Source organism: Diabrotica virgifera, chromosome 9 (assembly GCF_917563875.1).
Source record: "Diabrotica virgifera virgifera chromosome 9, PGI_DIABVI_V3a".
In the NCBI taxonomy this organism is placed as follows: Eukaryota; Metazoa; Arthropoda; class Insecta; order Coleoptera; family Chrysomelidae; genus Diabrotica; species Diabrotica virgifera.
This window is the reverse complement of record NC_065451.1, coordinates 44,326,880-44,398,968: the sequence shown is the minus strand read 5'-3', so window position 1 is coordinate 44,398,968 and position 72,089 is coordinate 44,326,880. Positions and strand designations below refer to the sequence as shown.

The window sequence follows — 72,089 nt, the reverse complement described above, 5'->3', positions numbered from 1 at the left end:
TATTTTCAATACGGAACATGCCGCTACTTCATAGTACTTGGTTGTCATTTTAAATGTCGTTTTCAATGACAGTGTCACTTCATCGACTTGACCCCCTACTCCCTGACATACACTGGAAGGGAAAAATTAATCCTTAAAAAGGCATGTAATTCGAAAAATAAATCATTTCTATTTCATCAAATCATCTTCCTCTTGGGGTAAGAATAATATATTGTAATTATATTTCTCCGTCTAACAGTTTTTCTAATGTTTTTTTTTATCTAACCTAACTTCCAATGTCAGACCATGTGTTCTGATATTTTAGTTTCAAATATAATTATCTTTTAATTTACATGTATGCACGTTTAGTAATCAGAATTTTAACTATTCTAATCTAAATTTCATTTGATTTATTCTTGTCATCTGCTACTCTTTCTGACGATTAGAACGGCAGATGGCACACGTTGGTTTTTCTTCTTGATGATTGATATGTGTCTCTGTTTTATAGTTTTTTGGAAAGAAACCACTTTTCTCCCTCCGGGAGTTTCAACAACCCTCAAATCGCCGGCGATACAACAACGAGGACCATGTCATCAGGGCTGCAACCACATAACCAAGACTGCAACGGCCAACATCCGTAGGCCTGGTGGAATACAACACCTACAACCCCAGAGCCCTTTGCAGAACCAGCAGCGGTACCATACGACATCAAGAAGATACCATCAGCTACCAAAAGCCATAAGTATAATCCAGAATTGTTAGTTTTTGGCAAGAATTTGAATACATTTGTTAATGCAATTTACAAGTCATTTTATTTATTATATCTTTATGAACAATAAACTTAGTTAAAAATCGAAAACTTGAATATTTTGGCCATGTTATGCGACACCCAGAGAGATATAATATACTCCATTTAATAATACAAGGCAAGGTAGACGGAAGAAGAGGGCCAGGTCGAAGAAGAACGTCATGGCTTAAAAACCTGAGAGAATGGTATAACAGATCCTCTGCATCCCTTTTCCGAGCTGCCGTTAACAAAATTACTATAGCCAATTTGATAGCCAACGTTCGATAATCGAGCACGGTACATGAAGAAAGAAGAAGAACAATAAACATGATTAGTTAAAAACTATGTTTTGTTTGCTTCCATTCCAATTTTCATAGTTCATATCTGAGGTTAGGACAAGACGAACACACACCTGAGTGACTGAGCTAAGCTAAGGGTGTAACGATGGCTATCTTGGTTAGTTGAGGTAATATTTTCGAATATTGTTTCAATTAGCGGGGTAGTCAATCGCTTACTCGTTACAATATTATAATGAAACAACAAAATAAATAAAAACAATGTCATGCATGTAAAATTAAAGTTTTTGATTAGGTATAGTGTAGAAACATTATCATTTCCACATTTTTTCCGGCCTAAATTTTTTCGACATTGGCTGACGAATGAGGATAATAAATACAAAGCCGGTTAAAAACAAAAGTTGTTAGTTAGTTTTGAACATTTGTATCCCATCTCCTAATTTTTAATTTTAAATGTCTATTAAAAACGGTACAGATTGATTCATCTGAAAAATATTTAATTTCTTCTGTGCTCTTTAACCAAATTTTAAAATAAAATGCGTTATTTCGGATATTGAAGCAATTAATTTTATTAACGAGAAAATGTTTTAATGTTCTTTAATTATCTCGAAATACTAAGATTTCAGTATAAATAATGGAAGTTAAAAAGAGCAAAATATGTTAAATTCTGCTGTTTAAGATTTTTAAATATGTATACCTAATTTTTTATTTAGGTTGTAAATAGTTCAGGGTAGTTGGGGTACATTAGTCCCAAAATCTTTAAAGTGGTCATCATAAAATTATCTGCTGAACAATTGTGGCAAGGGTGGCATCTGTAATCTGTGCCCTCTGCATACCGATGCAACACTCGTCGTCACTCGTGGAATACCGGCCACGCCCGATTTCAATCGGTTGTAGATATATTCCGGTTGGTGTATGGCGGAATTTAATTAAAACGGCAAAGAAATAATGTGTACAGCGAACGGTAATCTGTTTATTTATTGTGTGTGAACAAGCGGTGTGTTGTTGAGCTATATCGACAATCCAAGGGTGTGTATTGTGCAGACGCTGGTAGTAGACTGACTGGGTCGAACGAAACCCCACTGTTACGTCAACTGATTTGCGGTTTCTTAGATAAACCAGAGAAAGCCATAAATTGAGAAACTTTATGGATTTCAAGAATTTTGACATAACGAAGCTGGGGACATCGTAATCAATTAAGAAGTGTTTCTTTGAAAGAAACATTAACCTTATACAATCTGTTTAACGTTTCGTTTAACATCTGCTCTGTATTTACATGTGAATTTATATGACACATATTAGGTATTTCGTTTTGCGAAAAGTTATTAAAAATAAAAATTAAAATTAGCAGAAAATAGTAATTACAGCGTAATTCTATAGATACAATATAGCTGTGCTGGTACGATTGCTACGAATACGAAGTAGGAAGTAATCAGAGTAATCAAAGTAATCAAAGTAACGATTTGCCTCTTCGTATAGTAATCGTTACTTTCGGTATTCGTAAGTAACGAGTACTTTGTAACGAATAGTTACTTTTTCAACATCGCTAGTTGGTGGGCGTCCTCTGCTCCGTAGTGCCTCTTCTCGTGGCATCCACTCGACAATACGTTTAGTCCATTAGATATCTGACAATCTGGCGAGGCATATCTTCGTTTGGAATTCGGTCTTGCTTTTGTTCTCGCAACCTTGCTTTTGTTCTATGACGCATTTCTTCGTCTGGGATTCGGTCTCTCAGGGAGACACCCAAAATCTGGCGCTCCATAGCTCTCTGAGTTACGCGAATCTTGTTCATTGCCTTTTTTGTGAGTGTTATGAAAATTCAAACACCAAATTCTATATAATTAATTAATTAATTTACTATTTACGAAATCATCATCCCAACACATATTTAAACTTTTTAATTGTTGATGAATTATTTGAACCTCTTAACACACTTTAATAATTTAATTAACTCTACATTAACACCTTTTAAATAATTATCTAATGTTATAAAAAGCTAACAATTGAATTTATATACATGAGATCCTACATGTAAAATTTAAAATAAAAAAATGATGATTTTAGATTTAAAAGTATCTTTAAGCAGTTTGTTTTTTTGCTAGCGTTTCAGATTATAAAATTGTTTTGGGTTAAGTACATTTTGTAGCTCGTAGCCAAGCAGAAAAATTTATAAATTACCTACAATACAAAACACTGTCAGCAGGCTGAATTTTACGTTGTAATTATGGTACGGAAGCTCAAGCGGGTATTTTTGCAGTTACTCGAGCGCATCAGATTATCACATGGGGAGATACTTTGTATCCTGTAAATGTACCTCTACCATATATTGGATCTTAATACAGGGTAGTTCGTTAAGGCAGGTCAGAAAAAAATATATCCTTAGAAATCAAAATCGTCATATTAAGGTGAAACAGTAGCGATCAACAGGTAGCGAAAACGCGTTCCAAGATTGCGGCTGTAATTTTGAATATTTTTTCGAGATATTTGGCACACGTATTCGTAATATAATAAGTAATGGCGGTACAGAGCTTAATTTGAAAAATATATTAATATGTGGAAATTACTCTGTAATTAAATACAATATTAAAAAAACGAGCCTGTACCGCCATTAACAAGAACAATAAAATACACTTTCTTCAAATAAACTTTTTTATCCGATGCCTAGATTTTGTGTCATTTTGGAACTACTAAAATTTTTTATTGCATTAGTAGTTCCAAAATGAAACGAAATCTAGGCATCGGATAAAAAAGTTTATTTGAAGAAAGTGTATTTTTTTGTTCTTGTTAATGGCGGTACAGGCTCGTTTTTTTTTTTTTTTTTTTCCTGGAAGCCGTCTGTTGTGAACCGGTTGTACTGCAGCCACTTGGCTTATTGTACATCTTCCATTGTTTATGAAACCCATTCCAGAATTCTGGAACCCTGTACCAGCTTGTACAGGTCTAGTGGGTGGGTGCCATATAATTTTGGAGTCATTTCGATGTCTCCGAAAAGTGTTTGCCGCCTCCGATCCAATGCCTCACAGTCATGCAAAATATGGTTGACTGTTTCAGGTTCTCTGTTACAGAGTCTGCAGCTCAAGTCTCCATGAAACAGCCCCATTGTATGCAGGTGACCCTTAACTGGCGCATGTCCAGTGAGGAAACCTGTTATGACTCTGAGCTGATTCCTGCTTGTTTTCAGCAGTAACTCAGCTCTACTAGCACATGTCCGTCCGATATACATCTTGCCATGTGTTTGACCGGGTACACTCTCCCAGTGTGAGTTGTGTTGGCTTCGGATCCAGGCTTTTTTTCGTTCGCGGACGGTGCTTTTTGGCACTCCCACGGCCGGCTCTGGACCCAGGTATTTTGTAGCTGATGCTCTCTTGGCAAGTGCATCAGCTCTTTCATTGCCGTATATGCCCCGATGACCTGGAACCCATACCAGTATAACACTGTTATGTTGTGCCAGTCTATCAAGTTCTTGTCGACATTCCCACACCAGCCTAGAGTTCACCTTAGGGCTTATAAGAGCCCCAATGGCTGCTTGGCTATCTGTGCATATGTTAACCCGCTGCAGTTCGAATGCCCTCAGGTTGTTTTCTCTTGCACACTGCAAGATTGCAAAAATCTCTGTCTGAAATACGGAGGTACATTCTCCCAGTGGAATAGAAATGTTGAAATTTCCACCACTATAGAATATTCCTGCGCCCGAACCGTCTGCAGTTTTAGACCCGTCCGTATACCAGGTGCAACCTGTGCAGGTGCAGTCTGGGTCGAGAGTTTCCTCTGTCCCATTCGTCTCGTGGGCAAATGTCCACTTGAAAAGGTACTTCAGGCATATATCTTGATGTCATATGGTCAGAAATCATCATCCATTCGGCATCATTAATTTCATTCGTTATTTTACTATGTCCTGATTTAACTGGTACGTTGCTCAGGTTTTCTCGCAGTCTATAATAGCCCATTCTCGCCTCACCTCTTATTGTTATATGTAAAGGAGGGAGATCCAGTAGTGCCTCCATAGCTGCCGTAGGTGTGCCCCTCATAGCCCCCGTGATCCCGAGACAAGCAAGTCTTTGCACCTTGCTTAATTTGATGATGGCACTTTTTTGCTGCACTTTTGGCCACCATACCACTGATGCATATGTAATTGTGGGTTTTACTACCATGTTATAAGTCCAATATACCATGTCTGGTCTCAAGCCCCACATTTTTCCATGAGTACGTCTGGCTACCATTAACGTAGATACCGCTCTCTTCGTTATTCTTTCTATCTGCTGATTCCAAGTAAGTCTTGAGTCTAATATTATCCCGAGATACTTTACTTCACTCACCAGATTTAAATGTATACCATTTAGACTTAGAGGACCCAATTCCTCTGAATTCCTTCTTTTAGTAAATTTCATGATTTTGGACTTTAGAGGACTGATGTTAAGCCCTACATTTGAAGTCCATTCTGTAACTACTGTCAGAGCGTGTTGCATTCGATCTCTGACTGTACCATTAAATTTTCCGTGGGCTAAGATGACTAGGTCATCCGCATAGCCCAGGACGTGATGCCTATCGTTGTCGAGTCTAGCTATCAGGCCATCCATGACCAGATTCCACAATAGAGGAGATAAGACTCCCCCCTGTGGGCAGCCTCTGGCTACCTGAGCTGACACTGTATCCCCTAGCAACGTAGCATATATCACACGGTTTCTCAGCATGCAGTCTATCCATCTACAGCTTGTTTCGTCTATTCCTTTTAGACGGATCGCCCTTGTGATCGCTTCGTAAGAGGTGTTGTCAAATGCTCCCTCAATATCGAGAAATGCACCCAACATCACCTTTTGGTTTTCTAGAACGTACTCCACTCTCTGTACAAGATGGTGCAGTGCCGTTTCTGTGGAGACTCCCACTCGATATGCATATTGTCCCCGATGTATCGGACTTTCAACCAATACACCATCCCTGATATGCCTATCGAGCAGTTTTTCTAAGGTCTTCAGTACGAATGACATCAGACTTAATGGCCGCAGAGACTTGGCCCTTTCCTGTCCGATTTTGCCAGGTTTGGGTATAAAAGCCACCCTTATCAGCCTCCATGCTTTTGGTATGTACCCCAGCCCTAAACTAGCCTGCAGTATCTTACACAATTTTTTGAAAAGAAGGTCGTTTCCCTTCTGTAGAAGTATTGGATAAATCCCGTCCGGACCCGGTGATTTATATGGCTCGAATGAGTTTATTGCCCATTTGATTTTGTCCTGGTTTATAACTTCTTTTGCCACATGCCAGTTTTCCCTAGAACCATAATTCATGATATCCAGTCCGGTTTGCCATGTGTCTAGTGGTATCAGTTTTGTCTCAGACTCAGGAAAGTGCACCCTGAAAAGCTCTTTCAGGGTGTCTTCACCATTCTGAGTGTATTCACCTGACTCTTTTTGGAGCGAGGGAATACTTATCTGAGGGTCCTTTGAGAGAACTTTATGGAGCCTTGCCATTTCTGAAGTCCCTTCTATCTCTTCACAATGCCTTCTCCACGATTCTCTTTTTGCCCTTCTCAGTTCCTTATTGTAGTCAGTCAGAGCTTTGCGATAATCGCCCCACTCGCCTGACCTTTTGGCGAAATTAAATTTTCGTCTAACCTCTGTCCTTTGATTTGCAAGATTATGATTCCACCAGGGAACTTTCCTGTTGGAATTCCTGACTATCTCCGGACAGTTGTCTTCGAACGCTGACGTGACAATCTCTTGAAATTGTTCGGCAGCCATGTCTAGGTCCAATGTATGCCTTATCTTCCCGTTAATCCTGCCTAAGCTATATTCTATGTCTGCTTGATATGCTTCCCAGTTTGTTTTACGAGGATTACGATAAGTTTCCTTGATAAGCTCATTGCCTGTCATTTCAAAACAAATGTGTCGATGGTCTGAAAAGGACACCTCATCTGACACATGCCAGTTTTTCACAGTTCTAGCCACGTTAGTCGTGGCAACTGTTATATCAATCACCTCCTTCCGTCGTGAAGTCACGAAGGTTGGTTTGTTTCCTACGTTTAATATGTCTAAATTATGTTGCATTATAAACTGTAGTACTGACTCACCTCTTGCATTGGTGTTTGTACTGCCCCAAGTCAGATGGTGCGCATTCGCATCACAGCCAATGATCAATTGCAATCCATTTTTCCTGCAATCTCTCACTAGCTGCTCCAATTCCCTTGATGGTGGTTGTTCGGGATCATCATATGGGAGGTATGCTGATCCGAAAACTATCTGCTTCACCCCTCCTCCATCTATGATCTTCATCTTTACCGTGGTTAAATCCCTGGAACAGTGATTTATCAACGGCAGTGTTTTGATGTTTCGTTTGACTATTATGCAAGTTCTCGGGACATCGGCAGATCGGCTATATATAAGCTCTCCACCAATACCCGATAGACCTCTTATTTTGCCCTTGTAAACCCAGGGTTCTTGTATCAAGGTTACATCAAACCTTCTCATGGCGACAGTAAGTTCTGCCGAAGCTGACTTACTATGCTGGAGATTCGCTTGCAGGATTCTGATTGGAGCCATCAATGCCTCTGATGGTTTTGAAGGATATCTTTTCAAGTCTGTAATACGCCTTGAAATTTGCAGCCTTCAATGTTTTATAGGAGACCTCGTCGATCGTGTATACGAGGATTTGCATGTCCTCTCCGACCTTCCGATTTTTCAACAACCAGTCTTCCGTCTTAAGGTCTTTATTTTGCCTCTCTAAACGGGTTCTGACTGTTGATTCTTCAGCCTCTTTCTCGGGGATGCGGGCGAGGACCATAGGGCGTTTTGGCATGTGGCTGGGATCGACCACATTTAAGTCGACTTCTTCCCACAGGCCCTCCATAGTCCTTACCACCTCAGTGGTCCATTTTTTGGTATGTTCGTTAGCACAGTTTACCCACAGAGTACCTGCGCTAAACGATGTTTTATGGAACTGTAGCAGTTGATTTTGACTTCCAACAGGAGCCTCATCCACTGCTAGCTTTAGTTTGTTGATGATCAGGTCTGCGTGAGCCTGATCTAGTTGAGTATCCGGATGGTGCCTGTGTGCCACCGCTATCCTGAATACTTTTGTGACATTGCTGTATGACCTAGTCTGCTCATAAGAGCTCCTTGGTCTCTTAGCAACCCTTTGTTGCGGGGGGGTAATGGTATTCTCCCGCGGTCTCTTTTTACCCTCGGGTTTTACCAGTACTCCCGTTTTGTTTTTATGGGGATTTGCTGTGGTCCATGTTCCAGCAGCCATTTTTGCCTTTTTCGTCATCTTTCTTTTTTGAGCTCCAGAAAGGCGTTTTTTGCTACTTTGTGCAGAGTCTGTTCCGCTTGGAACAACTTCTGGCTCAGTATTTGGGACAGATACAGAATCAACGACTGAAGTCACCTCTGTGTCCGTTCCCGTTTTTGTGTTTGTTTTTTTCAATCTCGTTCTCCATATTTGTTCCCACGAGTTGGGACGAATTGCTGTCAGGCACGGCAGTGCGCCCTTACTGTGCTAAGGCTATAATCCCCCAGAGTTCGCCATCTCTCTAGGGCATCGCTTTAGATACACTTTACTCCCTGTACCATGCATCCCGTCGGCACGATGGTGTTACACCTTAGGATTGGGAGGATGGATCATTTGGCGTTACCCAGGGTGCACCACGTGGAGGCGATCCATCGCTACACCCCGGCTCGTTTTTTTAATATTGTATTTAATTACAGAGTAATTTCCACATATTAATATATTTTTCCAATTGGGCTTTGTACCGCCATTCTTTATTATTACGAATAAGTGGGCCAAATATCTCGAGAAAATATTCAAAATTACAGCCGCAATCTTGGAACGCGTTTTGACTACCTGTTGATCGCTACTGTTTCCTCTTAGACAAAGACAAAGTAAGCTATGTACAGCTGGTTCCAAAAAAAACTGATACGACTCTTAAAGCGTATTTTGTAGAAAATTGAGCAGTGTACTTTCTTCTTCTTTTTCTTTTTGTTTTGGTCCCGCTGCAAGGCAATTACCAGCACGATTTATAGGCGATCTTGATGTAGTCTGGCTCTAAGCCATATCAAAATCGCTGACTATGTTCTTGTAAAAAGCTTTTGATGAGGTGTGATATAATGAATACGAGTTTAACTATATTTAGTTTATTATATTTTGAAGGATAAATACTTATTATTTACATACTGTCACTGTCACTGCCAAATCTTAAAATTTGTCAGATAACTTCAACCTCAAAAAATGGCTGTTTGATTCTTTATTTTATTATTTGTCTGTCATAATAAATATAATATAATGTCAGACCAATCATACACTGCTCAAAATGATCAAATCTTACTAAGAGTCGTATCAGTTTTTTTAGGAACCAGCTGTACATGCAGAACAGTGTGTATTTGAAAAATCTGACGGTTTGAGCGGGGCGTAAGGAAATGGGGGAGTCACAAAGTTTCACAAGAAACAAGCGAATATTTCGAGAAATAAACGTCAGATCAAAAACTAAAAAAAAAATCTTAATGTTGATCTGAAGCTATTTTCTTGTGGCATTTTTATAATAAATTACTTTTAATGGGAAATACGCCACAATTTTCTTGTGGCATTTTTATAATAAATTACTTTTAATGGGAAATACGGCACAATTTTACCAAAAAAATGATTTTATTAACGTTTCGAAGCCCAAATCGGGTTTCGTTGTCAAAATATAAAATACTACTAAAGTAAACAAAAATGTTGTTGCTAAGTAAAGAAATTCTTCTAATAATTTATTTAATCTGACTCATTTATATTGGCAATTCAGACGTATATGATACATTTTAAAGTAGAAGACTTTAAAATGATGTCGCCAATATTTATGAGTTGCGTTCCTGGGACGACTTTACTAAAAGATAGTTCATTCGATTACATGAAATCAATTCCAACTCAAGAATATCCGTCACAAAAAAATCATAGCATGTGATCTGTCTTCAAAAAGACAACCAAATGTAACGATGAGAGTAAAATTCTCGCGTTAGAGATTCCATAGTAAATCACGAGGGAAAATAAGGAAAAAACCTCGCGATACTATCCCGACTTCGTAAGTAGTTGGTCTTACATTTAATTTACTTTTCATAAAAATAATACAAAATTCTGATTTTAATATTATGTTTAAATTATAAATAATATTAATAATACATATATATATATACAATAAGTAATACTAAAATATAAAATTTGTACTAACTCGATATGTTATTGACTTACAAATCGTGATATTTTCTTTCTATTGACTTCCTCTTTCAGTATGGGTAACCACATCTTACTGCATTCTACCGAGGAATTTGCGACACAATTGGTTTCATTTAGCATAATTAGAGCGGATTCTTTAATTTTCTCTTTTTACTATCTGATCCTTTCAGGACTATACTTGAATCTCTCCACTGAACTCTATGTTCATTATCCCATGCATGTTGACATATTTGAGATCTATCAAATTCTCTATTTTTAATATAAGGCTGATGTTCACTTATTCTAACGTTTAATGGTCTTGATATTTCACCTAAATAAAATTGTTCGCATTCACAAGGTATTTTATAAATACAATTCTTTGTTCTTTATTGTTCACTGTTAAGTTTAGTTTTAGATAGAATAGATCTCAATGTGTTTGTTGTTTTGAATGTTGTTAAAATGTTGGATTTATTTCCTATTGTTTTAAGTTTATCGGATAGTCCTTTTATATATGGTATTGATATTTTCCTCGTATTATTTTTTGTGGATGTTATAGGATCCCGTTCTACGCTGTTCTGTTCTATCCGATCCAGTCTTGAAAATTCCTTATTTATAAACGATAATGGATAATCATTTTTTAATAAAAAATATGTTAACAATTGTTTTTCTTCTAACAATGAATTTTCGTTAGAACAAGTAATTTTGGCTCTATCATATAAGGATTTAATGATTCCCTTCTTGATATTCCTGAGTTGGGATTGATTTGATGTAATCGAATGAACTATCTTTTAGTAAAGTCGTCCCAGGAACGTAACTCATAAATATTGGCGATATAATTTTAAAGTCTTCTACTTTAAAATGTATAATACACTATTGTGTATCATTTTGTCAATCAAAGATAGAATAAAATTTTTATTTTTTTAAATATGAGGGCTGTAAAATCAAAGTCGGCAATCTCCCATTTGCATAATTTTGGGAAACCGCGAAAAACTGTAGAAACTAACAAAATTAACTTAAAGCAATAAAACTGATGAAGAATTATAAAAAAATTTGTTTGTGATCGGATGTCCAGAACGAAGAGCTTAAGAAATTATTTCTTTTCTTTTTTTTTTATATTTTAGTTTGGAGATTGCCGTTTTTGTTTGCAATGTTTGGAGATTGACGGATATGAAAATGATCTATAAGAATATTGCCAGGTTTGAAACTAATAAAATATCAGAGAGCCGGTTACTTAGTCAAGAAAAATATATTTTATATTGAACAATAATATACAAAAGCAATTATTATTGATATGCATATTTACTTAAGCCAAAATATCCGGGATTTCGGATATATATTCATAGGTTTCGTTGTAATAGCACGATATTAAGGCAAATCTAACGATGTGTTGATCACGTGCGGGCGCTAGTTGGTTCTTATTGGCCGCAGCGGAGGTCGCCGTGTTTGGTACGCACTCAGCTATGAATATTGCCGCTTTTGATCCCAATATGAATTTTTCACTGCGATTTTTATACAATTAACACCTCTTTTGGTTCTTATAAATAGTTTTATCTAACAGATAATAAAAAAACACAACAGATGGCGTCCCTAACTCAAAACATGAAAAAATGGAGATTCCCGCCTTTTATTTTACACCCCTCATATAACGCGGGCCCATAAATTTGATATATTGGTATATTATTATATTGGTATGTGGGTATATTGTTTTGTAACTATTTATTAGAAGTTAGCTTTTAAGCAGTGGGTTTATCCTTAATGAATTTTTCCCTGAAGAGTTAAAGACATTAGTAAATAAAGTGATGTGAATAGACAATTTATTCCGGGATTATAATTTTAAAACGGTTGCTTTGTTACGAGCGAGGCCAAAAGCCACAGGTAATTGTTGTATTTAGAGAAGTAATGTAGGGAAAGTTGGAATTTTAAGTCTCTTTGTTTAAGCCCCAAGTAAATTTGTAGAATTCCCAAAAAAGTAACTATCATGAGCAGAAGTATTTGTTTGGAAGGATGCATGGGTTTTTCGAATGAAAAAAGAGAGAAATGTTTCTGATTGGCTTAGCAATTTGGAATGGGGATGAAAGAAGGTAAAATGTTCAGATAGTTTGGAAAAGAAGATTATTATGTGACCGGAATCGGAGAAGAGCAGTCAAAGTTTTCGTGAATAGTTCAGGAGCAAGTACCAGTGGTTGTTAGATAGTGACGAGTGTAGCTGAAAGTGGAACGAGAGACAGATCAAATTGAGAAGAAAAACCTTTTTGATTCTGTAAAGTCCAAGGGAGAGAATATTATTGTGAGAAAGAGAGGAGAGAATTTTGGGTTTTTTTTTTAACGAGTACTGGTCAAAAGAGACCTGGCTCGTGTTTTGGAGAATTAGTGGCTGGTATGCTGTTGGATTGATGCTGAGAACGGAGAGGGCTTTGATGGGTAGCCTAACATAATCAACAAGGAAGAGCTGTTTAGGTCAAGAGGAGACATCATTGTGTGTGAATCTAAAGGTCAGTCAATAACTTATGTGATAGATTTTCTTTATGTTCAGAAGTTAATTTTTTTGAGTAAAAGCATATGAACAAAGATTCCAATATTTCAAAAATTTAATAGGAAGTATAAGTAGTTTTGCGAATATCTAAATTTGTTTGTTTAGTTTGTTTTATCAATGTTATCAAGAACAAACCGATAAATATTTGTTGAATTAAAATTAATTTATGTGGTAAAAGTTTCATTGGGACAGTGATGCCCACAGGATTTAATTGATACATTTTCAGAATATTGCTTTTGATAATAAAAGATATTTGTATGTGCTTATTTATGGTATTTCTATTTATTTCCTTTTACTATTTTATCCCGATAAGGATAAACTAAGAGATACTGAAACCACGAGAAAGGATAAGTATAACCTAAGATAATTTAGTTATTTTTTTGTATGAAAAAAAGGCACTCTGAGATTTTGCTTAATTTTATGTATGATTTGCGACAATTGAATAATTAATTAAATAAATACTAATTAATATAAAAGTAAGAGAATGCAGATCATAATAATACGTCTGAATTGCCAATTTAAATGAGTCAGGTTAAATATATTATTAGAAGAATTTCTTTACTTAGCAACAACATTTTTGTTTATTTTAACTTAAATTTTTTCGATTTTAGGACAAAATCTTCACTACCCCATAGGCACCCAAAACGCTCGAGTACCTGCAAATTTAGCATACTTTCCTCCCCTACTATTATTATAGAATTAGCAGAACTATTATGTAAAATACTGCTAGATTATATTTAATTGCAAATCAATTTCAGTGATTATTTTTATTGGACTAAACTATTTACTATTGACTTTATTGACTAAAAACTATTGTATTTATGAAAAGAAGTGTTCCGGCCAAAAATTAAGCTTTTTTTATTGAAAATTTTGTTTTTTTTATAAGACACGTAGCTTATAAATTAAGCGAGATTATAAGCGTTTAAAATATTGTTTTTAATGCAAAGGGAGCGTCTTTTTAGCCCTTTAACATTAAAATTCTCTGAACAAAAGGGTCTAGAAAGATTGCAACTCTCATGATCTTATTACTTCTGATATTCCCTACAAAATAGTGTGAAAGTGAATGCAAAAAGATTAAAGGGAAGTCGAGTTATTATTAAAAAACCAAATTCATTTTTCTAGAGATAATTTTTGAAAATTACAGAGTGTCTAAATTTTGATGATTTTGGAGTAATATTAATATAAACTAAAAGGGAGGTTCCCTAGGTTGGCTGTATACCATATAGTTAAAAAACTCTAACAAGAAGTAAAACCACTTCTATGTAAATTGGTATATTTATTAAAACTTAAAAATCCCAATGGATTGAATAAAAATGTCCAATTCAGAACGTTTTCAGACCTATCGGTCCATCATCAGTGAATCTACAATAAAATAAGTAATCCCACTATTAGAATTGAAAGATGGTTGAAATTTTTAAAAGCTAAAAATGTGGTTAGATTACTTACGTGCATACTTGCTAAATAGCCCCAGAACCAAACAATGGTTGAATTTAAAATTCAATTTACATTATTTAAAAATAATATTAAACAGGCTAAACGCCGATGTTACAGGATATTGCCTATGGGAACATGGTGAAACCCTACCAAAACCTCAATCAACCATCTTAGGCCAACTTTGACTATAAAGTGACACTAATGTCTAAGGAACTGTTTGAAGTGACATTGACAGTAGAGAAAAAGGTAGTCGATTTTCAATGTTAATTAACCAAAAGGTCATGACCCACAACAAATGATAAAGATTTTAATATCTGAAAATGTCTAACATTTTAAATCTATTGGTTATTGAAAAGAAATTGTGATATACAAAATTAATTTAGAATATAAGATTATTTATATTGACTGTATACCATAACATTAGATTGATCAAATTGATAGAAAGAAAGTAAGCTGCTGTCAATAAAGATAAAAAGATAAAAATAGATGAAGGTGAGAAAAGAGAAAAATCAATATTAGTTGGAAAGTTATTGTACAAAATGAATAAATTGGTAGGCAATTTAATCTAGTCTATATTGTATTGGTGGTTGTATATGTAAAAGGAAAATATTGTTATTTAAAAATGCAAGTTTTTGTAAATAATGGATTTGAGTTAGGATACAGTCAAATAATTAAAAGTGTGTAATATGTGAATGAAAAAGAATTGTAATTATTATGAGATGGTTTATTTTTTAATTTTATTTCAAAAGTTTTGAGAGAATTCTTGTGACAAAGTGTTGGTATGGGAAATTAGAGATAAAGTAATGTATGATTATAGCTGTTAAGTCCAGTTGATACAAAAATGAAATTAAAATGAAAATAATATTGAAAGTGTACTGAATAAAATAAAACCAAAGTAAGAAAAAGAATATAGATATAATTTAATTGTAATGATAATGGATCTGAATGTGAGAACTGAAATCAAGTGAATGGATGTTAGTTGGAGAGGTAAAAGTTTTCTTGGAAAAGGTCAAAGACAAAAAGCAGAGGGCTGTGGTGTAAGGTATAAAGACAAGAATTTTAAGGGAAAGAGAGGGATAAAGAAAAGATGAGGTGTGGAATTAAACTGAACGAAGTAATGAAATGATAATATTAATATCGTATGGCATTTTTGCCGGGGAGATCCTTTCGAATTGTTCCGGCGCCATTTACTTCTAACCCTGTTTCAAGTAACTAGTGTTGATGTACACTAGCCCAGGGGGACCGACGGCTTAACGTGCTCTCCGAGGCACGGTGAAACGGCTCGTATCATTTTTAGAAATGAAAAATTGATTGTCGTTGGCAGGGCTCGAACCAGCGTGCTCTGGCGTATGAGGCCAGTTATCATACCGTTGAGCTACGGCCGTTCACGTTTTTGGAGTATTTATTATTTTATGCATAGAGTGTCTGCTTTGTATTTACATATCGGGCAACAAAATTCTCAATTTGGCTGATTGGGGATGGACAAAAGTGAATTGCAACTTGGTGCCAAACGAAATGACGGATATCGCTGCACCACAAAAACTACTTAAATATGATATTTTGCAATTGCAAAAAGGATGTGACTCAACTTGTGGGTGTCGCAAATTTAAATTATATTGCAATTAATCTTGCGGTTCTTGCTCTGTGATAGCTGCCAAAATTGTCCTCCTGTCCTCCAAAAACAAAAGGAACTTGATGCAGAAGAAATAGACAAATTTGGAAGTTAAAGTTAAATTATTGACATATACCTTAAGAATCATATTAATTTTATACTTAATTTAATGTTGTAAAATAAATATTTTTCATTATAATCAAAATGTGATGTTTAGAAAGTTTAATTTTCCTCAAACGTATATTTTTATCGGTTACAAATTTTATAAATACATATTATATCATTATATTATAAGTAGAGCTCGGGAAATATGCACTTATAAAACACTAAAATATGCATGCAAATATGCACAAAAAACAGTTGAAATATGCACTAAAATAAAATATTATTTTTTTATGTCGAATTAGCCCTTAAAATTTTTCATACTTATTTACTAACACCCTGTATAGGTAAGTGAGGTTCAGTCAACCTATTTTTAACCCCAGAATCTGTGGTATAATTTATGACCAATCTTTTCACACCCTGTATGTTAAAATTATAAATGAGCGTTATTTTATTAGTAAAAACAGTTTTTATAGTATTTTTACTACAAAGCGTTATTACGTAGGTCAAAATTTTTGACGTAAGAGAACTGTCAAAACATTAGAATGTGACTTTTCATTATTGCTATGTTTATTATAAACACGGCAATAATAAAAAGTCACATTCTAATGTTTTGACAGTTCTCTTACGTCAAAAATTTTGACCTACGTAATAACGTTTTTGTAGTAAAAATACTATATCATGCCATTATTGGGTACCATTGGGTAGTTTTGAAAGTGTGCTTTCTGGCATATAATTAAAAGTAACCATGAATACAAACATAATAAAATTTAATTTTATATGATGAATAAAAATTATAATTTTTTTTATTGCATTTTTTGAATCTGTGAAATATTATATTCGTATATAAAAGTGGTAATTACCGCACACTAGTCAGTTCGTGTGTGAGTTTTCAAAAAAACACTCTTAAGCAAATACAGTAAGTAAATGTGTAAAGTTCGTTATAAAGATTTACAAATCCTTTTTTTTGTGTTGGATTTAAAAATTATTTTCACCATCTTTAATTTACCAGAGAAATTTTCAAATTTATCAAAAAACGAGAAATTTAACATTTAAAATTAAAAAATAATTGGCCTATAAGCCAGTCAATGGGAGCAAGAATAGGATATTACCTCCGAATTCTATCCTACTACATGGATTTTAATGAAATTTTGGGCCTAGCCTCTACTTATCTCCTAATTCAAAGTCTACCCTATGTCGATGTGTGCTTTTATCCTGGGGGTGGTTCCCACCCCTTCTCAAAGGTGGAAAAAATTTTTCTATAAATTATCACGGAATTCGCTAAAGAACCTAATTCTAAGCAAAAACTGTTCTATAATTTTTTTTTTTTGAAAACAATACTTTTTGAGTTGTTCGTGGTTGAAAATTGGCCATTTTCATTGAAACATAATACCTTTTCGAACGATTTTTTGTGAATACCTTAAAAATTATGCATCTAATTAAAAAACTATATTCAATATTTTTGGAAGTCATAAAAAAACAAAGAGACACTTGTCCCCATAACTCTTCTAGTTATAACACAAAAAGAGATATGGTAGGTGAAAATAGTTTGTTTTTTGGTACATTCTTAAATTGGTGTAATCAACTTGATATAACAAAGAAACAGTCGCTTTTATGTGTATAATGTTACCAATCCCTTTTTTAGTGATTGAATAGACCTTTAAAATGAGCTATACTAGAGGTCCATTAAATTAAAACTAAGCAAGATATGCTGCAAACAAAATTGATAAGTAATGTGTTTTAAGAAAAAATGAGAAGTAATTTTAACCTTTATCCACCAAAACGTAAATGCATCGTTTTCCTTCTACAATACCTTTTACTCTAGTGTTTTTTCTATGTTCAGAAAGTTAGACCTGTTTAAAGTGAACGAGAAGTGTAATGAAAATGATAAGAGTAATGAAAAATAAAAAGGAGATTTTTATCTGAAAAAACACTACATTTTTGTGTGGTCTTTTTTTCGTATCTCTTTTCATTTATATCAAAATTTTTTCAAAAACCATTCATTTTAAACCAGTCCAACTTTTTGAACATAAAAATAGCACTATAATAAAGAGTATTGTAGAAGGAAATCGATGTAATTAAATCTTGATGGATGAGGGGTTAAATATACTTCTTATTTCTTTTTAAAATACATTAGTCATCAACTTTTTTGCAGAATATCTCGCTTAGTTTGAATGTAATCCACATTTGGTATTACTCATTTTAAAGGTATTTTGAAGCACTATAAAAGTTTAAAGTATCATTATACACCTAAAATCGACCGTTTCTTTGTTATTTCAAGTTGAATACACCGATTTAAGCATGCAGCAAAAAAACTCTTCTTACCTACCATATCCCTCTGTCTATTTTAACTAGAAGATTTATGAAGAAACGGATCTTTTTGTTTTTTTTATAACCTACAGAAACATTTTATATTGTTTTTTTGTTAGATGCATATTTTTTAAAGTATTCACGAAAATCCGTCCGAAAAGATGTCATTTTTCAATGAAAATGGCCAATTTTCAACAACGAATAACTCAAAAAGTATTGAGTTTTCAAAAAATAATTATAGAACAGTTTTTGCTAAAAATTAGATTGTCTAGCCTCTTCCGTGGCTATTTTAACCAAAACATTTTTCACTCCCGAGAAGCGAGGGGAACCACCCCCAAGATAAAAGCACACATCGGCATAGGGTAGATTTTGTTTCATGAGCTATTCCCTACTTACTCTGAAAATATCAAGTAAATCGATATAGTAGGATGGAATTCGGAGCCAAATACCCTCATTGACTGCCCTACTATTAAAATGTTCAAACCTTTTTCGGATTGCTAAAATACCTCATTTATTTTTCAGACTATTCAGAATGGCCACAAAATATATCACCGTACTCTTGGTTTGCATGTATCTTCACACAGGATATTGCTCACTTAGTTTTCAAGTAAGTATCTGTGTTTTATGAAATACCTAAGTGAAATAATAAAATTCATTGCAAATCAATCAACAAAAGAGCCAATATTTTAAACTAAAAAATAACAGACAAAATAGAAATTTACATGTTATAGTGTACATACAAACACAATCCGAAGAGCTAATTAAATTTAAAGAAGTGAATAGTTACATTTATCTGGGGTGACGATAAATAATAAAGTGAAGGAAGATTGTGAAATGTAGAAAAGATTCCCTATATCTAGTTTTTATGCTCGTTTTTGTGCATAGGTATATTATTATTATTATAGAAGTGTAGCCAAATGTCCTGTGCAAAACGTAGGTGATGAATAAGACGTCTGATAATAAACTAGAAAAATGGGAATGGATTTTCGTAGATTATATATGATAAATAGCTAATGGAAGAAAGATGAGGGAGAAGGAAAAAATAAATGACTGTATGAACTGTTTAAAGAATTTCATAATTTTATGATTGTGAGAAGAGAAACAGTACAATCAGACAGATAAGAGATTTTCTATAAATAGTTCAGGAAGTAAGGAAAAAAATATCCTGTTGGTGACAAAAACCCCCTCCAGGCCGAAACCAAATTTCTTGAGTAGTATGGACATCTATATTAATAACCTATATGTTTCCTGCAGCCGATTTTGATGGTATACATAGTTATAAACGAAGATCAAAAAACGGTAAATTTTCGCTTTTTTCGTCTATTACTAAAAAGTTGACTATTTTAAACAAATTTGAGAGCAAGAAACTCATAAATCGTATAAAAATCTTCAATATGGCGTTCGCTGAATATGTCTATCTTTATTGGTTGCTTAGAAAATTGCAAAATAAATCATAAATTTTCAGTTTTTTAAATATTCATAACTGATGTAAAAATTAACTTAGAACCTTCTTATTACACGAAATGCTGAGACTTCTGGTTCTTAAATCATAATCTAAAGTTCTAAGCAATTGGTCAAATAGTTTAAAAGTTATTTAATTTGTTTTTCCCAAATTAATTTTTTTTGCAACACTACAAGTTAGAAATAGATGAAGATACAGTAATACTTTGAATAGTTTATAAAATAAGAAGATTTACACTATTATTTTAATTAAAAAAAATGACAAAAAATAATTCTAAATATTGCAAAATTATTTTGCAAGAACATGTGAACTGAAAAAAGGGGGGATAACTTTGTCCCTAATTGTCCTAGGACAATTGTCTTTCTTTCTACATATGTATAAAAATTCAGTTTGTCTAAATTAAAAAAAAATTTCGATGGGTAACGGTTAAAAAGTTATTCTAATTGTTTATAAATAAGCAAAAAATCGACGTTTTGCAAAATAATTTTACGCTGTTTAAAACTACTTTTTGTCATTTTTTTTTAATGAAGTTAATAGTATAAATATTCATCTTCATAAGCTGTCCGAAGCATTAATGTAACCTCATAATTTTCTGACTTATAGTGTTGCAAAAAGAATTAATTTGGGATAAACAAATTAAATAACTTTTAAACTGTTTGACCAATTGCTTTGAAATTTAAGATATAATTTAAGCACAAGAAGTCTCAGCATTCCGTGTAGTCCAAGGCGCATCTGTTTTGAGATGGACATTGAGAGGTGACTCAATTTTTTTTGCAGAAATTGCTTGAAAATAAATCAGATAATAATATTTGAGTTATCCTCCCTCTTAAAAAGGTCCGGAGCATTGTTTAAATAATCAAAATGTCAAAAATTGAAGGAAAAATTCGATTTTTTTCTTCGTTTTTTGATTGTAATTTTAAAAGTATTCATTTCCGAGAAAAGTTGTACTGACATAAAAGTTGCGTAATTAAATTTTCTACAATATAGAATTGGTTAAAGATTTAAAAAATAGTCACCCTAGTTGCAAAATAGCAATAATTGCGAAAAAACCATACAAAAACAAGTATTCGCATTTTACGTTTTTCAACCATTTATGCTACACTTAGGACCTTCATATTTCACCCAAAAAAACTCTATGATACAATAAAACAACACTGTAAATTTAATTAACATCGGTTAAATAGATTTTGCAAAATAAATTTTGCAATCCAGCTTTCGCAAAAAAAATTCATTTTTTCAAAATGTTGCAGGACTGAAAATAAAGTAGATAGCAAGTTGAAATTTTTTTTGCTTATAGAAGTGTACTGTACCTTTCATATGCAATTTTCAAGATTAAAATCGATTAATTACCACGGCGGCAGAAAATTTTTGAAATAAACAATAATTTTTGGTACTACGCGCAGGACAGCGGTGTTTGATTTACATCAAGTTGATTTCCACCAAAATTTCTTCCAATCTTTATCTAATATATTATTTGCTTACTCTATATTTTGTTGTATTTTAATATTTTAATTCCACAAAAGTCAAACTATTTTTATTATTGTTTGTGAAATATTGTTTAAACAATTGCATATGTTTAAAAATAATAAATTTTTATTATTTAAGTTAAAATATATGAACAAAGAAAGTTTTTGCTAATAAAAGTGTTATTTCAAAGGATAGAGTATGTGTTTTTATTTTACAATAAACAAATTTATATTTATTTATATCGAAATGTAATAAAAATTAAAATGGATCAATCATTATCAAAGGTCATTGGAATGCCCAATCAGAGCAAACTATCCAATGTTTTTTTAAAAAAATTCCTGACGCCGTGGTGTTAATCGATTTTAATTTTGCAAAATTGCAAATGAAAGGTACAGTACATTTCTTCTATACGCAAAAAATTTTCAACTTACTATCTGCTTTATTTTCAGTCCTGTAACATTTTGAAAAAATGAATTTTTTTACGAAAGCTGGATTGCAAAATTTATTTTGCAAAATCTATTAAACCTATCTTAATGAAATTTACAGCACAATTTTACTGTATCATAAAGTTTGTCAGGGTGAAATATGAAGGTCCTAAGTGTAGCATAAATGGTTGAAAAACGTAAAATGCGAATACTTGTTTTTGTATGTTTTTTTCACAATTATTGCTATTTTGCAACAAGGGTGACTATTTTTTAAATTTGTAACCAATTCCGTATTATACGAAATTTAATTACGCAACTTTTATGTCGGTAAAACTTTTCTCGGAAATGAATACTTTTAAAGTTATAATCAAAAAAGCAAGAAAAAAATCGAATTTTTCCTTAATTTTTTGACATTTTGGTTATTTAAACAATGTTCCGGACCTTTTTGAGAGGGAGGATAACTCAAATATAATTATTTGATTTATTTTGAAGCAATTTCTGCAAAAAAAATTGAGTCACCTCTCAACGTCCAAATGTACTAATATTTTTACTGGTGCGCCCTGGTCTAAAGGTTTTAACTTCATTTTTACATAAGTTACGATCATTTATATAATCTCCAAATTTATGACTTATTTTGCAATTTTCTAAGCAACAAATAGGGATAGACATATTCAGCGAACGCCATATTGAAGCTTTTGATATGATTTATGAGTTTCTTATTCTCAAATTTGTTTATGCTTTTTCTTATGAGGATCTTTCAGTGCGTCACAGTTTTTCGATTTCTTTCTAACGCATTAAATTGTATGTGACAGAAAAAAACGCACGTCGGTGATTACATTTCGTCGGTGACATTTATAACATGTATTCAAGTTGTCAATAGATGGCGCCATAATTGAAAATAAAATAATTTGCGAATTATATAATATATCTACGAATATAATCTGAACAATTTATAAGACTATACAAATCAAAGAAAATACCATTTTATAAATGCAATAAACACAATTGATTTGATTTTATGCCAAATTGCAAATAAAATGCGACAACTGTCAGATTTAACTAAAATGTCATGTCACTAAAATGTATATTATCACGGACTTACCTTTTTTTCTATCATTTGTGACACACTGAAAAATGCTCATGAAAAGAAGCATAGAATGCTTCACTTTTTAGTTATAGACTAAAAAAGCGAAAATTTACCGTTTTTAATCTTAATTTGTTTATAACTATATATATAGTCAAAATTGGCTGCAGGAAACGTATAGGTCATAATATGGTGCAAATGAAAGGATTGTAAATGAAAGGATGCACATTCGTTATTAAATCCCGAAACAGGTCGATTTATATTTTTAAATTATGATATTATCGCATACATGGCGTACTAGTGACGTCATCCATCTGGGCGTGACGACGTAATCGATGATTTTTTAAATGAGAATAGGGACCGTGTGCTAGCTCATTTGAAAGGTTTTTCAATTCTCTCTTCAGTCATACATACATTTATATAATAATTTATACAGGGTGTTCAGAAAAATTATTAAATTAAATTATTTGACAAAAAAAGAAAAATATATGTACATTTTAGAGCAGTCACAAATCAGAACAAAATGTTTATCTCACAAATAAACTTTGCTTTTCGCTTAAATTAAATGCTCAAACTTTCAAAGCAATATTTATTTTTGAAATAAACATTTTTTCTCTTTTGGGGTAGCAATAAAATATATTTTGAATTAAATCAATTACATACATTCTTCTTTTTTTATCAAATAATTTAATTAATATTTTTTTTCGGACACCCTGTATAAATAATTATGTAAGTGTTTATATTACTGATTAGAGAATTGAATAACCTTTTAAACGAGCTATCACAACACCCCTGTTCTCATTTAAAAAAAAATCATCGATAACGTCATCACGGTCAGATTGATGACGTCACTGGTATGACATATTATGTCAAAATATCATAATTTAAAAACGAAAATCGACCTGTTTCGGGATTTTTTTGCAAATTCGCTGGTTTACGAAATAACAAATGTATTCGTTTCATTTGCACCATACTACTAGATGTCCATACTACTAAAAAAATGGATTTGGCCTGGAGGGGGATGTGTCACGAGAAAAATCTTATTTCTCTGGACTAAAAGGAAACCTGATTTAAAACGGAAAAAATGAAGGATCAGACGAGACAAATTAAAAACTGAACAAAAATACTACGAAAAAGACACAGTGGATGAAGATATTTTATTATCATTATCATTCTCAGCCTATTTTACCGATTATACCCTATCATCGTTTTTCATAATTTTTGCCCGCGATTGTCTAATAATTCCTTCTCTGTGCTCTGTTCCACCTGCCTATTTCTATATCTAATAGCCCCATCTTAAGTTTGGACGTCATCTTTATCTCTTGATGGATGCCTCTTATATCTCTGTATCTATATTTGAGCCTTAATCTATCCATTTTTGGACATAGGCCTCCTCTTTTCTTTTCCACTGGTTTCTAACCAGCGCTGTGGTCATCCATCTAGATCCGGCATGCTTTTTGAGGTCGTCGCTCCATCTCATCTGAGGCCTTTCTCGACCTCTCTTATGTTCCCATGGTCGCCCGTAGATTATAAGCAAATAATCTACTGGCCTCTTGTATACCATAGTGTAATTCTTCTTTTTCTTCTTTAAGTTCCATCTTTTATCGAAGGTTGGAAACCATCATGTCTATACTCTAAATAGTTCAGTACTATTGCATTCAAACCATTCCCTTAAGTTCTTACGCCAGGATATTTTCCATCTTCCCACATTTCCCTTTTCTCGGATTTTGCCTTACATTTTAATTTACAATAATTAATTTTAGAGCATTTTTGCCCTGTCATCAAATACCCTAAGTACTGTACCCAAGTTTTCGTATTTTAATAGTTAACATTATTTACAGATAAGCAAAGTTGTTGATTATTACGTCTTGGACCTTCACTAGCCAATTTTACATGGGTTATGTTACTGCCAAGTTCATTTTTGGACCAACTAGAAAAAGTGCAAAAAAAGTCAGCTCTAGTTCAGCCTCAACCTTTCCAGTCTATTTCGCTAGTTGTTTCTGTTCACCGTTAGCAGTTGCTAATTTTCTGAACCAATCTTCCTGTTGTCCTCGTCCATACGTCCATCAGTCTTGATCTACCTCTACTACTATTTCCTAGTGATACTGCTGATACGGTTCGTCTTTGGGCTGCAATAGAAACGCATATTCTAGTACGCGTTAGCATGCTAGGTTCTTATCACTTTAAACTAACGATTGTCATAAATATCCTCAACCAAGCGTGTTAAATATGGCTGGCAGTTTACTAAAATAATTATTTAGAACGGATTTATTATTTTTAATAATATTTTAGTTAGGTATCGAAATGTTTGTAAAATTGTTGCCTACAAATCTACCTTTTTTTGGATTAAGGTGGAACGCTCTTAGCAGACTAGGGAAGGTGTCCCTAGTACTGTTGGACTCCACAGGAGAGGAGAACACGCTAGGGCCCACAGATCAGAGTATGGTCCATGCGTCCCGCGTGCCTTCATAACCAGCCGCCTACCAACTAAAACCACCCCCTCTTCTGACCCGGAATATACCTGGACGTGTTCTTTAGAGAACGATGCATGAGGATAAATTGCGCTGCCTAGGATGTAAGTTAGAAAGATGTGTGTCCTATTCATCTGCCTAACAGCGGCAGGAATATGTGGAGGTTCTTTTCGTGAAGTGAAAGTGGGCTAAGCACCTATCGGTAAGCGATAGGGCTTAGGTAGATCAAGGATAAAGATTAGGCCCTTAACTAGGATCGAGAGCTATTATTTTTATTTATATGAGGAGGGTGAGAAATCCACCTTATCCTTTTTGCTTTGAGCGCTCGAGTATCGCCCTTTCTTTAATTATGTTAGTTACGTCAATTATGTATTCGTAGTTGTTTCTATTTTCTAATGAGAGGTTCAATATGTTGTCCGGACCTATATCCCCGAATCGATTTCTGAGCCTGTCCTGCCCGCGAGGGAAGAAGCTGCACCGAAAAACGCAGTGCTCTGCATCCTCTCTCACGTTTCATGTCAGGCACAGGCCACCGTTAGCCTTTCCGATGCGGTGTGTGAACGCTTGGAATGAACCATGTCCTGTTAGAAATTGTGTAAAATAAAAGTTGGTCCCCTTGAACTTGCAAGCGAACCACGACCTCACATTCGGGATTAATCTCTTCGCCCATTGGGCCTTATTGTGTTCCGCCTCTCATTCCGCCTGCCAGTCCTCCGGAAGCCATTCTCTGACGACCGCTCTTGCTTCCGGCAATTGACCGTTCGTTGTTTTGTAGAGGGACGTACGTTCCCTAGCTATCAGGTGGATAGGAGGCCGTGATTGATACCGTCCGGTATACACTGCATACGTTCAGCAGAGGCTTCCTCAGCGCCTTGTTTAGCATATCTTTATAGTTTTGGTACCTTAGAGCCTCAATCCAGACCGAGGCCCCGTAGAGAAGGGTCGACTGTATAATATTGAGGTACAGTCTCCTACATATATCTACCTGGCGTTCTAAAAATATTCTTTCGTAGGATTTGGGTGAACATCTACAAACTGACGGTATCAAATGGGCAGAACGTTGCCATGCCATTACTGGAGTTACCGAAGAAGAAGTCGAAGATGCCATGAAAGGAATATTTCCAGACACCTTTGGGGTAAACAACTTACCCAGTTTGTCGAATTTGTTTTATTTTAAAAATTATTTTATTTTTTCAGCCATATATTACTTGCCTTTGGTTAACTTCAGAAGTAGTAAGTTTGTATACATAATTAGATATAAAGGTATTTTTTATTTATTTAAAAAGTAGTTTAGATTTAGTTCAGAATCTGAACTATATCTGATATACTTGCCTTAACATCGTAGACGCAACATTTCCGGCCTATGTATTTTAAACGCATACATTTTTTTTGAATCCTGAGAAAACTAATAGATAGTTTTGAAAAATTTAAACGCAGAATGAAAGATTACATTATTACCGAGGACAAAAAGTATTCTAGAATAAAAAATTTTTCTTTTAAATGAGATATTTGAAATTAAAAATTATTCTAAATTTTCTCTTCTTTTTCACCCTTGTATCTTATTAAAATAAATATTATAGAAGTTTTCATAGACTTTCGGCCTTCGGTAATAATGAACTATTTCATTCTGCGTTTAAATTTTTCAAAAATATTTATTAGTTTTTAGGATTGGAAAAAACGAATACATTTAAAAAGCATTGGCCGAAATTTTGCGCCTACGCACTTAAATAATTGTTTAATTGTATATGTAATGTATGATCAGATATAAATATTCAACGGCTGATCTACATTGATAAAAAGTAAGAGAATTGATTTAGTTGTGGAAATTTGAAACTAGCACATTCCGAGCTAATAAAACGGTAACGGTAACATAACAGTTCTTATCTGAAGACCCGCTGGGTTATTTTTCCATTTTCATTTCTAAAAAAAATTTAAATAAATTGTATGTAAACTAGCAATACAGTTAGACAGTGGCGTAACAAAATCCATCGGGGCCCCCCCGCAGAATTGGAAATGGGGCCCCTTTAAAAAATTAATAAATGCGACATGTGTAACAAAAACTTATATGTCTTCTAGCCCAGTAAATGAACGTTAATTACGGAGATACCGTGTAATTTTCAATGTCACCACCGAAGTGGTCCAGTCAATATTTTCGAGTTATTTACGACTGAAAATGTTTAACATTGGTAAACAAAAAACCATGTTGTCAGGCGATTTTTCGCAAATAACTCAAAAAGTAAGTACCTATTCGTAAGTAGCAAAAATGTAGCTTATACAAAAATGAAGTCTATCGACCAAGTAAATCCAAATTTGTAGCTCATGAAATATTGTTTTTATTCGTCAAATTCCAAATCGAATATTTCAAAGTGAAATAACCAAATAATGAAGCAATTTACGAGGAAAATTCATTAAAACTTTTTTAAAGTGTTTAAAAAAAGTTTTAGGTATTTTTACTTTTTATAAAAATTTCTATCATCAAAACTTAGCGAGTTACGCTCAAGCCTTTTTTCAGTTAAAGCCTTTTTTGGTAAAAAAATTTGTAAAAATCTCTCCCTATTTAGCACACCAAATGAAACTAATCATTACCGGTTTATAAAATTACTTAACTTTTTTTTATATGACCTGTAGGTAAATTTCACCGGTTCAAAGTGCTTATTTTTGAATGGGTTTTATTTGAAAGGGCTCTAACGAGTCACTAATTACGAGTATATGCAAATTTTGAACAGCCATATTATCTTAATCAATTTTTGTCGTACAGAAAAACAAAATAAATCCAAAATATTTAAAAAACCAAAACCTACATTTCTTTACTCTTTGAGATTTTTCGTATCACTAATACTCAAGGGCGGATCCAAGACCGATTTTCAGGTTGGGGGGGGGGGAGCATGAACTTTTTTTATGATACATGCATACTGATGACAGCATACAGCTGCTGATGACACTACACTTATAGCAGCAAATGAGAGAGAAATGTTTGATCTTCTGCGAAGAGTTGAGTACGAAAGCAATAAAGTTGGTCTGAAAATCAATAAAGCTAAGACAAAAATAATGGTGGTCGACAGATTTGACACTATTCAACTGACTAACATATTACAGGAATAGCAGATAGTAAACACCTTTGTCTATCTCAGGTCTAGTATAACTAACGATGGTAACTGAAGCAGAAGTTCGGAGACGTATTGGTATGGCAAAAAATGCGATGAGTCGCCTAACTAAAGTTTGGAAAGACAGATCTATCTCTCAAAATATCAAGACAAGACTGGTAAATGCCCTTGTATTCTCAATATTTCTATACGGAGCAGAGACTTACACTATTCGCGCATGCGAGCGCCAAAAAATTAATGGCTTTGAGATGTGATGCTGGAGAAGAATGCTGCGCATACCTTGGACAGCTCATAGGACAAACGTTTCAATTCTAAACCAACTCAATATTAAAAAAAGGCTGTCCACAATTTGTCTGCAACGAATTCTGCAATTCTTTGGTCACGTGGTTCGCAGAGGTAACGATAGTTTGGAGAGGTTAATTATTGTTTCTGGAAACGTTCCGGGGAGAAGATCAAGAGGACGATCACCAACTAGATGGTCTGACCAAATAAAGCATTCAGCTGGAAACTCATTCTGCGAAGCTCTTAGAGCAGCTGAAGATAGAGACCAATGGAGAAACATTGTTAGGAATATTGGAAGAAATCACGATCCTCAGTAATGGGGAAACGAGAGGAGAGAGAGAGATGCATAGCTTAGGTTACCTCACACTTTACCTCGTTCAGGTCAACCTTTACTACCGTTCAGCATAAAGCTAAAAACATATTTCTCGTAGAGCTAGATATGTGCTTGAAACTAAAAATATTTGAACTGCAAATACATATTTAAATTTGTATTATTTTAAATTCTCGAGGGGGCTCTCTGGATACGCCCTTACTAATACTTTTAAGTTATTTTGAAAAAAGGTCATTTTTCTAAAATAAAAAAACTTTTTTTACCATAAAACCAATTTTTTTCAAAAATAAACACTTCGAACCGGTCCAACGTAGTGAGAGATTTTCATGTTTTTTTTTTAACAAAAATGGGCCAACTATATTTTGAGCATAACTCGCTTAGGTTTAATGCTAGAAGCTTGATATAAAATGCTATAAAAAATGCTTTCGATAATATTTAATTCGATAAAATCGCCTGAATATTTGGTCTTTTTGGTGAAAAATAAATATTTTCACTCGTAAGTCAATTGAAAAGTATTGACTTAGATAAAAAAGCTCTATAGAACAAAAGTTGCTTACAATCAGTAAATTTATCCATTTACAGACTTATTTTAAACGTATATTTTTCACCTCCGAACTTTTACTCCCCAAGTAAAAGCAATCAACGGCACAACTCCAACTTTGAAGTGGAGGATAAGTAGAATCTAAATCCAAATCACCAAGCAAATACGTCGTGACGGTGAAAATTGCACTCCAAAACCGTCATTTACTGGGCTACTAGTATATTCATGGACTGTTTATGACAACTTACATTTTGCATCTTTATTGGTATAGAATAAAATAGAAAGAAAATTAATAAACGACTACATTATTACATAGTATTATTCTATGAGGTGAACAATTTTCTTCGTGCAGTAAATACATACGATATTGTATCTGTTACAGTTCAAGTTGATTCTCAGTTAGAGTTGACTCCAACTAGTTGGAGTCAACTCCAACTGAAACGAGCAGTAAAAGTTGATTTTAAAAATTTAAATCAACTTTTACTAGTTGGAGTTGACTCTTCCTGGTTCGATTCAGTTGATTATACGAGAATCTCTACGTGCATTTTTGATGAGTGTGCGTTTCTTTGTTTTGACCGTTTCAACTACTTATTAGTATAGTCTGTAACGTCGCCCCCGTTAGGTAAATTATTCTGATTCGATTTTTTGCACAAACTTACTCAAAAAAATACATCCGTATAACAATACTTATAACAAATACACAGAGTGTCACGCGGTACCGCGGTCGAAAAATTGTTTAACCAATTTCAGTAAAGTCAGTCAGTAAAGTGACTCTTTATCGAACGAGTCTGATATTACGAGCAGAGGAACAGACGCGTTCGATAAAGAGTATTGAGGTGGTGCGTACAAAATTGTATCGTTAATCATAAAAAACATTAACACTTACTTACAACTTTGAGGAAATTTTTTTAATTTTAGACGAAATAAAAAATTCGTATGACAGTAATGACAGATGACTTTTGCATGATGGCCGGTTTTGATGGTTAATCGATAGTTATCAATATTGTATACCTACCTAATTACTAAATCTGTAAAGTTTTGATTTATTTTGTATGAATATATTTGCGAAACACTACAGAATTTTACTTTTTGACATAAATTTTATTAATAATAAGATAAATTTTGTACAATATTTTTAATAATTAAAGTAAATAAATTTTAATTTCACTCAAATAAATAATCGATTGCTGCCATTGACCACTTACATTCAATCTCGGTTAATTTGAGTAATTATCGCGGCAGGTAAAGTAACATTCTTCTTTCAATACAACAAAGTGTTACTTTACTGCCGAAAATGAGGGCAAATGAGTACAATAATGAATGATTTTAGTGAAGTTTGGCGATAAACAATGATTTTAAACAAATTCGCAAAAATGTAGTTTTTTCACTTCGTACAAATTTTTTTTAGATCTGTTTTTTTTTCTCTCTAAAATTGACTGTTGTCGAGTTATTAGCGACTTAAAATTTGAAAAACGCCAAAACAACCATTTTCAAGGTTTAATAACTCGGTTAAAGATAATTATTGTGAAAGTCGAGTGAGCGGCCGTGGAGTAAAGGCATAATCGCTGACCTCATACGCCAGTGCACGTGGGTTCGAGCCCTGCTAAAGACAAGTCATTTTCATTTTCAATAATGACACGAGCCGTCTCACCGTGCCTCGAAGAGCACGTTAAGCAGTCGGTCCCCCTGGGCTAGTGTACATCGACACTAGTTACTTGAAACAGGGTTGAAGATGTAATTGGCGCCGGAACTGTCCGAAAGGCAAAAATGTCATACGATATTATATATTATGAAAGTCAGAAACTAAAAAAAAATCAGAGATTAAAGCTACCTCTATAAGATCATGAAGAAATTTTTGTCATTATTTCATTAATAAGATATTATTTTTAATTATCAACAATGAGCGCTAACCGTGTATTGAGGCGGCCGTCAATGCGAGTGCGAGTGAGATTCACCATTGGATGGCTGGAATGGTGCATCTCTTTAGCACTCACTATTGACGGCCGCCTAATACGCACTTAGCGCTCATTGTTAATAATTAAAGATAAAGCTTAGTAATAAAATAGTGACAAAAATTTCTGCTGGATCTTGTAGAATGGGCTATAAACTTTGATTTGGTCACTTTCTGACTTTCATAATAATGGATTTTAACCGAGTTATTAAGCCTTGAAAATGGCTATTTTCGCATTTTTCAAATTTTAAATCGCGTATAACTCGACAACAATCAATTTTAGAGAAAAAAAACAAAATACCTTTTTTTGCTCAGAATAACCCAAATGATCTAAAAAAAAATTTTTCGAAGTGAAAAAATTATTTTTGTGAATTTGTCTAAAAAAATTGTTTAAAAAACAATTTACCGATCAAGGTACTGCGTGGCACCCAGTAGATTTGTTATAAGGACCTCTTTTTGAGTAAGTTTGTGCAAAAAATTCGAATCGGAGTAATTTACCTAACGGGGGCGACGATACAGCCTAGACTAATTTGAACATATTCAATAAAATTTAATTTCTAGAATCGGCTGTTTGTGTGAATCAGAATCAACTTATACTAAATGGCATTGTTAAGAGTATACTTTTCCTAGTTGAAGCCTACTTTTACTAGTAAATGTTGAATATAAATCTTCATTTTATAATTATAATCAACTTTTACTGAAACTAGCCGTTAGAGTCGACTCCAACTAGTTGGAGTCAACTCCAACTGGATAATCAACTTGAACTGTAACATATCTACTTGATGGGCAACTTCATTTTCAATACTGCTTTGCTTAAAAACGTTCCGTATGTATGAGCAAAATAATATAACAATCACACATTTTTACATATATTAGAATATTAGAAGACAAGATGGGTGACAAGTGACAAGTTTCATGCTGCGGGGGCCTCTGTTGCGCCCCTGTAGTTAGAGGCCTTGTCTTTATTCTTAGTTTACCCGAAGTCTCCTGAAAGGGCCATTCTAAAAATTGCCGTTATATAGATTATTGAACGTAATGTTGACAATCATACTATCTAATAAACTTCTTTTGAAATCAGGTAGAAAATAATAGTGTTAAACATGCCTAACACTGTTTCAGATTTGTGTGTCATAAGATTTTCAGTAATATATTTTTAGTTTAGAAATTATTGTATAAATCAAATCCAGTCCTCATTTTTGAGTTTATCTACTCTTGTTCTTCTTCAGTGCCTTATCCGGTTTGGATGGTGGCTTGATCATAATTTTGTTGACCTCTATTCGAAACAGTTCAGTTAGGCCAGGAACCGATGCTTTTCGATCGATTTGCTTGCAAATTTGAGAATAAGTATCAAAAAGATCAAAATCTATATGATTCCGAAAGGCGCTTTTACCATGGGAGTAGTTGCCGCCCCATCTCGGGGGTGGAAATTTTTTATTATATTTTGACCGCAAAAGTTGATTAAAATATTCATTCTAAGCAAAAAATTTTCTATTAATTTTTTTGATAAAATTACTAGTTTTCGATTTATTCGCTATCGAAAGTGTTAGTTTTGTATAGAAAAATCAATGTTTTTCGATATACTCATTTACGATTCACTCAATTTTTGCCGTTGAAATTGTTTTTCAGACCAAGTTCTTGGGAATTAAATAACCTACAATTTTATATAGAAACATTTTTTCGTATCTATGATGCTAATCTTTCTATTCTGAAGAAAATGGCATTTTTTACCAAACTACAGAAATTTGTTATTCGCTTTTAATTCCAGTTTTTTTAAAACTAATCATTCTAAGCCAGTCAAACTTCTAGAATATATTAATAATACATAAGTAAATAAGAAAAAATAAGGCCAATGACTAAAAACACAGCCAACTTACATTATCATGCTTCTAATTGGATTTCTCCTTTTTTTTTTCAAAAAAAAATATATTGTTTTTTTAACCGTAACTTTTTTTAACTTTTTTATATTTAATCACAGAAAGTTTGGTAAAAAATAATTTTGTAGGTTTTTATGAGATCTATAAGTTTATTAATATTAAATCTTTTTATAATCCTCAGTCGCAAAAAGAGGTGACTTTGAAAGGGTTGGTAAAGGTAATTTTTGCATGTTATTACAAGTTTTAGTTGTCAATAGCTCACTCAATTTTTGCTGTAAAATAAATTTTTGCAAACCAGTTTCTTGGGAATTAAATAAGCTACAATTTTACATTTAAACGTTTTTTCGTATCTCTGATGTTAATCTTGCTATTCTGAAGAAAACCATATTTTCCAAACTACATTCGTTATTCGCTTTTAACTCCATTTTCTTAAAAACTAATCATAGCAAGCCAGTCAAACTTATAGAACCTATTAATAATACATAAATAAAAATAAGCAAATAAGGTTAATGACTAATTTTAATTAGGGTGGTCATTAAGGGGTTGTTTGCGATCACTTTTTCGCTGAAAAAAATGGGGACTGACTTTTTTTCATTATGTCACTTAATTTTTGAGCTAGAAACTTTTTTTAATTTATAGAGATAAATATTTTTAATTACTTAAAATTAGTTTGAACAAGCTGTCCTCGAAAAATGCATAGTTTTCCCGTCTTTTGACTTTGAAACTGCAATATTTAGCATTTCACGAAGAAGAGCCAACGTAAAATAAAGTAGAGCTCGATTACTATTGGTCTTAAAGAAAACTTAAAAAAAACCGTCCTGTTTACTTTTTCAAAATGTGAATTTTTGTTAAGTAAAGTTGTTTTGATAAAACGAAAAATTTGGATTAGCAGAAAACTTATTAAAAACATTGATTTTTTTTATATAAACTAACACTTTCGATAGCGAATAAATCGAAAACTATCAATTTTATCAAAAAAAATGTATAGAACGTTTTTTGCTTAGAATTAACGTTTTTACCAACTTTTTTTATTAAAATATAATAAAAAATTTCCACCTCCCGAGATGGGGTGGCAACCACCCCCATGGTAAAAGCGCCTCTCGGTATGATATAGATTTTGATCCTTGGACTATCCACTACTTATTTTCCAATTTTTTAAGCAAATCGATCCATTCTGTAAAAATTACGAGGTTTTGTCCTATTTTAAGCTTCATTACTTGGACTAAGTGGAGATCATTTCAAAGCATTATTGGAGGTTAATTAGCTACGAGATATGACAATGATCCATTATATTTTTCCTAATAACTTACCCTGCATGACAAGATAAAGAATTCACTATTTTTCTTCGTTGTCCATTATGTGGCCGAAGCATAATATGACAATTTGCAAAATGCATGTTTAGGTGGCAAGTCAATCTAGTGAACAATACATACACCTATTATAATTTGTTTTTTAACCAAGAGGAGTGATTCAAATTTACCGCGCCTTAATGCTTGTTTCTAATTGGTCTAACCACAGGAAAGTTTACTCCACTGTTATTAAATTTTGACACTAATGACATTTATGAAATTTTGACACTTACGTAATTTTATAGGTTAATTGAGTATATCGGCGATTTCTAGCATGTTCTGCATTATTCCTTTGATTTTTAGATTATTAGTCTACTTTTATATAAAAACAGTTGTTTTTAGAACTCTCTAGTGATGTGTTAGTATAATATAATATGTATGGATTATCATCGAAAGCTGATATCGATGGCTTTTTGACAAAACATCGTAACCGACAAAACGCAAATTTTACAGGATGCGACTTTTTCTTCTGCCGACTTTTCGGTTAATATAATTAAAATTTGAGACTGTGATAAATTAGTACATAAAAAAATAATAATTAAAGAAAAAAAACTGTAATATAACATTCTTTAATTAAATTATGTAGCATACGATACTTTGTGAGACCTTGTCTGTGTAAATTTTAGTTGAAGCTTGTCGCTTAAGATAAACATCGATAGTTTTAAGGTATCAATTTATAAATGAATATTCATAAATAACGTAAGTATCTTAAGAGGAAAAATATTATTCATGACTCATGACAAAAATCGACAAAGAAAAATAAAATTTAATACATATATTAATATGTGAGACTCTGATCTTCTTCATCAGTTTCTGCCAATGTGTCAGGAATTTCACTTTTGTAACTTAACTCTTCATATTCTTGCACAAACTCCTGTGGTATGACATGTTTCCGACATGGGTTTGTGTGTTTTTTAAAGCTTAAGATGTAATCTTTAAAGTGCACTAAATTACTTTGCGTTAGACATGAAATAAACAACATCTTTTTGAGAAAACTAAGAAAGATAAAACAAATGTAGGTAATATAATAACCGAAAAATATCAGTTAAAAAGATGTTTGTACAAAGTCATCAAAACCTTTTTCTGTACCTACAACTTACCTAAATAATAACAAGCTTAAAAATGTATAAATGTAATTGTTTTTGAGCTCTTACACAGTATGTCTGCATAACTTGGAACCTATTGATTACTTTTTATTATTATCTAACAATAAAACACTGAAAACGTTTGTTTTCTATACTTCCACAAAATTTATTATAACTAAGTGACTACAGCTGTTTCGGCGGAGTGCCTTTCTCAAGTGATATAGTTTACAATGTGTTTGCCTTTTTAAGTCTTCAACTGAAGAGGTTGAGGAGTGGGGAGCTGTTTGTCTCGAGTTGGTCATTTAGAATTATATCTGTATTTTTCAGTTTATTAATTTCCATAGATTCTAAAAAAGATAGCTTAAGGCCTTTATTTTGAATATGTAGAATTTGAAACTCTTCATTGAAAGAATGATTATGATCTAGAAGGTGAAGTGCGTATGTAGAAGTGTCTGTTTTTCTATTGTTGAATGCCCTTTTGTGTTCTGCTATCCGTTTGTCAAAAGTTCTGCCAGTTTGACCGATGTACGTTTTCGGACAGTCACCACAAGTTAGTTTGTACACACCACTCTGTAGTTGCTTTCTCTTTCGGCTTTTATTGTTCTTAATATATTTGCTTAAATTGTTGTTAGTTCTGAAAGCTGGTGTTATTCCTTTCTTTTTTATGTATCTGGCTATCTTTGTTGTTATCTTGCCAGTATATGTGAGAGAGCAGAAGGTACTGGGTTCTTTCTGTGGTGGTGGATACACTAATTTCAGGGCTTTCTTATGGAGTTTTTGGTTTAAAATTTTGTTAACTGTTTGTTCGTTATAGCCGTTGTTTACTGCTATTTGTTTAATGATGTTTAGTTCTATCTCGAAGTTATTTTTTGTCATGGGAATTTCTGTCAGCCTATGTATCATGCTATGGTAGGCTGCTAATTTATGTTGTGTAGGATGGGATGATGAATTGTGTATAGTTGTGTCAGTATGGGTAGGTTTATGATATACGGAGAACTCATGTTTATTGTGTAGTCTGGAAATCGTTACATCTAGAAAGTTTATGGAGTTATTCTGTTCTGTTTCTATTGTAAACTCAATATTATTATGAAGTGAATTAATATATGATAGAAATTGGTCAAGTTGTCTGTTAGTTCCTGTAAAGCATATTAGTATATCATCCACGTATCTCCACCAATATAAGAACTGTTTAAATACGGGATGTTTAGAAATTGTTGTTTCAAGTTGGTTCATAAATATATCTGATAGCAATGGGCTTAGAGGATTACCCATAATAAGTCCTGCACTGTTGTTTGTGTATATTTGATTATTGAATTCAAAATAGTCTTGATTTATGCAAATTTCAAGAAGGTGTAAAATTTCAGATGCAATGATCGGATTTGTACTATTATGGTCTAAAAGGTTTTTAACTAAAACAAAAGTTTCTGTAGGAGGAACACTAGGAAAAAGATTTTTTACGTCAACTGAAATTAGTCTGGAGTTGTTGGGCAATTGAAAATGTTGTATTTTATTAACTAGTTCTAGTGTATTTTTTACGGTGACTTTAGGTGAAAATTTAGTGTATTCTGTAATAATATCTGACAGTTTTTTTGAAAGTTTATATGACGGAGCAACGAATACAACATTTTCAATTGCCCAACAACTCCAGACTAATTTCATTTGACGTAAAAAATCTTTTTCCTAGTGTTCCTCCTACAGAAACTTTTGTTTTAGTTAAAAATCTTTTAGACCATAATAGTACAAATCCGATCATTGCATCTGAAATTTTACACTTTCTTGAAATTTGCATAAATCAAGACTATTTTGAATTCAATAATCAAATATACACAAACAACAGTGCAGGACTTATTATGGGTAATCCTCTAAGCCCATTGCTATCAGATATATTTATGAACCAACTTGAAACAACAATTTCTAAACATCCCGTATTTAAACAGTTCTTATATTGGTGGAGATACGTGGATGATATACTAGTATGCTTTACAGGAACTAACAGACAACTTGACCAATTTCTATCATATATTAATTCACTTCATAATAATATTGAGTTTACAATAGAAACAGAACAGAATAACTCTATAAACTTTCTAGATGTAACGATTTCCAGACTACACAACAAACATGAGTTCTCCGTATATCATAAACCTACCCATACTGACACAACTATACACAATTCATCATCCCATCCTACACAACATAAATTAGCAGCCTACCATAGCATGATACATAGACTGACAGAAATTCCCATGACAAAAAATAACTTCGAGATAGAACTAAACATCATTAAACAAATAGCAGTAAACAACGGCTACAACGAACAAACAGTTAACAAAATTTTAAACCAAAAACTCCATAAGAAAGCCCTGAAATTAGTGTATCCACCACCACAGAAAGAACCCAGTACCTTCTGCTCTCTCACATATACTGGCAAGATAACAACAAAGATAGCCAGATACATAAAAAAGAAAGGAATAACACCAGCTTTCAGAACTAACAACAATTTAAGCAAATATATTAAGAACAATAAAAGCCGAAAGAGAAAGCAACTACAGAGTGGTGTGTACAAACTAACTTGTGGTGACTGTCCGAAAACGTACATCGGTCAAACTGGCAGAACTTTTGACAAACGGATAGCAGAACACAAAAGGGCATTCAACAATAGAAAAACAGACACTTCTACATACGCACTTCACCTTCTAGATCATAATCATTCTTTCAATGAAGAGTTTCAAATTCTACATATTCAAAATAAAGGCCTTAAGCTATCTTTTTTAGAATCTATGGAAATTAATAAACTGAAAAATACAGATATAATTCTAAATGACCAACTCGAGACAAACAGCTCCCCACTCCTCAACCTCTTCAGTTGAAGACTTAAAAAGGCAAACACATTGTAAACTATATCACTTGAGAAAGGCACTCCGCCGAAACAGCTGTAGTCACTTAGTTATAATAAATTTTGTGGAAGTATAGAAAACAAACGTTTTCAGTGTTTTATTGTTAGATAAAATGAACTTCCATCAAGTAACGGTCGAATCCATCAATTTTTATTATTAGTTTAAAAAAACTACTTATCAGATATTAAATTTCATTAATTTCATACGAGGTATGTCAAAAAATGTGAATCTTCTTCAAGAGTAAAGTAGCTTTATCAGTGGCGGCTCGTCAGGGTCGGCAGGGTCGGCAGTGCCGACCCACACATTTATGGACACATTATAGATTTTTTAAATATTTAATTTAATCGGAGTTGATGATATCCGTTTCTGTGAAATAAAAAGTATATCTGTGAGATAATACAGACTAAATTTTATTCATTGTTTTTAAGAGGCTTCGATCCCGATACGTCAGTTAAGTGATCCCTGTGCGCTGTGCGTAAGAGACTTTTCAAATTAATGATCCTATAGCCATGCACCCGCACCCGATTGCGATTGTGTGAATTCTTATTATAAAGCCCGGCACGGCATGCCGTCCCTAGATCGAGGATTTGCTATATAATAAGAAGCTATGGAATATTAGCCGATAGGCAACCAATTATACATTCTCCGTACTTATTTGAATGGCAAGTACGGCAGCGGGTACCTCTTCCTAGGCCGAGCGGTGATCTGCAAATGGCAGAAAGGCACGTACGTAGCCACGTATTGCCTTGCTAGCGGGCCCGGGATAATTATGATATAGGTACCTAAGTAGTTTTACGTCGTTTAATTATTAATATTATTATTGATATTGTAATTCTTTTAAGTTGTTAGGAATTACCATTTAGGGGACAGGATGTATCGAAGCATTCGTTAAATCAAGTTAATTATAGAGAACAAATAAAATTGTTTAACAAATACGATCTGGAATTTTCCAGATCTGGGAAGAACAACTAAAAACCATAGGTTACGTCATTACCAAATTAGTAAATTAGACTTTAAATTCTATGAAAAAAGACAATAAACCATAAAAAAACATGTATTAAAAACTTACCGCATCTATTGAATAAAAGGATTTATAAAAACTACCACTATTTTCGTTTTAAGTTATTGGAGCGAAATAAAATTTCCACTGAATTCTAACACATTTAAGATAACACTGAGTAATCCTACGGTCATTTTGGTCATTGAATCTTATCGTAAGCGGCCAAATATCCAAACGTAAACGACAAGATTGATGACGTTTACCATCAACTGTCGGTTACTTGGCGTTTACGATACCATAGGCAAAAAATGAGTTTGAAACGCGGTGGTTACGATAAACATTAAATTCAGTTTTAGACAATTCGGATGTTATTAGGAAAAAAATAATTTTTAATTAGCTGTATACTATCGTAAGGAACTATTTAAGATAAAATTCCCATTTTCGGAAAATTGATGCTTACGATGTTTTGTCAAAAACCCGTCGATATGATCAACGAAAAAAGAAGATGAATTTGGTGACTCTTCTAGTAACTTTGTTGGGTATGAGTCAGTCTTTTTAGTTTACTCCTCTTGGTTAAAAAATCAACTATAGTAGATACTCATATCTTCTTCGTTGTGTGCCGTACTTGTTTTCAAGCGTTGGCTATCGTCGTATTAACAAGCTGATGAAATGTTTCTCGGTCGGCAGCTTTATACTCATAGACTCATAGATACTCATATACCTGTTAGTTAATACCACATTATTTATTTAATTTTGAATTTTAGATGACTCCAACTATGGATATTATTCTGGAAAAACTGAAATATTATCTGAACGATAAGGTTCTTAAATCAGATGAAATTGCACAATACGTTCCATGTGCTGCTAATGCCAGAAATTTAGGTAAGGCATTTATAATCTACACACTTAAGGTTACATATTTTATGTTTATACATTTTTATTGAAAGTTCCGAATGGTACTGAGTTGGAATCCCACCAGGGTCAGGAATTTTTTCATTTACTATAAATTAATAAATTAAAATAGTTTCTGTCCTTGTGGGATCGGTACTCACCGGAGGGACCGCAGATGTTCGGATACAATTAGCGTATCTTTGCAAAGACAATGACGTCGGCTTTGCAAAGTAACAAGACACTTACTCAACACACACACACTACACATTACACCTGAGTTAGTGATAAGTTATACAATTACGTGGTTAAAGGTTCTAATTCTAAACCAAGGCCAGAATCAGAGAAAAAAAACATTTTTATTGTTAACTAGTTGACCCGTCAAACTTCGTACCGCCTTACAGATAAATAATGTGTCAAAGTTCAATAAATAAGAATTCAAAAAAGTACTTACGAGGATCGGTACGTTTTTTCGGCTGCAATGCTATTCAAATGGGGATTTATTTGTTTCGAATCCTGAGAAAACTAATAAGTATTTTTAAAAAATTAAAACGCAGAATGAAATATTACGTTATTAGCGAGGGCCGAAAGTCCCTGAGAACTTCTATATTGTTTATTTTAATAAGTTAAAGGGGTGAAAAACTAAGAGAAAATTTAGTGTTATTTTTAATTTCAAATATCTCATTCAAAATAAACTTTTTATTTATTCTAAGGGACTTTCGGCCCTCGGTAATAATTTAGTATTTCATTCTGCGTTTAGATTTTTCAAAAATATTTATTGGTTTTTTCAGGTTTCGAAAAAAATGAACACATGTCCGTGGTAAAATTTTCCAAATCTATCTTTATCATACAACGCACTTAGTCGAATAAAATATTGTCAGTCAGACACTGACAATCAGTGACAATTTTAAATAATTATTTGACATGAATCGGGAATATTTTTAGTTGCTAATTAAATAATATTGATATATAGTGTATTTGATAAATAATTGATTTAAGAGATGAACTTTATAAAAAGTTATTTATTGTGTGTTATTTATGGAAGATAGAAGCAGAGAATACATTAAGATATATTCTGTGATCCAAGTATTTTGTTTTTAAAGATGTTCACAATTGTAAGCGTTCCATAGTAACAATATATTATTAAAAAATCACTTTAACACTTTTGCTCTTTTCTCGATTGACTATTAGTTTTTGTTGCAGGTACATATTATTACAATCACTGAATACATAGCTAGTGAAAAAATTATCACATTTATTAACTGAATTAATAATTTGCAATTATACAAAAAATAACAGTTATCCAAGAACATTCAAAAGCCATCTCTTTAAGCTAGTTATGACATTGTCAAGTAGAATGGCATTCTAGTAATATGTACATATCCATACCAGTGTGAATTTTACCACACGTAATTTGCCATGTAAAGACAGAAAAGGTAGGGATAGCCGTAAAATATTTGCGAATTATGTACCCATAGCCTTAAACATATTATGTACAAATTATAAAAGAATGAAAAGTGAAAATTTAGGGGTTTTGTCCCAAAAAATAAAAAAAATGAGGGGAGGGAGTGGCCCACTTCCCTTTCTCTTAGGTTGGTCGTACCAACTGAGAAACCTTCCCGGATTCATGCACAAATACTTTGCCTAAGATCATCACATGATCAAATGCATACTTTACTATTATACACACATCAAAACAATCTAGGGGACACCTATATTAACAGCTTTAAATCAATGTTAGCTACAAATACAAAAATAAATTTATGATTTTAATATTTACTGTTGTTTTTCGATCATGGTAATACTGAAGAAGAACTTGTACGGTAACGCCGAGAAGAATGGCTATAAAAAATAAAACCAAACTTCAGTATGTCTTTTTGTCTATAAGCTAAGAAGTAATATTTATTTATTGATACTTGATTTTCGATGTCTATGTGAATTTTTATTTAGTTTTGCAATTGCCAATAATGAAGAGACACCCTTTATATCTCAAAATTCAGTGGCATGCTACCGGGATGCTAAGACCTGGCAGAAGTCAAAAAGACCTTGCTGAGGTCCTCCACACGAACAGTTATGTCATTAATTGTTTGTGGTTAAGGTTTCATGAAACTGGTGACGTTGCTGAACGTCATACAGGCCGTATAAGGATAACCAACCAGATTGAAGACCGTTTTCTTAGGTTGTAGGCTTTGCGAGATCTCACTATAACTGCATCACAATTACAAATAAGGCTGCAAGAGACCCAACAGGTGTTTGTAAGTTGGCAGACTATTAGAAATAAACTGCATAAAGTCTATTTAGATGCTCGTACACCTGTGAAAGTGTCTGTGTTATCCAGAGGAAATCGCGCTCGTCTACTTCAGTGGGCGCAAGAACACGCAAGTTTCTACTTTGTTCACAGATGAGTCTCGATTTGGATTTGCACCAGATACGAGACTGACAAGAATTTGGAGACGATCTGGCAATGCTGAACGATTGGTCGCCGCGCAGGAGGTTCATAGTCAGCAAGGCGGCAGCATAATGGTATGGGGTGGCATCTTACTTACTTACTTATTCCTCTTCACTCCATGCGGAGCATAGGGCGTCAACTGTCTGCCTCCATTATGTCCTATCCTTTGCACTAATCTTTATTTCCGCCCAGCTTTTCCCAATAGCACTAATTTCTTTATCCACACTTCTTTTCCACGTTTCTACGGGTCTACCTGATCGTCTCTTGCCATGTGGTGTGTATTCTAGGGCTTGCCTCGCTATGTCTGTATCAGGTCTTCTTAGTGTGTGTCCCATCCAACTCAATTTCCTTTTGCATATTGTTTTACATATAGGTACCTGGTTAGTTCTTGTCCATAATTCTTGGTTTGATATGCGGTTTGGCCAGTAAATGTTAAGAATCTTCCTTAGGCATTTATTTATAAACACTTGCATCTGTCCGATACATTTTCTTGACACTTTCCAAGTTTCTGCTCCGTATAATAAAACAGTCTTCACGTTGCTGTTGAATAATCTTATCTTGGTTTTACTTGTCATCTGACGTGAAGACCACATTTTCCTTAGCATATTTAATGCGTTTTGAGCTATTCCTGTTCTCCGTTTTACGTCCTCCTCCTTTGTTGTTCAAAATACTGCACAAGTAGTTAAATTTCTCTACCGTTTCTAATTCCGTGCCTCCCAGTGATATTCCCATTTCTCTTGGTGTATTTATTTTCATTATCCTAGTTTTTCTGACGTTTATGTTAAGTCCGACCTTTTTCCCTGCCTCTGCTACTTTTTCAGTTTTGCGTTGCATGTGTTGTCTTTTTTCTGTTAAAAGGCATATGTCATCTGCAAATTCCATTCCTCAAGTTGGTTAAAAACATTCCATCTTATTCCAGTCTTATTACTAGTAGCCTTAGACATGATCCAGTCGATTACTATCAGGAATAAGGTTGGAGAGAGCACACAGCCTTGCCTTACTCCTGTACCAATATCTATTTGTTCTGTTAACTTGCCTTCGTGGACTATGCGTGCTGTGGACCCTTCGTAGAACAGTTTTATAATTCTGATATACTTGGCAGGCATTCCGTATTTCTCTAGCAATTTCCATAAGGCTTTGCGTTCTACACGATCAAACGCTTTCTCGAAGTCTATAAAGTTCACATATTATAGCTTATTCTGCCACTCTAATGTTTGCTTTATAATCGTTCTCATCGTACAAATATGGTCAATGCAGGATCTTCGTGCCCGGAATCCAGCTTGGTTTTCTCTTATCACTTTATCAAATTCTTTCTTCATTCTTTCAAGCATGATTTGGGTCATTATTTTGCTTGTTGTGCATAGCAAGGTGATCGGCCTCCAATTTTCACATTTGGATGTGTCGCCCTTCTTAGGAATTTTTACAATTATGCCTTGCGTCCATTCTCTGGGTAGCTCTTCGGTTCTCCAAATTTTATTTAAAAGTGTGTACAGTATAGAGGTGGACGTTTCGAGGTCTGCTTTGATTAACTCAGCAGGGATATTGTCTATTCCGGCAGCTTTTCCTCTTTTTAATTGCTTAATTGCATCTTTTACCTCTTCATGGGTGAATTCTTCGGTGTTCATGTTTATTGTTTTTCTGTTAGGTTCCTCTTCTATTTCGTTTATTATATTCTGTTCTTCGTACATTTCTTTGAAATATTCCATCCATCTAGTAAGAATGTGTTGTTCTGTTTTCAGTAGGACACCATCTTTATCTTTTATTTTAGTGGTACCATTTTGGCTTGTTCTTGTCAAGGTTCTTGTGATGTCATACAATTTTTTTAGGTCGTTTTCTCTTGCCGAATTTTCAGCTTCATTAATGAGTCCGTTGTGGTATGATCTGTTGTCATTTCTTGCGCTTCTTTTGACTTGTTTATTTTTTTCCCAGTATTTCTGTTCTAATCGTTGCTTCTCATCGTCGTCTTTCATTCCTAGTAGCTTGACTTTAATTTGTTTACGTTCTTGTATCCTGTCCTATGTTGTTTTTGTCATCCAGGGTTTGTTACTGTTTTTCTTGTAGCCAACTGTTTCCACTGCCGTTTTCTTTATCGTCTCTTTATACTTGTCCAGAGTTCCTCAACAGTGGCTTCCTCTATGTCGCCGACCGTTCTCCAATTATTCTGCATTCGCTCTCTGAATTCATTCTGTACGTCATTTCCATCTCTGATCCAGTGAACATAGTATTTTTCTCTATTCGGCGTTCTCTTTGCTGCTGCTCGCAGCTTAACTGTGAATTTCGCTCTCACTAATACATGATCGGACCCTACATCTGCCCCTCTCATAGATCTTACATCCAGTAGTGATTTCCTCCATCGTCTATTTATTGTAAGGTGGTCTATTTGGTTTTGTACTTCACCTCCTGGGGAAATCCACGATATTTTGTGTATGCGCTTTTGTGGAAAGATACTTCCGCCAATCATTAAGTTGTTTTAGGCACAGAAGTCAGTAAACATTTCACCATTTTCATTTATTTCTCTTAAGCCTTCCCTACCCATTACAAACTCTTTTCCCTCATTTTCTCCACCTATTTTGGCGTTCATATCCCCCCTCACTATTAAGATATCACTTTTATTATTTGCCTCCATTTTATCATATACCGCTTTTCCATTTTGTAGTCTCATTTTTCCACATCCTTTCTACCTTATCTCGCTTATTCCTAGGATTTCTATTTTGTTTTTGTCCATCTCAGCAGCTACCTGATTAGTTTTGCCGATCTCATACATAGTTCTTACATTCCAGCAGCCCATATACAGCGTGTCTACTTGAGTTGGAAACATATGGGAAACTTTTTTATTATTAATTTTACGAAAAAAAGTTATTCTTTATAAAAAGTTCTGCATGCTTCAAAACCTAAGATTCAATCATCAGATATCAAATTTTCTGAATATTATACGAGGTATGTCAAAAAATATGAACTTCGTTCAAGAGTAAAGTACCTTTATTTCTCTCAATATCGAAAATGCTTATTCTGAAAAGTTGTTTGGAAATAAAAACTAAGCTCAAATATGCAATTACATGCTTCTAATTGGAAAAAAATATGTTCCAAATTTTTCTCAAATTTATTGATACTAACTTCGTTTTGATTCATTACACATACGATAACTCGTTTATTATTACTTTTACGAAAAAAGGTATTCTTTATAAAAAGCTCTGTAGGTCATAAGGCCGAAGATGCAACCAACAGATATCACATTTTATTAATTTTATACGAGTTATGTCAAAAAATATGAATTTCACTCAAGAGTAAAGTACCTTTATTTTTCACAATATTGAAAACAGTTATTAAAAAAGTTGTTTAGAACTAAAAACTAAGTGTCAATATGCAATTACATCCTTCTAATTGAAATACTGTGAAATATAAAGGTGCTATAATATTGAGCGAATTTCATATTTTTTGACACACCTCGTATAAAATTAATAAAAGTTGATATATCATGGTTGTGTCTTAGATTTTACCCGTGTTGAGCTGGCCCCCCCCACTTGCAAATATTAAAAAACAAATAGCCCTGATTTATGAGCTATTTATGAGCTCTCATATTCCGCAAACTAAAAATTTTGAGCTCGTTCCACTGAGCAGGAATTTAATACCCTAATGGGGGGGGGGGGCTGACTCAGCCCCCCCCCACTACTTAAAAATAGGAATATTGAATCGGTTTTTGCGGCAGAATTACGAGCTATTTATGAGCTCTTGAAATTATATGGTTTCGATTTTTGAGCTCATCCCCTTCACCCCCAAACAACCCTTTAATTGATTTAACTTAAGAGAAAGATGCTGAGAAAACTTAAAATATATCGTATTGCGAATATAATTCCTATAGCTTATATACTCTAAAAATAAACTATTAAATCAAGAGCATTTCGATTATTGAGCTACAACCCCTTCGCCAGAAAACCACCCTATCTTCCCGGCTTAAGAGAAAGTTGTATTTAAAAGGCGTTAAACTAATTATTTGGCGACTACATATCATTTAATAATTTATAAGCTTCCAAATTACGCGCATTTAGATCAGTAAATTGCAATTTATTTTGTATAGTGCAGTCACTGAAGGTAAAAATCAACGATTACCTTCAATTTCGGTGAACCTTCATCGATTTTCACGAAAATTGGTCAGTGGTTAGAGGATACGTCAAGAAACAAAGGTGACATGGTACCACCTTGCGCCTTTACCCTGAGGGTGGATACCGCCCCTTCTCGGGGGTGAAAATTATTTTATAAAAAATAAATGCACAAATCAATAAAAGAACAAATTAAAAGCAAAATTTATTATATAAAGTTAATAAAGTAAGTCAATACTTTTTAAGTTATTAAAGATCAAAGATTTTAATTATTTGTGAAAAAAATGCATGTTTTGAAAAGGTTTTTTGTAAATCACTGAAAAACTTTAAGTTTTTACAAAAAAGTTAATAGTAGTTTAATTCGTATAGCTTATATTCTAAGAATAAACTCTTAAATCACGCGTCTTTCGATTATAGAGCTACAACCCCTTCGCAAGAAAACGACCCCATATTCCCGGCTTAAGAGAGAGTTGTTCTTAAAATAATTTAAATTAATTATTTGGCGACTACATATCGTTTAATAATTTATGAGCTTGCAAAATATACGCATCTCAATTATTGAATTGCCATTTTCTTTCTATAGTGCAGTCACTGAAGGTAAAAATCAACTAGTACCTTCGATTTCGGTAAATCTCCATTCATTTTCACGAAAATTGGTGAGCGGATTTTGATACTATCAACTTTTTCCGCATCTTATTTTTCATAGGTATTTCTAAGTACTTTGACAAGTATTTAGTACCTAAGTGTTATAAAATGCATCTTTTTCCCGTTATTTAAGCTTGAACCCTTAGATTTTAACAGTCGCGGAAAAAATGTATATTTAATTACCAATAACTTACTTTAAATTAACATTAAAGGGTTTTTCAAGTAAGCAATTTATTATATTTTTTATTAGCTTCAATTTTAGTGATGAAAAACTTTTTTGTAAAAACTTACAGTTTTTGAGTCATTTATGAAAAATCGCTCTAAAGCATGCATTTTCTTTCCAAAAATTAAAATATTTGATCTTTAATAACTCAAAAAGTATTGATTTATTTTAATCACGTTATATAACAAATTTTGCTTACACTTTGTCCCTCTCTCGATTTGTGGGGTTATTTTTAATAAAGTAATTTTTACTCCCGAGAAGGGGTGACATATACCCCAGGCTAAAACCCCAAGTTGTTTTTGTCAATTCGTGAAAATAAATGGAGATTTACCGAAATCGAAGGTACTAGTTAATTTTTACCTTCAGTGACTGCACTATAGAAAGAAAATGGCAATTCAATAATTAAGATGCGTATATTTTGCAAGCTCATAAATTATTAAACGATATGTAGTCGCCAAATAATTAATTTAAATTATTTTAAGAACAACTCTCTCTTAAGGCCGGGAATATGGGGTCGTTTTCTTGCGAAGGGGTTGTAGCTCTATAATCGAAAGACGCGTGATTTAAGAGTTTATTCTTAGAATATAAGCTATACGAATTAAACTACTATTACCTTCTTGTAAAAACTTAAAGTTTTTCAGTGATTTACAAAAAACCTTTTCAAAACATGCATTTTTTTCACAAATAATTAAAATCTTTGATCTTTAATAACTTAAAAAGTATTGACTTATTTTATTAACTTTATATAATAAATTTTGCTTTTAATTTGTTCTTTTATTGATTTGTGCATTTATTTTTATAAAATAATTTTCACCCTCGAGAAGGGGCGGTATCCACCCTCAGGGTAAAGGCGCAAGGTGGTACCATGTCACCTTTGTTTCTTGACGTATCCTCTAACTACTGACCAATTTTCGTGAAAATCGATGAAGGTTCACCGAAATTGAAGGTAATCGTTGATTTTTACCTTCAGTGACTGCACTATACAAAATAAATTGCAATCTACTGATCTAAATGCGCGTAATTTGGAAGCTTATAAATTATTAGATGATATGTAGTCGCCAAATAATTAGTTTAATGCATTTTAAGTACAACTTTCTCTTAAGCCGGGAAGATAGGGTGGTTTTCTTGCGAAGGGGTTGTAGCTCAATAATCGAAATGCTCTTGATTTAATAGTTTATTCTTAGAGTATATAAGCTATATGAATTATATCCGCAATACGATATATTTTAAGTTTTCTCAGCATCTTTCTCTTAAGTTAAATCAATTAAAGGGTTGTTTGGGGGTGAAGGGGATGAGCTCAAAAATCGAAACTATATAATTTCGAGAGCTCATAAATAGCTCGTAATTCTGCCGCAAAAACCGATTCAATATTCCTACTTTTAAATAGTGGGGGGGGCTGACTCAGCCCCCCCCCCCACTAGGGTATTAAATTCCTGCTCAGTGGAACGAGCTCAAAATTTTTAGTTTGCGGAATATGAGAGCTCATAAATAGCTCATAAATCAGGGCTATTTGTTTTTTAATTTTTGCAAGTGGGGGGGGCCAGCTCAACACGGGTTTAGATTTTAGACCATGCAAAGCTTTTTACGAAGAATAACTTTTTTTCGTAAAATGAATAATAAACGAGTTATCATATTTGTAATAATTAAAAACAATGTTGGGTATCCTTAAATTTGAGAAAAATTTTTTTTTTCAATAAGAAGCATGTAATTGCATATTTGATCTTAGTTTTTAATTCCAAACAACTTTTTATCATAAGAATTTTCGATATTGAGAGAAATAAAGGTACTTTACCCTTGACCGAAATTCATATTTTTTGACATACCTCGTATAATATTCAGAAAATTTGATATATGATGATTGAATCTTAGGTTTTGGGGCATGCAGAACTTTTTATAAAGAATAACTTTTTTTCGTAAAATTAATAATAAAAAAGTTTCCCATATGTTTCCAACTCAAGTAGACACGCTGTATATAACCTTTCTCGTATCCATTTCCATAGAACTTGTCGTCATCGTTTTATTCATTCCAGTTCCGAGGCGTCTTGGCGATTCCATAACAAAATATTTTTTTACGTGGTTGGGTTGTTAGCCCAACGTACAACCCTCCTCCTTTCTCATCCTGGACTTGGGACCAGGCAGTGGCGGAGTTATGGGGTGGCATCACTCTTGGTGTAATAACCAATCTGGTTTGACTGGAACGGTTTATAAATACAACAGACTACCACGAAATTATTTGCGAACCTATCGTTGTACCCTTTGCATAACAAGCTGGTTCCCAGTTTCAATTAGTGCACGACAATGCACGTCCACATAATGCCAGGGTCTTGCAATCATTCTTCGAAGATAATGAAATTGAGGTTTTATCATGGCCTACACATTCGCCAGATTTAAACCCACCTGAGCATGTATGGGACATATTGGGCAGATGCATTTTATAACAAAATATAGCGTTCAGTAAAAGACAGTAACTGTTTTGAGGGCCTTTCAATGGAGTGGAGCAGAATACCGCAGAAAGACATTGACCATCTCATCATAAGTTAGACTAACAGATGTAGGGCAGTAATCAACAACCGTGGAGGTCATACACTATACTAACTTAACCTAAAGACTACTTTGTTGGGAGTTAAGGGGCAATAAATTAGTTTTTTAATTTTTTTATGTTAGCATTTTTTGACTTATGGAGTGGGGATGGGAAACCGGTTTATTACTTCGCAATAACCGGTTTTACCGGTTGTTTTTTGTCCCGGTTATAACCGGTTTTTTCTTCTTAAAGTAAAAACCGGTGATTAGGTTTTTACGGTGATTAGGATTAGGTTAGGTATTAATTTGGATCCTAATCATAATTATTATTCTCAAGTAATTATGCCAAACAAAACCATAATTCAAATTTTATTTTATTTTATAAAATACAGAAGCAAACTGAAAGTGCAATCTCACATCAGCCAGAAACAATTATTAAGTTTTATTATAATATTTCCTTGAAAAGGTATTTGTAATCATAATATTTACACAAGAAGTGATGTGGTTGAATTAGACGCAAACATCATCTATTTTTCACACTTAACTCTTGACATTGAAAGTAGGTGAATGACTTTTTCTGATTACCAAAAATAATGCTCTGACTATGAATATCGAATTACTGATTACGAATACGAATCTCCAAGAATGTCGCTACGTTTTCAAAACGATACACTCATACAGGAAGTATTAAATGAGTTAAAATGTACCTATTCTACAAATATACAAACGTGTTAAAAGTAATACATCATGTTCTTTCGATAGTACTAATTTTGATCATATTGATATCGAGTCGAAATAAGTATCGCAAACTAAAGTGTATTTTAAATGTAATTTTGTAACCTATTAGATTAAAAAAACCGAAAACCGGTTTTTCCGAAAACCGTTTTTTTTGGCCGGTTATAACCGCCAGGTTAAACCGTAAGCAAAAACCGGTGTTTTGTCAAAAACCGCCATCCCTATTATGGAGTTCTCTCTGAATTTTTCTAAAAGCTATTGCGATAATTCTAAGAAAAAATGTTTATTTTATATTCGGGACACCTGTTTATAACCTCTTTTTTATATAGTTGAAATAAATTATTTGAAATCCGTCTGTAATCTCGCATTTTGTTTTGTCCCCTAGATTATTTTGATGTGTGTATAAAGGACATACACGTCTTACTCTTATTTATACAGTGTGTCGTGTCAGTTTGAAAAGTTGCCACCCCCTATAATTTGGTCCCTATAGAAAATCTAAAAATATGCAAAAACACGTCAAATTTATTTGGGAGCGGGACATTTTGTAAACCAGTTTTCAATTAAATTACATCAACCCTTTAGCGGAGGCGGACACTACCCCCAAAATCTTTAATGGAAAGGGGGTTGAGTGATAACTCATTTTAGAGGTCATTTAATTACCTTTTCAAAAATACCACATACCTTATATTTCTTTTCAATACTTTTGGAAAAATCTTGGACTAAATACTCTAAAGAAATTTTGGAGTTTTGAACTCGATACTTAATATCTTTACGGTTTTACTTGATTTTTCCAAAAATACTCCAAAAAAATACTCTAAGTACTCCAATACCGAAAAAAATTCAATTTGGAGTTCAATACTCCAAACAAAGTTTTGGAGTTCTGAACTTCATTGATTCTGATGTGGAATGTGGCCTGTTCATAATTGTTTTTAATGAGTGTAGTGTACCTTGAGTCTATTCGAGCATCCCTTAGGGCTGACAAAAAGGACCAGGTTTCAATACTATAAAAAGCCTTGTAAAAGTCAATAAATGCCATATGTAAAGGTAAAATATATTCTGTGGTTTTTTCTACCAGTGTTCTGATGGTTTGTAAGTGATCGTTAGTACCAAACCCTTTTCGAAATCCCGGCTGTTCAACCGGTTGATATAAATCAAGTTTTTTTGTTATGCAGTTAGTTATTATTCTTGTTAGCAATTTGTATAAGTGTGACAACAAACTTATAGGTATGTAGTTTTCAATATTAGTAGTGACTCCTTTCTTGTGTAAAAGTATTATTTCGGCGTTTTCCCACAGACTGGGTATTCTTTTCTCTATTAGACACTTATTCAGCAAGACTTCCACAACCTCTACAACGGTGTTGCCGCCCATTTTTAACATTTCAGACGTTATACGATCCTCGCCAGGAGCTTTTTTATTTTTCATTTGCTGTAAGGCATGTCAAACTTTATCATTTTTAAACACTTCGAAATGCACTTCGGCAAATGCATTTTTTTTTGTTCAGTAATGCAATTTTATATATATATATTGTTTTGATTCTACTTAATGATATCTACTTTGATTGGACTAGCTCAATTTAATAAATTTATCTCAGGGTTTTACATCATCCAATCGCAGAAATGCAAAACCAATACTCAGAAAAAACTCATGGAAAAATAAAAATAAAAAAAATAAAATATAACCGTATATTAAAGAAAAATTAATTATACCAAATAATTCAAACACAAATGTTTAATAATAGAATAAACTGTGAAAACAGACAATCTATGAATCTAGAAATGCTTGTGCAAAATAATGAAAACAATTCTGAAAAATACCGCAAATTATTTTGAAATCAAAATTACCCAGTATGAATACAAATTAAATTATAACTAGTAAACAAAAGTCAATTTAAAAATCACGAAAAGGTTTCTGTGAAAGTTTATGTCAATTTAAAAATCACGAAAAAGTTTATGTCCCATTTCACTTGAGTCTCCACATAGAGGTCGATGCAACCAAAGAAAACCAAAAGTGTGGCAAACAGAGACTATTGACGGAGAGAACAATGTATTTTGGATATCTTAGTACAGCTGCTTTCACTTGACATTGAATTTTCTTTTGACTTCCAAAAATAACATTTTTACTTTGTGCTTTTTATATACGGGCACCTATAAGGCTTTTTAATTTACGAAGACCGACACTTGTTACTCATTCTTCAACAGTACCTTCTATTTCAGCTCTCTAAAACACACCGCCTCTCATTATTCTCTTGTCAAAAAAATTTAAAAAAATTCTGACATCTTTCAAACTATATCCTCCCTTCCGTTCCATTCGTCCAAACAAATATCCTTACTACGTCATATATCAAGGCCTCCAAACGCTTTTGCCGCTAATTGTTGTTAGAAACACTGTCTATTGAATGTAACCGCACTGTTAACATGATAAACGCATTTGTCCAAAATTCATAGAATTATTTTAACATTATAAAAAAAAACTTATATCTTACAACACAATACTGGGTAATTGAAATCGGTATCTATTTTACAGGGTGAATGAAAAAATTAAATATTAAAAAAAACTATTTTAACGTAATAGAAATTATGATACAATTAAATAATTAGATTTTCTTCTTTTTCCTCTCTGCTTTTCTTTATCTATGACAATATATATATATATATATATATATATATATATATATATATATATATATATATATATATATATATATATATATATGCGATATATATATGCGATAATTACCGGGGAATATCTGTCACAAGCACCATCAGCAGAGTTTACGGAAAAATTATCAAAAATAAAATAGAAGAAGAATACAAGGACTTAGAGGCTGAAGAGCAAGCCGGTTTCCGCGCTGGCAGATCCACCACTGACCACCTATATTGTGTAACACAGTTAATAGACAAACAAACAGCCTACAATCAAGAACTGCATTTAGTGTACATAGACTTAAAAAAAGCATACGATACTGTACCACAAAGTAAACTTTGGGAAGCCCTCGAAAAAACTAACATCAGTCTGAACCTCATTAAAGCTGTAAAAAATCTATACCAACATAATATAGCAAAAGTTAAGCTAGGCAAGGAAATCTCGTCAGGATTTGAAGTGAATAAGGGTCTTAAACAGGGCTGCTGTCTATCGCCGACACTATTTAAAATATATTTAGAGCAAGTTTTGAAATCCTGGAAAAGGAAATGTAAGAATATGGGTATACCGCTAAATGATGATAACATGCTATACACTCTATGTTTTGCGGATGATCAGATTCTTATGGCCCAGGATTATCACGATATTGAATATATGACCCGAAAAATCATAGAAGAGTACCGGAACTGGGGTTTAGAAGTGAATACCAAGAAAACGGAATATATGTGCGTTGGAGGTATACAGCAGGATCTAGCGTTGGAAAATGAAATAACTATTAATCACTGTCAGGAATATAAATACTTGGGTCTTACAATTACACAAGATGGAACGTTGGACAAGAATATCCAAGAAAGGTGCACACAAGGAAGGAAAGCTATCGCATTATTGAACAAAATCCTATGGGACCAAAGTATCTCCAAAGAAAATAAACGTAACATCTATAACAGCATTGTTAAGAGCATTATAACATACAGCAGCGAAGTTTGGCCACTTAAAGAAAAATCCGAAAATATGATCAGAACAACTGAAATGGACTTCTGGAGAAGATCTGCTGGTATATCAAGAATACAAAAAATCAGAAATACAAGAATATTGGAGATAATGGATGTAAAGCATACAATAATGGACGATATAAAAACAAAGCAACTAAGATGGTTTGGCCACGTACAACGTATGGAAGAAGACAGATTACCCAAGCAAGTGCTACGATGGGCACCAAAAGGACGGCGGAAGAGAGGAAGACCTAGGAAAAGCTGGATAGAAGGAATCCATACGGAAATCGGAGAAAGAGGCTTGAACGAAGACATGTGCTACGATCGAGAGCAATGGCGATTGGGAATCGGAAGACGTCGTAGAACGTTATAAACCGATTATATATATATATGCAATTTTCATTTCGTCTTCAGCTGAAGTGATAATGGCGAAATGAAAATTGGATTATTATACAAGGAAAATGCATTTTCCGAAATGCATTTCGAAGTGTTAAAAATGATAAACTTGTATTTCGGAAATAATTGACATAAATGAGTTCAATATTATGGTGTCTCCGAGACACCGATGTCTCCGTTGGTCCCCGAGGCACCTGGTGCCTCGGAGACCACCGTCGTCATGATATTCGTGTTCAGCGAACCCAGAAACCCCGACTAGTAATATTGAACTTATTTATGTCAATTATTTCAGAATTAGTAATTTATCATTTTTCAACACTTCGAACTGCATTTCGGAAAATGAATTTTCCTTGTATAATAATAATGCAATTTTCATTTCGTTATCATTACTTTAGTTTACAAATTTTCCTAAGGCTTTTACGAATCGAATGCAACAAGTTTAATTGAGATGAGTGCTGCTAAAACTAAAATTTTTGTAAGGTTTCCATAATTTTGGTCACTAGTGTATGTTTATGGTTATATTTACAATTTAAGGACATTTTTATTGTATGTCATTGTAATAATATATACCAGTTTGTTGAGGTTGAAAATCTATCATAATATTTATACAACTGAGTGTCAGTGTCAAAACGAATACCAAACCTATTGAATTAATGGCGAAGACATCCAATACTACAGTTATTAAAAATTCAAATTATAGCAGCCAGCACAAAACGCACCCCCATCGTAGCAAATGGAGTGCTTCCTCTGAAGGGTTTGAGAGTTATGGGAACTAGTAAATAGAAAGAGGGTCTTCAGTGAGAGAACAATGTACCCCAATGCTATGTCTGCGTACGACTACTCGTGTTTTGGTTGGAGAGCATGGATTTCGCAGGTTCGTTTAAGAGGTCTGGAAATGGGGAGTGCTAAATACTGATAATGACAAAGATACTTACAAAGTTCCTGATAATATTTATAAATGTCAAAATGCTAAAATCACCCTGTATATTATTAAACAATGGGAGCAGACACTTTTTAATGGTCATTTGTTATTCCCATAGGAGACTCTGTACGAGGTAGGAGTATGTACAGTTCCTCATGACTCACCCTGTATATACGTATTGGAATAATATACAATTTAACCAAATCATTTCAACTTATAAAAAATTTCCCAGTCTCTTTCAAATGGGATTTAAAAAAAAATAATATCAATATAAATATTTTACTTAAAAATAAATTGGATAATGCAATTTATCTTTTATTTTTACTACCATCAAAAAAATGTATCATGTCTGTATTTCTTTTAACAGGTTTGTATGTTTGTATAATAGGTACATTTTAACTCATTTAATAATTCCTGTATGGGTGTATCGTTTTAAAAACATAGGGAAATCCTTGGAGATTCGTATTCGTAATCGGTTATTCGATATTAATAGTCAGAACATTATTTTGGTAATCAGAAAAAGTCATTCACCCAATTTTAATGTCAAGAGTCAAGTGTGAAAAATAGATAATTTTTGCGTCTACTTCAACCAGATCACTTCTTATGTAAATATTATGATTACAAATATCTTTTCAAAATATAATAAAACTTAATTGTTTCTGGCTGATGTGAGTTTGCACTTTCAGTTTGTTTCTGTATTTATAAAATAAAATTTGAATTATGGTTTTATTTGGAATAATTACTTGAGAATAATAATTATGATTGGGATCCAAAATAATACCTAACCTAATCCTAATCACCGTAAAAACCTAATAACCGGTTCTTACTTTAAAAAGAAGACACCGGTTATAACCGGGACAAAAAAACAACCGGTAAAACCGGTTATTGCGAAGTTAAAAAAACGGTTTTAGGTTAAAAGCGGTAGGTTTTTCCCACCCCTAGTGTCATTTAAGTTGAGAGCAATGGAACATTCATACTCTACATGGTGTAAACTTGGATCAACAAGTGGATCTCCCGCTTTGATGACATTCAGTTCCCTAACGTTAGAAAAAACTTAATCTAAAAATACATTACGATTGTTAGGGACATTGTTATTTTGGAAGAAATTCAAATAACCAAAAGCTTGTGCTACATTCACCGCAGGATCTCCACCAGGACAATTCACCAACACACCATACTCATCATTATCCCATGCTGCATTACACTCAACGAAAAAGGTACGTAATATCAATAAAAATGTTAATTCAGACAACAAACGCAATCCTTAAAATTTGTCCAATTCTTGGTTTTATTGGAACAACAAAACGATGTTCATCAATTCATTATTTTCATTCGTTGAGCCAATGTATTACGTTTATTGAATGGATGAACATTCATTATGTATACCATAATATCACTTTATTAGTATTACGAACTCTGTTCACTGAGTCAACGAACACTATTTATTGATATTACGAACTCTGTTCGCTGAGTCAACAAACACTGTTTATTGAAACAACAACGTCGTTAATTGACCGACGAAGACTATTCGTTGTGTCAATAACAGTGTTATTTCTCCTAACGTATTTCGTTTATTTCTACAATTATTTCCGTTTATTGTTACAATTAATTCCGTTCATTCCTACTATGAACGTATTTTATATTAATAATTACTGAATGCAATAGCCCAATGTATGATATTAATTGATTAATAATAATTTTTTAAATCCCCCTTTTTTGTCCTTAAGCTAAAGGACTTTACACTGTGTGATTGTTCATATGATTTCACTTATACAGTGTACTAGAATAAGTGTTACACTCCCCCACCCCCTTAATAACTTATTTATTTTTAGCACATAAGCAAAGCGCTTGGACAGGTCGATTTTTAAAATAATCAAAGTATATTATAACATCAACTTTGATTTTTTTAATGGGAAAGTACGTCATGTGACAGCTTATTTAAAAGCGTTTGAAATAGTGATTCCAAAAATGTATAACACTTTAATCCTTTTTGAGAGCGCAGGTGCAAAATTTCGATCGAATTCTTTTTAAGTGCATTCATTTTTTTAGAATTCTGAGAAAACTAATAAGTATTTTTTAAAAATTTAAACGCAGAATAAAATATTACATTATTACCGAGGGCAGAAAGTCCCTTAAAATAAACAAAAAGTTTCTGTTGAATGGTATGCCTAATTGAAATTAAAAATCATACTAAATTTTCTCTTTTTCACCCCTGTGACTTATTAAAATAATCATTATAGAGGTTCTCAGGGACTTCAGACCCTCGATAATACTGAAATATTTTATTTTGCATTTAAATTTTCAAAAATAATAATTAGTTTTCTCAGGATTGGAAAAAAATGAATACATTTAAAAAGAATTCGACCGAAATTTCTCTATAATAGACACACAAAAACTTCCTTCTACTACGGACTACACTTAAAAACGAAATGCAATTATTACTCGGCACTTCGGTAACACAGAGAAGCTAGGGGTATCACGATAAGGAAAAGCCGTTAACTTTCAAATGGTCAAGCAAAACATTTATTGTCTCAACAACTACGATTATTGTCACAATAAACGCATTGATTGTGGGAATTAAACGCAGTAGTAGATTGATTAATGCATTCGTTGTCACAACAATCAATTTGCATCTATTCAATAATCATATATTACTCTACATTAACAACATTTGTACATTGTTTTAATGAAATCTGTACGTTGTCACAATAAACCAAGGTAATTGCTTGTCATCTACGAAATCAAGAACGTGAGTTGCTGCCAGAATTAACAGTATTTATTAAATATACGAAACTAAGTTATTGGCTGAATAAATTGAGTGTTATTGATTAATGTACTCTAGTTATTCTCACAATTATTATTCAATCATTGTGACAATAACCAAATACATTCGTCAATGTCTAAAAGTTCGTTGAAACAACAAATTAAATTGTTGTGACAACGAAATACTATTCAGTAATCACTGTTAATCAATATTACGAACTAAATTTTTTTGAGTGTAGGCAAGTTGTAATCACCAAATACGAACATACTATAAGATGAGTACTGCTCATATTGCTACTGCTGATATTTAATCGTCTTAACCCCAGAAGGACCAAGGAGGGTTAAAAAGTATCCACAACATTGCATTACATCCGATTTTGTAAATACCTTTGTTCCTAAAAACCTCAAATAATTAGTAGTTGTCAGCGTACTACTGCCCTATTAGATAGCATAATTAGCATTTCTATTATTTAATTTATATCCTCATACTTTTATAAAAACTTTACAGTGGACTATAAATAATCCCCTTGAATACCTTCAATACCCTCCCAAAATGGAAAGGGATGACAATATATCATTCATGTGTCAAATTAGAAAAGTCTAAAAGAAAAAGGTCAATAAGTGGGCAAAAACAACATAGTTTGTTTAAAATGCAAGTATGTGTGCGGTAAGCACAGTAAGAAATCAAAAATGTTTCTGTATCCTACGTCCTACGATCCCAGGCAACCAAACGACGTTTTTATAACGTAGATAACACGTCATAAAAATGACCAATTGACGTGTTTCTATGACGTAGTACCGACGTTGAAAATCACGTGTATTTGTCTCATCAATTTGACGTCATAATTGTGACGATTTTAAAACGTCTAAAAGGTGACGACTTTTATACGTCGGTAAAATCACGTCTTTAATACTTTCAAAAAGTGACCTCTTCCAGATTTTTTAAAATAGGTAGCATAAAAAATAGGTAACATGAAACCTATAGGTCTACGTCCCATGTGTCGATGAAGATATACTACCATTAGTTTGAGATCGCTTGTGCATTAGAAACAATCTAACATTGATTCTGCACGATTGTACTAGCCCTCGCATTATAGAATTTTCACCATTTATAGAAGTATACCTACTTACTGTGTCAAAATTGAAAAAACATACAAACTAATAAATAATTTATTAACAAATTACTCGATAACACATAATTAGTTCATTAACAGAAAATAAACATCACCTCAAACAGTTGTCAAGAAGAATACTGCATTAAACTAACTCACTAAGCAAAAACTAATACAAATCTCTTAATTACCACGTTTCTTCAACTAAATATCTAAATGAAAAGTCTTATTTTATCACACGAGACACAAACCACGTAAACAATAAATGAGAAATTTCTTATGAAAATTATTTAACGAAATTGTTTGGAGTAATACAAACAAGCTCCTCTCAATTTTGTGACGTCAGACTTAAACTGTCTGAAATGAAAACGTTTTTTAAACGTTATTTTAACGTCATTAATCTTACGTATTTAAAATCACCTACAAAAGACGTCTATATGACGTAATTTTCAAACACGTGTATATATTCAACCAAAACTGACGTTTCCTCGACGTTATATGACGTCAGTTGGTTGCCTGGGATGATGCCAATTCCACTGAAGCTGAAGACTCTGGGTAAATTATAAATTCGTATCTTTTAACTGTTCCATTAAAGTCTAGGAATAATACAGGGTGAGTCATGAGCAACCGTACATACTCCTACCTCGTATAGAGGCTCCTATGGGGAATAACAAATGACCATTAAAAAGTGTCTGCTCCCATTGTTTAATAATATACAGGGCGAGTTTCGCATTTTGACAGAAATTTGCATTCGTCATAATTATTGAACGGTCAGATCGATGTGTCTTTTATTTTGATCAATCGTTACACTATTACCACCTAATCAACTGATTTATTCAAACTAGAAAAAAATCAGATCCGGCTTCAAAAAAATTAGTTCGTTTGGGTCTTAGAAAAAATTTCACCTTGTATACGCTTTTTGAAAACTATAATATGAATTTTATAAATTAGACAAACAAGCAATTAAAATGACATACCTACATATTTAATTTTTTTCCCACACGATTACTTAATTTTTTATAAAAAAATTCAAATTTGACTATGAATTAAAAGTTTGATAAAGTGAACCATAGATTTAAAAAAATAACATTTATTACAAAAATTTATTTTTTTGAACAAATATTTAATTTATGTTACCACTCAATCAACTGATTTATACAAACTAGAAAAAAATCAGGCCCGGATTTAAAAAATTAGTTCGTTTTAGTCTTAGAAAATATTTGACCCTGTATACGCTTTTTGAAAACTCTAATATAAATTTTAAAAATTAGACAAATAGGCAATTAAAATGGAGTATTTATTTTTCCCCACACGATTACTCAATTTTGTATAAAAAAATCAAATTTGATTTTGAATAATTAAAAGTTTGGTAAAGTGAACCATATTTACTAGAAACCAGATTTAAAAAATTAACTTTTATTACAAAAATAATTTTTTTGAACAAATATTTAATTTATGTTACCACCCAATCAACTGATTTATTCAAACTAGAAAAAAATCAGGTCCGGATTTAAAAAATTATTTCGTTTTGTTCTTAAAAAAAATTTCACCCTGTATACGCTGTTTGACAACTCTAGTAAGAATTTTACAAATTAGACAAATAGGCAATTAAAATGGCGTATTCATTTTTTCCCCACACGATTACTTATTTTTTTATTAAAAAATCAAATTTGTCAAAATCGGAATTTTACCATAAAAATAAAAAAAAAATTAAACAACGTTTTTTTTTAAATTAAAAGCTTCACCATTAAAAGCTTCTCTTTGGACTCTATAGTTTAACATAGACGTGATCAAATAGATAAATTTTAAATTTTTTCACTTAATTTTTGCGATTTAACTTTGGAATTAACGAATCCGCACTTTTATTTTTAAAAATTTATGTTTTATGAGAAGAAGACTGACAGTCTACAACAATTTTCATAGACTTCACAATGGTAAGAGATATGTGCTGTAAAAATTTCAGAAAAAAAATACTAAACTGAAACAGAGTTGTAGCGAGTTAAACCGTGATTCCATTTTTTTCCATTTTTAGGTTAAAATTCCGATTTTGACAAATTTGATTTTTTAATAAAAAATGAAGTCATCGTGTGGGGAAAAAATAAATATGCGATTTTAATTGCCTATTTGTCTAATTTGTAAAATTCATATTAGACATTTCAGAAAGCGTATACAAAGTCAAATTTTGTCTAAGACCAAAACGAAATAATTTTTTAAATCCGGGCCTGATTTTTTTCTAGTTTGAATAAATAAGTTGATTGGGTGGTAACATAAATTATATATTTATTAAAAAAAAATTAATTTTTGTAATAAAAGTTATTTTTTTTTAATCTATGGTTCACTGGTACCAAACTTTTAATTATTTATTATAGTCAAATTTGATTTTTTTTATAAAAAAATAAGTAATCTTGAGGGGAAAAAAATAAATATGCCATTTTAATTACCTATTTCTCTAATTTGTAAAATTCATATTAGAGTTTTCAAAAAGCGTATACAGGGTGAAATTTTTTTCTAAGACTAAAACGAACAATTTTTTTAAATCCGGACCTGTTTTTTAGTTGATTGAGTGGTAACATAAATTAAATAGTTGTTCAAAAAAAATTAATTTTTGTAACAAAAGTTATTTTTTTTTTAATCTATGGTTCACTTTACCAAACTTTTAATTCATAGTCTTTGATTTTTTTATAAAAAATTAAGTAATCGTGTGGGAAAAAAATAAATATGTCATTTTAATTGCTTATTTGTCTAATTTGTAAAATTCATATTATAGTTTTCAAAAAGCGTATACAGGGTGAAATTTTTTCTAAGACCAAAACGAACTAATTTTTTAAATCCGGGCCTGATTTTTTTCTAGTTTGAATAATTAAGTTGATTGGGTGGTAACATAAATTATACATTTATTAAAAAAAAATTAATTTTTGTAATAAAAGTTATTTTTTTTTAAATCTATGGTTCACTTTACCAAAATTTTAATTATTTAGAGTCAAATTTGATTTTTTTTATAAAAAATTAAGTAATCTCGTGGGAAAAAAAATAAATATGCCATTTTAATTACCTATTTGTCTCATTTGTAAAATTCATATTAGAGTTTTCAAAAAGCGTATACAGGGTGAAATTTTTTTCTAAGACTAAAACGAATTAATTTTTTAAATCCGGACCTGATTTTTTTCTAGTTTGTATAAATCAGTTGATTGAGTAGTAACATAAATTAAATATTTGTTAGAAAAAATAATTCTTGTAATAAAAGTTTTTTTTTAAATCTATGGTTCACTTTACCAAACTTTTAATTCAGTCAAATTTGATTTTTGTAGAAAAAATTAAGTAATCGTGTGGGGAAAAAATAAATATGTCATTTTAATTGCTTATTTGTCTAATTTGTAAAATTCATATTATAGTTTTCAAAAAGCGTATACAGGGTGAAATTTTTTCTAAGACCCAAACGAACTAATTTTTTTGAAGCCAAACCTGATTTTTTTCTAGTTTGAATAAATCAGTTGATTAGGTGGTAATAGTGTAACGATTGACCAAAATAAGAGACACATCGATCTGACCGTTCAAAAATTATGACGAATATAATTTTCTGTCAAAATGCGAAACTCGCCCTGTATATTATTATACAATGGGAGCAGACACTTTTTAATGGTCATTTGTTATTCCCCATAGGAGCCTCTATAGGAGGTAGGAGTATGTACAGTTTCTCATGACTCACCCTGTATAAAGGTGTTATTTTTAAATTAGTTTAAAAAAAAGCGCGTTTTTGATTAATTTATGTGTGGACATTTATTGACCCGCCTTAGTCCTCGCTGTTTCTACTAAAATGTTGGTCCTGCGAGGGTTAAGGGGGCCAAACCAAAGACAAACATTTTTTTATATTATGTTCTGTTGTGATTTATAGCAATTTTTCGAATTTAAAGTTTTATGCGTGCTCCCTATTCCTTGAATCTTTGCTTTGTAATCTACATCCATGCTTGATTTTTTTATATCATTAAGATTATTCTTTAATTTATACTTGATGTTAAATATTTTTTATCTTTAATTCCAGGAGACGATGTACCCATCAATAAAAAAGTCTTGGAAATGACTAAGTGCCATTACAAAATTAATCCAGATGTAAGTCAAATACAAAGATTTTATGAAATATTTAATTACTAATTTTTGTTTTTGTTTTCTTGTTTCAGGACTACATCATATTTTAAGACAGCTTAAGAGGAACCGGACTGATTTAACTTATGTCAAAATACTTGGCTTGATACTCATTTGTAGAAACTGTAATATATATTCTCCACAACAATAAGTTTGTTTTATTTTTATGATATCTGTAATTTTTTATTCTGCAATAATTATCAGCAGTAATTGCACAAGAGCTCTAAAATTCTATATTAATTTTAGAGATCGAGTGCAATTTGTTGCGATTATTTCATGAATAAAACTGTTCAAAACCAAAATTTTATTGTAATTTATTTATGCAAGTAAAAATTAATAGTGTTAAACACACAGTTGATATAAAATATTTTTTCGTAGCAACGAAGGGCATCTGACGTAATATACTTGACGACGGGATATTATCAAAAATTATCACGTTAATTTGCATTTCTGTAGCTTTCTATTGGTCAGAATCTCCTATGAATGAAATAATCAATAGTAATTGCACAAGACCTCTGAAATTATTGAATTTTTCCCGAGTGACACTTTGACAGTTTTAATTTCACGAGCCGAAGGCGAGTGAAATTATGTCAAAGTGTCACGAGAGCAAAAATTCCATATTAATTTCAGAGGTCGAGTGCAATTTGTTGCGATTATTTCATGAATAAAGCTGTTCAAAAACAAAATTTTATTGTAATTTATTTGTGTAAGTACCATTAAACACACAGTTTTTATAAATATTTGACGATCGAAAGTCATCACTTTTATAATTTTTAAAACATTAATTGTCATTAATGTCACTGAGTGTATTTTTTCGTAGCAACGAAGGGCATCTGACGTAATATACTTAACGACGGGAGATTATCAAAAATTATCGATTTAATTTAGATATCTGTAGCTTTCTATTGGTCAGAATCTCCTATGAATGAAATAATCAGTAGTAATTGGACAAGAGCTCTAAAATTATCGAATTTTTCCCCAGTAACACTTTGACAGTTTTAATTTCGCGACCCGAAGGGCAGAGAGGAGGGCAAAAATTCGATAATAATTTTAGAGATCGAGTGCAATTTGCTGCGATTATTTCATGAATAAAACTGTTCAAAACCAAAATTTTTTGGTAATTTATTTATGTAAGTACAAATTAGTACAATTAAACACATAGTTGTTATAAATATTTTTTCGTAGCAACGAAGGGCATCTGACGTAATATACTTGACGACGACGGGATATTATCAAAAATTATTGTATATAATATCACAAGAGAGAAAATTTTGCCGGTAACATTTTCGACTGATTTGTTGCCTGGCAATTTTCGCGAATTAAATTTTGACTTGAATCACGAGACGTCAGTCGAGTGATTTTGTCAAAATTTCATAAGCGAAAATTACCAAAAGGCAACGAACTTGAATGAAACCAGGAGAAAATTTTGCCGGTAAATAATTTTCTCTCGAATGATACTCGACAAGACTATTTCACGAGACAATTAATACACCATATCAACGAAATATAATCTTTATTTATTTGTTATTACCAGACACTTTCGTGACGGATCTGTCATGATTTTGTCGCTGAGAAATCACGTCGCTAAGGAGTTTTGTCAGTAGAAAACGATGCGTTGCTATGCCGTTTTATCAAAGGTAATACCACGAGTCCTCTAAATTTTATCGATAATTTTTTTTTTGTTTTCACGAAAACTTCTTTAATTTGTAAAATTACGAAAACAAACCGAATGATATCCATTTTATCCATTTCGGTTTGTTTGAGTGATTTTCCAATAAATAAAGAAGTTTAAGTATGAAAACGAAAAAAATTATCAAGCAAAATTTAGAGGACAGGTGGTAGTTGAAAAGATTATTTTGTGAACCAATATCGAATTCTTTTATGTGATAACACTGGTTTGTTGAAATCGGCAACAAAATAGAAGAATTAGTTCTGTGTTCTGTGTACGGTTTACATCGGTTCTGTTTGACGTTTATGAAAAGTTTAGAAATATTTATTTTGAAAATAAAAACTGTAGAAAATCTGAGTATATCGTGGTTAGTGTTTTTAAAATATCTATGTACCAGGGCTGTTCACAAATTAAGTTAGTAGACACAGGTATGTACGTATTATGTGAAATTTAGGGTACCTCAAGTTTTATCAGGGAAGAGACTGTTTTATCAAGGAAGAGGCTGTTTTATCAGTATTACACTCAATGATTGGCTAGAACGACGCGTGGTGATTGGCTGAAAAAGCAAAAACGTCAGAATTTGACAGGTGAAAAAAATAATCAGTTAAAAACAGTCTAGTGAAATAGTCGGGAATAATATCACAAGAGAGTGAGAATAAATTGACAATAATGCGTTTTTCGAAAAGTGGTTGTCTGGCAATAGACAGGAGAGCCCGCAGGGCTCGAGTGGCTGTTGCCCAATGACAACAAATCTGAGAAAACGTGAAGCATTAGTTTCTTATCTATTCTTACTGTCGTGTGATATTTGTAAGATCATCTTTTAATACTTACATATAAAATTCAAGTCTTTATATAAAAACAGAAAGTGACATTGATCCCAATTAACGCGACACACATTTTTCAACTTGTCAAAGTGAAAAGCACAGTTTAGCAAATATTTAGATGAAGATATTAATAAAATATTAATTAGTTTATTTACAAATACAGTTTTATTCATGAAATAATCTTACCAAAGTAAATCGATCGCTTAAATTTGCCTATCGAGGAAAACACAATTCCTCGTGACAATTTGACATTAGATGCAGAACTAAAAGTATATTATGAATATTTTCTTAAATGTGACACTTGTCAAAACTAGGAAACTGGTTGCAATTAAACAGAAACAATTTACTTAAAAAAATTCTCACTGTAATTTTCTACAGTAGAAAATTACCAATGTAACAATAATCTAATTGGACCGAATTAAACACGTTATCAAAAATCTTACTATACGCTGTGAGCTCGTACGTAGAGGGGATATTTACAAATTTGCGAGCGCCAGTAGTGGCAAGTCTGTAAACGTTTACTGGAAATTTGACATAAATGTCAAAGTGATTAATTTAAAATTAAAAGTAAAAACATTAATTTTAAAAAATATTAGTTGGTCAAAACTGTGGTATATATTTTTACCTTAAATATACTTACATTTTAAATGTTGAATTTAAGTTTTTTAAGGTTCCGTAATATCGTTGATTGAAATAAATGGTAATCTTAGCGCCATCTACACGATAATTGTGAAAGTATCAGCAGTAAGAAATTCATATTTTATCAATAGAACGTCAAAATGATTAGCAAAATCTTAAAAAAATCGAGTACAATTTAATTCATTTTTTGCGTTGTAAATATTAAGCGATAACAATTAAATAATAAATTTAAAAATTACCAGTGAAACTTGAATTAGTAATCCGCCAGGAGCGCCACCAGCGAAGCTCAGAGCCTATAAAATCTTTAAAAAATAATCACTTTAAATTTTATTTCTGTAGCTTTCTAGTGGTCAGAATCTCCTATGAATGAAATAATCATTGCTATTTACTACCCTGGAATTACAAACATACGGCTCGATAGGGAGGAAAAAAATCACAATGATCCTAGTGATATTACTTTACCAAGGCAAATTATATAAAAAGCTGTGGAGAATATCGTGGAAGGACCTGTTAAAGTTATTCGAGCGGAATTAAAATTAAGTCATTTGGCAGAAGGAATAACAATGCAAAATATACACCGGGCCAGAAACAATATGTATTGTGTTTGGCAGAAAATTATCCATAGTGTACCTAAAAGTAAAGAGGAAGTATTCCAGAGTCTCAAGAAATTAAATCTATATAAAAATTACGGACAAATACCTATATTCTTTTAAGTGCTGATGCAGGTATAGAAATTATAGTCGAATCCGCTTAATGGAATAGTCTTCCTGCCAAGCAAAAACACCTATTAATATAACCGGGGCATTACAATAACCGATCATTAGTGGCTAGTAAAACCGTTTCGGGACCTCAAATGTATATTCCTTAAACCGGGATATTTCTATAACCGGTATTCTAATAAGCGGGTTCGATTGTATACAATTTTATTGCTTTATAGTCTAAGATCCGAACATAGGCCGATCTGTACCCATCTGCTTGCCGGCATTTTCTTATTGAATTTCATCTTCTTCTTCTTTTAGCCCATTTCTATCCAACTTTGGACATAGGCCTTCCCCAAATCTTTCCATTTCCGTCTGTCCTTGGCTGCGTTTTTCCAGTTAGTTCCTGCAGCTTTTACAATATCGTCCTTCCATTGCATCTGAGGTCTTCCTCTTCCTCTTCTTCCTGTCCACGGTCTCCAGTTTTGTATTTCAGCATTCCATCTTTTCCCTTCCTGTCTCGCATTGTGGCCCGCAAATCTCCATTTTAACCCTGTTATATGTTCAGTTTCATTTTTTACTTTTGTTTTCTCTCTTATCCATTTGTTTAATTTTCTGTCTTGTAGTTTTATTCCCAACATGGATCTTTTCATTTTTCTCTGAGTTATTTCAAATTTGTTTATGTTGGCCTTTGTTAACCCTTAAACGCCCAATCTTTTTTAGGTTCCATGTACGCCCAAGGGTGGGTAAAAAATGTCCACCTCGAAAATAGATAATATATTTATTGAGAGTTGTTGAAAATGGATTAAACTTAAGAATCTTATGCTTAATAAACACAGCATCTTCTAAAATATTAATACATATAAACAATTTACAAACCTTACAACAAAATTACAATGTACTTACATCAAAATTAACATACCAGTAATTCAGATTTGTCGATTTTCTCCATATTGTTTCTTTCAGCCTCCTCATTGGCGGATAATTATGTAGATTATGTAATTATACATCGATAATTATATGGATTATCTTCCTACCAACGAGAAATTATATAGAAACCTTTAGTAACAAGTTGACTTCTTTTTAAATAATGTGTGTATGTGTTCACAAAATGTTTTTTTTAATGGGACAGCCTATATGGATGTTTTTGTACTTATTGTAATTTAAGGTTTTACAATGTTATACAAGACAATTTAAATGAGATGTTTTTTTTTATTAATTTCGTAGCAATATTAACACTCTGTAAAATTGTATAAAAAATTTGACACCAAAAAATATATTTATGTTCAAACGATTTTTAAATTTTTTTACTTTTGTCCAAAATTATTAACACAATGACATATTTTAGGCCGTTAATGATTTTTAACTGGCATTCATATTTCGAATCCTGAGAATCCAGAAATAAATATTTTTCAAAGATTTAAACGCAGAATGAAAGATTATTATACCTATATTATTATCAAGTGCTGAAAGTCCCTTAGAATACACAAAAAGTTTTTTTTGAATGAGATTTTTAAAATTAAAAATCACACTAAATTTTTTCTTTTTTTCACCCCTGTAATTATTAAAATATACATTATAATATGTTTAGGGACTTTCGGCCCTCGGTAATAACATACTATTTCAGTCTGCATTCAAATTTTTCAAAAATACTTATAGCCCAGTAAATGAACGGGAAATTCGGCGATACCGTGTAATTTTCAGGGGCAACTCCGAATTGCATGAAAATTTGGATTTAGGTTCTACTTACCCTTCACTTCAAAGTTGAAATTGTGTCTTTGGTTGCTTTTAATTGGGGGGTGACAGTCACCCCTTCTCGGGGTGAAAAAACATACGTTCAAGATAAGACCGGAAATAGAAAAATTGACTAATTTTAAGCAACTTTTCTTCTATAAAATTTTTTACGTAAGTCAATACTTTTTGAGTTATTTGCCATCAAAAATGTTGATTTTTCGACAAAAAAACTACGTTTTCAGACGGTTTTTCGCAAATAATTCAAAAAGTAAATATTTTATCGAAAAAAATATCCTAAGCAAAAGTGTAGCTTATAAAAAACCCAAAAAAATAGTGTATCAGTAAAGTCTATCAATCAAATAAAAACAAAGTTGTAGCTCATGAAAAATACGTTCTTATTCGTCTAATTCCAAATCGAATATTTCAAGCTGAAATCACCGAAAAATTAAGCACTTTTCGGGAAAAACTCATTTAAACTTTTTTTAAAGTGTTTATAAAAAGATTTGTTTTAATTGTTGACAAAAGTTTTAGCATTAAAAATAAGCGAGTTACGCTCAAAATAAAGTTGGCCCTCTTTTTTTTGTAAAAAATCATGAGAATCTCGCCGTGTTTAGCTCCCCAAATGAAATTAATCGCTACCGCTTTACAAACAATTTATTTACCTATCTATTTTTTATATGATCTATCAGTCTCACCGGTTTAAAGTGTTTATTTTTGAAAGGTTATAATTGAGAAAGCTTGAATGTGTCACTAATCACGAGTGTATGCAATTTTTGAACAGCCATATCTTAACCAATTTTTGTCTTATGGAGAAACAAAATGAAACTACGATATTCATAATAGCAAAACCTACATTTCTTTACTCTTTAAGGTTTTTCTTATCACTAATACTTTTTAAGTTATTTTGAAAAAATGAAATTTTTCAAAAATTTTTAGAAATTTTTTTTAACTATAAAACCAAATGTTTTCAAAAATAAGCACTTCAAACCAATCAAACTTACAGATCATATAAACAATACAGATACAGTTAAAATAGATGATAAATCCGAACGATTAATTTCATTTAGGGTGTTAAATAGAGGGAGGTTTTCACGATTTTTTTTACCAAAAAAAGGGGCCAACTTTTTTTTTCAGTGTAACTTGTTTAGTTTTGATGCAGTAAACTTTTGTAAAAAACAAATAATAAGATTTTGTCGATACTTTAAAAATGTTAATAAGGTTTTTCCGAAAAACGCTTCTTTCTTCAGTGACCTCGCGTTGAATTATTCGATTTGGAATTAGACGAATAAGAACGTATTTTTCATGAGCTACAACTTTGCTTCTACTCAATTTGTAGACTTTACTGGTACAGCATTTTTTTCGTTTTTTTATAGGCTACACTTTTGCTAAAAATATTTTTTTCGATGAAATATTTACTTTTTGAGTTATTTGGGAAAAACTGTCTGAAAACGTAATTTTTTTTTGTCGAAAAATCAACATTTTAAATCGTGAATAACTCGAAAAGTATTGACTCACGTAAAAAACTTTATAGAACAAAAGGTGCTTAAAATAAGTCAATTTATCCATTTCCGGCCTTATTTTAAACACGCGTTTTTCACCCCCCGAGAGGAGGTAAATGTCACCCCCCAAGTAAAAGCAACCAACGGCACAAATTCAACTTTGAAGTGGAGGGTAAGTAGAACCTAAATCAAAATTTTCATGCAATTCCGAGTTGCCCCTGGAAATTACACTCCAAAACGGTCATTTATTGGGCTGTTATTAATTCTCTCAGAATTCGGAAAATATTAGTGCATTCAAAAAGCATTAAACCGAAATTGTTTGCCTATCCCATTAAGGGCGTAGGCGCAAAATTTCGTGTCAATGTGTTTTAAATGCATTTATTTTTTCGAATCCGGAGAAAGCTAATAATTATTTTTGAAAAATCTAAACGCAGAATGGAATATTGCATTATTATGCATTTCTCTAAGAGTTTAGGGGAGACAGCGTTGTATCCTCGAAAAATCGCATCTACGTACCAAAAAAACATAAGAAAACGTCAAGACATTGCTTAACAATAGAAAGTCTGGGTTAGCATACCTACCTAGAAAGCCTGAACGGATCATTTTGGCCCCAAGTTAGTTTAAAGGAATTATATCAACTCTTGACGATAGCATCTGATTTGATTTTTTAGTTTCATTGTTTAACACGTTCGCTGCCTCATTTGCCTCATCAAAAAGATTTGGAACACCATACAGTTTGCAGTTTTTGAAATTTGCGACACATTGCCTTGTCACAGCCGTGGCACTGATTCGAAGTATAATTTCCTTTACAAAAAAATTTCAAGTGACAATTTTTTCGTTTTTGGATAGAAACAGTTCTGGTTGCGGGAGGTATGGCGCCCATAATTCTTCACACAGCCGATGACTAAACTTACGAAGACTGAGTCTACATTCATCTACTTATTTATAAA

The 72,089-nt window shown here is 32.6% G+C and overlaps 1 protein-coding gene across 1 annotated transcript; it reads left to right on the top strand.

Moving 5' to 3' along the window:
- The first annotated feature begins 16,767 nt into the window (after nt 1-16,767).
- LOC114327828 (uncharacterized) lies at nt 16,768-64,227 on the top strand. The gene is made up of 7 exons (XM_050662690.1): nt 16,768-16,839; nt 18,753-18,837; nt 26,153-26,275; nt 26,337-26,372; nt 40,318-40,435; nt 63,976-64,043; nt 64,112-64,227. Exons 2-7 carry the CDS (start codon nt 18,763-18,765, stop codon nt 64,127-64,129), a joined length of 438 nt encoding a protein of 145 aa, XP_050518647.1. The 5' UTR covers nt 16,768-16,839; nt 18,753-18,762; the 3' UTR covers nt 64,130-64,227.
- Nucleotides 64,228-72,089: the final 7,862 nt, after the last annotated feature.

Bases quoted from the DNA above. Each gene is read 5' to 3' on its own strand.
- LOC114327828 (XM_050662690.1), top strand. From the start codon at position 18,763: ATGGCCACAAAATATATCACCGTACTCTTGGTTTGCATGTATCTTCAC. The intron at 18,838-26,152 runs GTAAGTATCTGT...ATTCTTTCGTAG, and splicing joins ATTGCTCACTTAGTTTTCAA to GATTTGGGTGAACATCTACA. The intron at 26,373-40,317 runs GTAAGTTTGTAT...TTTGAATTTTAG, and splicing joins TTTGGTTAACTTCAGAAGTA to ATGACTCCAACTATGGATAT.